We start from the raw sequence: 72,089 nt of genomic DNA, 5'->3' as shown, positions 1-72,089 counted from the left end.
ATATGCTTATGAATCAGTGTTGTTTCTCCTCTTGGGTGCAAGCCCATTCTGGAATCCATGCCACCTGTTGCTACTGCTGTTTTCTATTTAAGCTTCTATTTTTATAAAGAGTGTGAGAAGCCCTGATTGACAAGCATTTTTTGTTAAAGAATGTTGTCATATGAGGATGAAATGCAGTTCTTCATTTCCAGTGATGCACTGAAATCTCATTAGGCTACACAATCTGATAGGAGGCTGATTATAACTCTCCACCCAACTGCAGGCTGGAACGTGGGTTAGGCAAGAATGAGCAGCAAGTGATGCCTTTTCCCAAACCCTTCAATCATTTTATAAGTCCTCTTTGGGAAATATTTCTAAATGTTTTTGACAAATGCACAGTGCTTGAGAAACAAAGTTGTACATTTCTTGATTGCATATTTATTTTAAAATTTATTTACCAATATCATATTTCCACCACATATTAAGAATCATACTTAGTGTATGGGGAATCTGTCCAATATATGGTTCTAAAAGACAAGTCTTGGAAATAATCCACCTAGTATATACACATCTTATGTGGACAAAATCCGTGTAGATTATACACATCTTATTTGCAGATCTCCTTCAATTTCAACTTTAATTGGTCATCTTATGAAAAATATGCAATTAAAAAGCAGCTTTTGCAAAGAAATGAGAGTTTGTAGAGATAACTTTTTATAGTTAAAATATCTAACTCTCTGGAGAACCACACATACTGGAATTTCACCAACAGTCAAAGAGATATATATTAAACTCTGGATTCCATGAAATAGATTCTGTTGTTTCCCCGTACAAGGAACTCTTTAGGATGAACTCATGTTGACTATAAATCATTATGTTAATATATTGCTGAGGCAGGTAACCATTTAGTATTCATGCAATATTTTATTGAGCTCCTTTCTCTATTTCTCCATGTACAAATAGGAAATATTATCCCCACTATAAGAAACATGCTCATGCTTTCAACATACTTTCAGGAGATAGGTACTGTTTTTAATCTCCAAATTATTTTCATGTAATAATGGTGTGTATATAAGAGTAGGAGCATACAAACCATTGTTATCTTCCTCTATAATGCCTTCAGAAAGGGAACAAAGGGTCTGTTAATCTTGAAATATATGTATGTTCCATCATCATAAATTATTACTTTTCATCATCATTTATTCCCTTTTCTAGATGGATCTTTCCTGGTCTATGTACACCTGCAGTTGTGCAGCTGGATTCTACCAAATGTTATAGGCTGTTAACTATAATCTAATCCTCTTACAGGACTTTTTTGTGTCTTCCACTGTAGGGAGATGGGACAGAAAAGGCAAATGATTTTATAGACCCCTCTAGTCTTATATATCACTCAGTAATAAATGACACTATTTGTCTTCAAACAAAGCATAAAATGCATATTCACATATGTACAAGTACATGCTATATGTATCCATTTTCTATATATAAAATTTGTAATTGAATATTTGAGTAGAGAGCAACTCCAGTGCTAACATAATATTGTTTCCAAAAACCTCTAAGCCTATCCTTCTATCCCCCATTATTTGTAGTGCTGAAAGTTTTCCAGAATCTCCTCTGTTTTAAACATTCTTAATCTCCTCACCTACATGTCAGAAAAAGCAAAGTGAGAATATTGAGTTACTCACATAACAGAATTTGCTAATAGGACCAACTAGTGTCACTTTGTAAATTCAAAATATCTGTGCATGGAGCACTAAAAGCTCACTAATGAGAACTTACATTATTAAAGACAAAATCTTTCACCCTAAGAGCTTTTGCTGTAACTTGTTGTGATGGAGTAGGCAGCATATCAGCAATAGTTCTGAAGTCTAGTGCCAACAGACTCAAAATGAAGACATAACAAGAACAGTATAGAGACAATACAACAGTGAAATCTCAAACCACTAAACATATTTTCCTTAAATTTCAATGGGGCTGTCTAAGAACCAACATAAAGGAGTTTTTTCTTTCTTTTTTAAAATTTTAATCAGTTAACATCCAAGCCGATACAAACAATACAGATTCTTATTCATTCATCAGTACTCACTTTCCACTGGGGCCATTTGATCCCTGACTCCTCTAAAACAATCCTAAAAGGGAGAAATAATTCAAAGCCAGAGAGCTCATCCTATGAAGGACTGCTACCAGATTTTACATCAACATTTCTGGGTCTCAGTTTACTCATCTGGGAAATGAGAAGACGAGAAGATTAGATGAAAGCATCTCTATATCCCTTTTATCTCTAAAGTTCTATGATCCTGAGGGCCACAATGCTACACTCAAGTTTTGCATCCCTTTCTTTTTATAATAAATATGAATAGCAATTAAATATAAGAATTCATTTTTTCTCAAGTCCTTAAAATTATTTCATTGCAAACTTGGCAGGAGATAGCTTCACACTGTAATTTGATTTTCTTAAAATTTCATTTATTTTGAGATGATACAATGTATCTAACTCCACATAGATAGGAAATCCCTGGAGCTTCTTCTTCATCCTACCCTCCTTCTTAACTCCTATGTTGCTTAAGTACCAACATAGGGAAGTACTTCATCACACTAGTGATGATGAAACTGATGAAGATAAGGGCGTATGAGAAAGAGCTTCCCCATTTGCTTTCTTCCCACTTCATACAATTTAGGTTAAAAAGGTCAAGAAGGAAAGAATCTTTAAAGCAGCAGGTGTTGGCAGTGGAAAGGGAAGTAAGAAAATTTATTTCTTGAGATTGGCAGAAATAAACTGTAAGGGAGAAATAAATTGTAAGGGAAAGTGAACTCAGTCCTATGGTCTGAGGAATATATATGTGCATCTATAGTGTTGCATTAATTTTTTTTAGGGGGGCATCATTCAGCATCATTGGCAAGAGGCTGTACCTACATAGATGTTATCTCCAAACACCATTATTAATTCTTTTCTAAAATTCAATCTCTTTATTATGGCTTTCAACATTTTTGATAATCTGTCCCGTCTTTTCTCTCTAGCCTCTTTTGCCCCACACTTCTTTACTTGCTCCAAGGAGCCCAATGTCTTATAGTCTATGTAGCTGCCAGTCTGAATTGTTTTTTCACTTCTTTCCACTGCACCATGATCAGTGCTGCCTCCAGGCCATTGCACAATCTTAAAATGCTTTCCTCAACTTTTCTTTTAGCTGATTCCTACTGTTATTTTTTTGTTCTCAGCATATACGACAACTTTTCTCCTGACTTCCTCAAACTTTCTCTCAAAATTGGCTGTCATTACAAGGTAGACACCCCTTGTTTACATTTCCGTATCACCAAGTCCTTTTTTCACTATAGCAATTGTACTCTTCTCTATTGTGTTAAGCCATATTTAACATCCATTCTCATGGCTTTAAATACCCTCCATATACAAGACTCCCAAATATATATATCCTGTCCTGATTCCTCCCTAAAATACCAGACTCATATATCTAATTGTCTTTTAAACATCTCCTTTTGAGGATACAAATAGCTCAAAATTAGCATGCCTAAAATTAAACTTATTTTTCATTCCTCTCAAACATGCTTTCTTTTCATTCTTCCCTATCTCAATTAATGACAAATTCATTTCTTCCTGTTTCTCAGGACAAAAACCTTGGAGTCATCTTGAGTCCAAGTCATCTTGACTTCTTGAAACTGATTACATCTCACCACCTCCACTCTTACTACATGGCTCAAACCATCATCTTCTCTTACTGGAACTATTGCAAGAATTTCTTATTTCCTTCCCCCAATTTCACCCTTTGCCCACTTTAGAAAATCTTTACTGCAGCAACTAGAATGTGTCAACTGAAAAACAATGCACAACCTAAAAGTTGAGAATTATGTTTTTTGCATGGTTTTTTTTTGTTTTTTTGTTTTTTGGGTTTTTTTTGTTAGCTGTGTTGGGTCCTCCTTGCTGTGCGCGGGCTTTCTCTAGTTGTGGTGAGTGGTGGCTTCTCTTGTTGCAGAGCACAGGATCTAGGCACACGGGCTTCAGTAGTTGTGATACGCTGGCTCAGTAGTTGTGGCATGCGAGCTCTAGAGCACAGGCTCAGTAGTTGTGGTGCAAGGGCTTAGTTGCTCCGCGGCATGTGGGATCTTCCTGGACCAGGGATCAAACACGTGTCCCCTGCATTGGCAGGTGGATTCTTAACAACTGTGCCATCAGGGAAGTCCCAAGAATTATGTTTTATTCAGAAGACTTTCTGAGGACTTAAGCACAGAAGACAGCCTCTCATATAGCTCTGAGGGAGTGCTACAAATAGGTAAGGGAGGAGCCAGGATACATAGGAGTTTTTGAAAAAAAAATCAGGTAGTTGAAACATCAAAAGGAAGAGGCAACCTATGGAATGGGAGAAAGTATTTGCAAAACAAGCATCTGATAAGAGGGTAATATTCAAAATATATAAGAAATTCACAAGCTCAATAGCAAAACAAACAAACAAAGAAACCCCCAAAACTATCCAGTTAAAAATAGAGGAACTAAAAAGATACTTTTCAAAAAAAAATTCAAATGGCCAAAAAGTACATGAAAAGATGCTCAGCATTACAAATAATTAGGGAAATGCAAATCAAAACCACTATGAGTGACACCTCACACTTGCTACAATAGCTGTTATTAAAAAGACATAAGAAATGCTGGTGATTTTGAGGAAAAAGTATACTCCAAGCACTGCTGGTGAGACTGTAAGTTTGTGCAGCCACTATCGAAAACAATACGGAGGTTCCTCAAAAGACTAAAAAATAGAGCTACTATATGATTCAGCAATCCCACTTCTGGGTGTATATCCAAAGGAAATGAAATCACTGTCTCGAGTATATATCTGCACCCACACACACACACATTCTCGGCAGCATTATCACAATACTAAGTCACAGAAGTGAACTAAGTGTTCTTTGATGGATAAGTGGATAAAGAAAATGTGATTGAGATATAAAGATATAGATATATAATAGAATATTATTCAGTCATAAAAAGAAGGAAATCCTGCCTTTTGCAACAACATGGATAGACCTCGAAAGCATTACACTAGATGAAATAAGTCTGACAGAGAAAGGCACATACTTTGTGATATAACTTACATGTGGAATCTAAAAAAGCCAAACTCATAGAAGCAGATAGTAGAGTAGTGGTTGCCAGGGTCTTCGGGGTAGAGGAAATGAGTTCATATTGGTCAAAGTATACAAACTTCCAGTTGTAAGAGGAACAAGTTCCAGGGATCTAACATACAGCATGGTGACTATAGTTGACAATACTGTGTTGAATACTTGAAAGTTGCTAAAGGAGTAGATTTTAAATGTTCTCACAATAAGAACAAAAAAATGTTAATTGTGTGAGGTGTAAGGATGTGTTAACTAACCTTACTGTGGTAAATATTTCACAATATATATGTGCATTAAACCATCACTTTGTACAACTTAAACTTAGACAATGCTACATGTCAATTATAACTAAATAAATCTGAGAAAAAACAAAGAGAGTAAACAACAGAAGAGGCTTTGTCCCCAAGACCAAAATCAAAGAAAAAAATATTTTAAAATCATATATTTAGCGGAAAGCCAATAGTTCTAAAATGATATTCAAAAAATAACTATATAAATGTGTAGGAAAAATAGGAAATAATTTTCATCTTTTGTTGTTTGAGGGAGGAAACAACAATAATTTTAGGTTTAAGGGAGAAATTTATATCTTAATGGAATTCACTGGATTGAAAGTTACTCAACTTTTATCAATCCCCTGCCTGAGTTTCCTGCAGCAAGAAAAATGAAGATCTTTTAGGTGTTTGAACTATGTTTCCCAGAAAGTTATTAAATCTACTAATTTTGAGTAGGGAACAAGTTGGTCTGAGCTGAAGGGAAGTGGATACAGAAACAGCAAAGATACAAGGCTATTTTAGAATGCTGTCTCAGGATGCAACAGGCTATGAATAAAAGGGGAATGGCTTTTCTGTACATATATATAAGAGGAATGGTAGAGTACATTTCTTGAGGATTTAGGATGACCTCTGAGACCTTTGTTTTTCCCTTCACCTAAGTATTTTTTAACATCTTTATTGGAGTATAATTGCTTTACAATAGTGTGTTAGTTTCTGCTGTATAATAAAGTGAATCAGCTATATGTATACATATATCCCCATATCCCCTCCCTCTTGGATCTCCCACTCACCCTCCCTATCCTACCTCTCTAGGTGGTCACAAAGCACCGAGGTGATCTCCCTGTGCTATGCGGCTGCTTCCCACTAGCTATCTATTTTACATTTGGTAGTGTATGTCTTTTAAAAACTGAGGTATAATTGTCATATGACAGTTTAGGTGTGCAATGTAATGATTGATATTTGTATTTATGGAAAAAGTGTATGTATGTCAGTGCCACTCTCTCACTACATTCCAGCTTACCCTTACCCCTCCCTGTGTCCTCAAGTCCTCTCTTCACCTAAATACTTTTTTTAAATCTCACAATTAAAATCTGAATATATTTCTTGGAAATTCTCTAGCAGCATAGTTATATTTAACATAAAATTTGACAGATCTCCTTTACTAACTTTTTTGTCAATCTTACTTCTTTCCTTGGAGGTACCACTGTTTATAATTTGAAGCCAGCATCCTTCCTGTTCTTCTTCTATGTGTTTTCATAAATATATGTTCCTATGTGCAGCTTTTCTCTGTAACTTGTTCCTTTTCTTTTTAAACTAAATCTAAACACATTTTAATTCTGAATCTTTATTAATATAAAGCAATATATTCCACATATAATAAATAATATAACATAAAATTTAAATATGTTGAAATCATATAATTAAATTCTTCTATCAGGAAGCATTAAGTACTCACTACTGTGCTAGGTTTATGTGTAGGAAAGTTAATGTGGATTGAAATATAAGATTTTGTGAAAGTGAGGCTTAGCTCAGACCTTGAGGAATTGTCAACCATAAGAAAGTGAACGTTAAGATTTATGGCATTTCAGTTGAAGGTAACATCACAAAAAAAGCACAGGATTAAGCATGATGAGTATGAAGGATAATAAGGCAATGCTGTCTAGTCTTGATGCAGAAGTCAATGTGGAGCATATTCATGCTTGCAAGTGAATTAGGAAATGCATCCTGATGGTGCTAAATAAAATGGACTGCAGATAAGAGAACCTTGATTCCTGGGAAAAAATGAGATGTCACTGGCAATAAATCAGATATGGGTTTTGGGACATTCTGGACTAACACTGTGGGAATGGAGAAGAAGTTAATCTGAGACATTTCTGGAAGAAGAAATGATATAATTTTTTTTGATAGAGGGATTAAGTTTGATAGAGGGATTAAGAAAAAGAAAGACTCAAAAATGAACTAAGAGTTTTAAATTTCAAAATAGTGGTCCTATTAGAAAAGGAGTATGGCAATGGGCGAGGATGGGAGGAATGGAGAGGGAGTTTGGTTTACTTATAATAAAGAATGCCCAAAATGTTTATTTTAAGCAGAGAATACAGTTTACTTTTCTAAATTTTATAAAGAATTGTCTTCATCATCTATCCTATTGTCTACTAGACCCCAACACTCAAACATCAAGAGTTTCACATTTAATGACAAGACACTGTTTGGAATTACAAGGAATTGGGTCATGAGAACGTCTTGAAATCCTATTATGGTTCCACAGTTATTCATCTATGCCGTGCTAGTATTGTTACAACCTTTGATATGCTGGAGACCTCTAAAGAGTGTCTTAACTCACTGCATCTCAAATCTTTATCTAGGCCTAGGGACACCTCTTGTTATAACATATCAGGGAACAGCAGAAATAACAGGTGGCTCCTCAGCTGGATGGTACAATGCATAGCTGAAGGGGAAAAAGATCTCCATAGAGAGGTTTCCATTGTGTTGTGAGATGTGAAGAAAGCCCTTCAGACTCAGGCCTCTGGAGATATTCCATCCTGGAATGGATGACATGAGAACAGATTAAAAATTGTTGTTTTTATCCTTTTCCCTCACATAAACACACACACACACGCACACACACAGTTTCTATCAGCCAAGAAACATACACACTGGATGGGGATCTTTAGTTAAAACCCAAAGGTATGTCAGTCATGGCTCTTTTCAAATTCCAGTGTTACATCTGCTGTAAAATAAGGCAGTTTGTCACTGAATTGAGGTGAAGTGCTTCTAACATTTTGAGCAGTTAAGACACACAAGCACAATCTCTCCCCACCCTCGCCATTTTCAAAACACAGGAACCATGTCTAGAATAATGTTTTAGAAAATAATGTTCAGGCTTTTTGAGCAATACACAGAGCAGGTCTCAACAGTAACAGAAATGATCTAACCAAGACACAAAACCAAACCATTGCATTGTTCTAATTCTATTGATGTTAAGAAGATATGAACTCTGAACTGCAGGTGGATGAGTGATGTTGCTAGGCAACTTTGCTTTTTATATATGAGATTGGCCCTGTTGGGTTAATTCTGCACTTTGTTTAAATCCTTCACTTTGAGCAAGTAGAAGGTTGGGCATGAAGAATCTGAAATTGATAGGTGGGTGAGACAGTTACAGGTGTACACATTGTTTGGTATTCTTTTGTAACAATCCATACAGGTATACAACTACATTGTTACAACTAAAAAATGGCAACATGAAATATAGCAGCCATTTTTCTCCCAAGAAGAGGAGCTTATAAATTTACTTGGTCCAAAGTACCACCTGCTTAAGCAATACATCAAACTGTGCAGTTCCATCAGTCTGAATCAATTAGAAATTACTCACAAAGTAAATTACATTGAAAAGCTTTGATTTGTTATCAGAGTTTGTTACAATTCTCTTCAATCTTAAAAGACTGAAAGCAAAAAAGTAATAATGTGACAGTGATAGTGAAATGTAACTTTTATTGAGATTGATGAGAACCTATTTGCTACAATATTTTCTTTTAATAATTTAATTTTTCAAACACTGCAGAGAGAGCCATAAATATTTTATTAGGAAGCTTCTACAATTTATATAACTTTGGTTTGAACTGGTTCCTGATCTTTTGAATATACTTACATCAGTTTTTATAATAATCTCATTGACAATACTGCTTTAGCTCTTAAATTAGTTCCTTAATTGCACTCCTCTGTTTGATTAGCCCATGCCTTATTTATTGCATACGTGAAACACTTGCTTGTAAATTGAGATATGACCTCACCCTTTCATAAAATCTAAGTGAATGATTGAGGGCAGGACATTAACTATCATCTTCACAGAGGTTTTTTGGAAAATTTTCTTTCACCAGCAGCATTTAGGTGCAGTTGTGACCATTTGAAAAATAATATCTGAGTTATTTGCAAGAGGTGAAAGCTAAATGTGGAAATGAAAAAGGTTCTCATAGTTAGTGAATTACAACATGAATGCCACTAAATTTACCTGTTTTAGACTCAATTGCATTTCTTTAACATCAAAATGTCTATAAAGAATACAGATTCATCTAAAAGTGATGATTAATTTCAATATTAAGGACTATTTATAACTGTCTACATTTTCAATCATACATCTGTTAGGTAGCAAAAAGGTATTTGGTTGGGTTTTCATTTGATTTTGAAAATGTTTATGTCAAAATTTCATGTGTTCACAAAATATGGTATTCAAATGAGGCAATAAACAAATAAATAAACATGTTTACTGGTCATTTTTGCCTCAGTAGGATCTTGTAGAATTCCCTCTGTAGGAATCCCTCAGGAGTACTTTCCTTGCTTTAGGGTGAAAGCATGGAGAATGGAGAGCTTCCCATGACATTTTGCATGGCACAGCTACTGTAGATGATTCTTGTTTCCATCTGGTGGTTTCTACTTGGACACTAAATTGGACAATGCATTCAGATGTTAACTTAGTATTTAGCCATAATTACTCCTGGTGATGGTCACTTCTATCCATTGATAAATAGACTCTACTGTTTTCACTATGCTGCTTACCATTTTTCTATGAAATGTGAACATTTAACATACTATCTGAAGACTCCTTAGCAAAATATAGTTGTGTACATCTTGACTACTTTTAATGCACTTAAAATAGTTTAAATTTCCAAAATCAGCTAAAGTATATCTGTACCATGTGATTTCTTCCAGTAAAAGGGTGATATCTTTGAGAATCCATGTCATACACAGAGATATCAGCAGTGTGGTGATGGAAAACCAGACATGACGTGTCGTACAGATTATTCACTCTCAAATTTTAGAATTACTTTATTAAACAGAGAGCAGTGATGAATAAAACCACTGAAAACTGACTTAGAAAATAACATGTCAAACTTAGACAATTTCTTTTTTATATTTTATTTTGCCATAGTAGTAATAGTTAACATGTGATATATTTTCATAACAAACTTTAAAGTGCACAATACAATATTGTTGACTGTAGGTAAAGTGTTGGACAGCAGATGTCTATAACTTATTCATTTTGTTTAACTGAAATTTTATTCCCATTGATTAGCAACTCTCCATTCCCCCTCCCCCACACACACACAACCCCTGGCAACCATCAGAACTCTTTGATTCTATGAACTTGACCATATTAGATATCTCATATAAATGGAATAATGCAGAATTCGTCTTTCTATAATTGATTTATTTAACCCAGGGTAATGACCTCAAGCTTTATCCATGTTGCTGAATATTGAAGAATTTCCTTGTTTATTAAAAAATTTAATTCTTTATTAAGGCTGAATAATATTCCATTGTATGTATATGCCACATTTTCTTTATCCATTTGTCTGTTGATGTACAGATAGGTGGTTTCCACATCTTGGCTATTGCAAATAGTGCTGCAATGAACATGAGAGTCCTAATATCTCTTCAAAATCCTGATTTCAGCTCTTTAGGATAAATGCTCAAAAGTGGGGTTTCTGGATCATATGGTAGTTCTATTTTTGATTTTCTGAGAAACTTCCAGACGGTTTTCCATAGTAGCTAAAACATCCTATATTCCCCAAAATAGTATATAAGGGTCAATTTCTCCACATTCTTACTTTTTGTCTTCTGTTTTATTTTTATTTATTTATTTTTGATAAACAGCCATCCCGAGAGGTGTGAGATGATAACTCATTGTGGTTTTGATTTACATCTCCCTGATGATTACTGATGTTGAACATTATTTCATATGTCCACTGGCCATTTGTATATATTTTTGGAGAGATGCCTATTCAAGTTCTTAGTCCATTTTTAAAAATCAGCATATTAGTTGCTTTGCTGTTGAGTTGTAGGAGTTCCTTATATATTTTGCAGATTAATCTCTTATCATATATATGGTTTGCAAATATTTTCTCATTCCATAGGTTACCTTTTACTGTGTTGATTATTTCCTTTGCTGTGGAGAATCTTTTTACAGTTTGATGTAGTTCCATTTGTCTATTTTTGCCTGTGGTTTTGGTGACATACCCATGAAATCATCATCAAGACTGTGAAAATTTTCTCATGTTTTTTTATTTTGCAATATAATTCACATTTTATTATTTTTAACAAATTTTTATTTTATAGTGGAGTATGGTTGATTAGCAATGTTGTGTTAGTTTCAGGTGTACAGCAAAGTGATTCAGTTATACATATACATGTATCTATTCTTTTTCAAATTATTTTCCCATTTAGGTTATTGTAGAGTATTGAGCAGACTCAATACCCATATGTTTTATTCTAGGAGTTTTAAAGTTTCAGTTCTTGTGTTTAAGTCTTTAATCCAATGTGAGTCCATTTTATTCCTTCCAGTTTCATTGAGATATAATTGACATACTGTATTATAAAATTTAAGGTATACAACATAATAATTTGAATTTTATACATCATAGAATGATTACCACTGTATGTTTAATGAGCATCCGTCATTTCATATAGATGCAACATTAAATACATAGGAAAAATATTTTTTCCTTGAGATGAGAAATCTTAGGATTTATAATACTGTCTTAACAACTTGAGTTAATTTTCGTGTATGGTATAAGATGAAGTCCCAATTTCATTCTTTTGCATGTGAATATCCAGCCTTCCCAACATCATTTGTTGAAGAGACTGTCCTTTCCCCATCATGTCTTCTTGGCACCTTTGTCAAAGATCATTTGCCCATAGATGCACGGATCTATTTCTGATCTTCTGGTCCATTGGTTTATTGTAAAAAATGTCATTGTGATTTTGATAGGGATTACATTTAATCTGTAGATTACTTTGAGTAGTATGGACACTAACAATATTAAGTCTTTCAGTCTACGAACACAGGATGCCTTTCAGTTTTTTGTGTCTTCTTTAATTTCTTTCATCAATATATTCTATTTTTCAGTATACAAATCTTCACCACCTTAGTTAAGTTCATTCCTAACTATTGTAATTCTTTGATTCTCTTTGATGTTATTGTAAGTGGCATTTTCTTAATATATTTTTCTGATAATTTGTTGTTGGTATATAAAAATGCAACTGATTTTTGTGTGTTGATTTTGTATCCTGAACCATTGCTGAATTTAGTTGTTCTAATATTTTTTTTTAAACTGGCATCTTTAGGGTTTTTTTTATATGAGGTCATGTCATCTACAAACAGGGAGAATTCTACTTTTTGCTTTCTGATGTGGATGCCTTTTATTTTATTTTCTTTCCTAATTGCTCTGGCTAGCTGTTCCAGAATTATATTGGATAGATGTAGCAAGAGTGAGCATCTTTGCCTTTTTCCTGAACCTGTAGGCTAAATTTTCAGTTTTTCACCATTGAATATGATCAGCTGTGGACTTTTATTTTTTTAGGTTATTTAATAAATTTTATTTTTTATACATTATTTTTTATATTCTTTTCCATTATGGTTTATCACAGGATATTGAATAGTTCCCTGAACTATTCAGGACCTTGTTTTCTATTCATTCTAAATGTAATAGTTTACATCTACCAACTCCAAACTCCCAGTCCATCTCTCTCTCTCTCCCCTGCCCCTTGTCAACCACAAGTCTGTTCTCTATGTGTCTGTTTGTGTTTTGTAGATAGGTTCATTTGTGCCATATTTTAGATTCCACATATAAGTAATATCATATGGTATTTGTCTTTCTCTTTCTGATTTACTTCACTTAGCATGGTAATCTCTAGTTGCATTCATGTTGCTGCAAATGGCATTATTTTGTTCTTTATTATGGCTGAGTAGTAAACTGTGGACTTTTAATATATGACCTTTATTATGTTGACATAGTTTCCTTCTATTCTAGTTTGTTGGGTTTTTACCATGAAAGGGTGTTGAATGTTATTAAATGTCTTCCTGCATGTTTCGAGACAATCATTTGACTTTTTCCCTTTATTCTGTTAATGTCGTGCATCACAATAATTGATTTTCATATTTTTAAATATCCTTGCTTCTCAAGGATAAATCTCACTTTATCGTGGTGTATGATACTTTTAATGTGCTGTTGAATTTAGTTTGTTAGTATTTTGTTGAGAATTTTTCATCTATATTCATCAAGGTTATGGGACTGTAGCTCTCTTTCCTTGTAGTGTTTTGTCTGGTTCTGTAATGTTTTTATCATGGTAATTTTGGCTTCATAAAATGAGTTTGGAAGTGTTCCCTCCTCTTTAGTTTTTGGAAGAGTTTGAAAAGAATTGGCATTATTTCCTTTTCAAATGTTTTGGAGAATTCACGAGTGAAATCATTGAGCCTGGGCTTTTCTTTGTTGGGAGATATTTGATTACTGATTTGAGTTCCCTACTAGTTATAGGTCTGTTCAGACTTTCTATTTCTTTATGATTCAGTCTTGGTAGGTTGTATCGTTCTATGACTTTATCTATTTCTTTTCAATTATCCAGTTTGCATATAAGTGTTCATAGTAGTCTCTTATGATCCTTTTATTTATGTGGCATCAGTTGTAATGCCTCTTCTTTAATATCTGATTTTATTCATTCTAATCTCTCTTTTTTACTTAGTCTAGCTAATGGTTTTTCAATTTTGTTTACCTTTTCAAAAAATGAACTCTTTAGTGTCATTGATTTTTTTCTATTATTTTTCTTTTCATTATTTCACTTATTTCTGCTCTAGGCTTTGTTATTTCTTTTCTATGCTGAATTTAGCCTTAATTTGTTCTTTTTTCTATCTCCTTTGGGTGTAATGCTACAATGTGTATTTAAGATCTTTCTTCCTTTTTAGTATAGATGTTTACCTTTATAAACTTCCCTCCTAACACTATTTTTGCTGTATTCTATAAGTTTTGTTATTCTGTGTTTCAATTATTATACTGTTGCTTACTTCTACCTTCAGTTGTGTCAATGTTTGCTCGATATACTTAAGTGTTCTGATGTTGTGTGAATATATGTTTATAATTGTGATATCTTCTTAGTGGATTGGCCCTTTTATCATTATATAATGTGCTTTATCTCTTGTGACAGTTTTTGACTTAAAGTTTATTTGGTCTGATGTAAACATAGTCACTTCTCTCTTTTGTTTGCCATTTGCTTGGAATATCTTTTCTATCCCTTCACTTTCAGCCTATGTATCTTTAAATCTAATGTGAGTTTCTTGTGGACAGCATGTAATTGGGTCTTGATTTTATATCCTTTTAGCCCCTCTTGGACTTTTCATTGGAGAATTTAATCTATTTATATTTAAAGTAATTATTGATTGAAAGATTTAATACTGCCATTTTAATTGTTTTCTGTTAGTCTTTTGGTTCTTTGTCTTTTCCTGTCTTGCTTTCTTCCTCTGTGTTTTGTTGTGCTTTTATTTTTCTATCAATATGTTTAATTCCTTGCTATTTTTCTTTTATGTAACTTCTCTATGTATTTTGTTCTGTGGATACCTTGAGACTTACATAAAATACCTTATACTTATAACACATTATGTATGGTTTTATTGTCAAAAACTATTTTGTGTGCTCTTTAATATATTTTTAGTTATAGTCATTGTTTGTCTTTTAACTTTATTTTTAACTTTTATACTAGAATTAAAGGTGATTTGCTCACCACCATTACATGCTGCATTTGTCTATATATTTAACCTTTACCAATGAGTTTCATAGTTTCTTATGTTATTAAGGTTCTGTTTTGCTTCCTTTTGTTTCAATATGAAGAACTTGCTTTAGCATTTCTTATAAGGCAGATGTTGTGATAAATTACTTCAGCTTTTGTTTTTCTAGGAAGGTCTTTATCTTTCTTTCATTTTTGAAGGAGAGTTTTTCTGAGTGTAGTATTCTTGGTTAGCATTTTTCAGCACTTTTAATACAACATCCCACCCCCTTCTGTTCTGCATGGTTTCTGCTGAAAAACCCAATGCCAGTCTTTTGCAGTTTCCCTTATACGTGACAAGTCACTTTTCCCTTACTGTTTTCAAAATTCTCTCTTTGTCTTTGACTTTTGACAATTTCATTGCATTGTGTCTCAGTGTGAATTTCTTTTGATTCATCTTGTTTGGTTTCGTTAGGTTTCTTGGAACTGGACATCCATTTCATTCCCCAGATTTGGGAAATTTTCACTCATTATTTCTTTGAATAAGCTTTCTGGTTCTCTCATCTCTCTCTCTCTCTCTCTTCTCAATCTGTGTACCTTTCACAATACTTGATGCTCTCCCTTAAATCCCGTAAGCTTTCTTAACTCTTTTTTATCCTCCACTGCAATAAAATGTCTTCAACTTCCTAGATATTTTCTTCTGCTTGATCTAGTCTGCTGTTGAATTCCTTTAGTGAATTTTTTCATTCAATTATGTTCTTCAGGGGCATGATTTCTGATTGGTACATTTTAAAATATTTTCTATCTCTTTGTTGAAATTTTTACTTTGTTCATGCATTGTTTCCTGACCTCAGTGAGCATCACTATGACTGTTATTTTGAATTCTCTGTCAGGTAAACCCATATAATTCTATTTCAATAGAGTCTGTTTCTATCAATTCATCTTATTCCTTTGTTTGGAACATCTTTGACTGATTTTTCACTTTCCTTGAATCTCTGTGTTAGAGTCTGTGCATTAGGCAAAGAATCCACCTCTCCTGGACTCATACAGGAGAAGATTCTTACCAATCAGCTCAGCTAGGGATTCTGGAAGGCTTTCAAAACTTTCTGCTAGTTTAACACACTTTTGTTTTTCTTTGCAGCCTTCTTGCATCTAGGGTATGCTATGTCCCATCAGTGCACTGTGTCAAGAGAGACTAAAACCAGTTCCCCAGAAAAGTTCGGTCATTGGATAATTCATCTAACTCTTTCCTTCCACTGGGAGAATCTGGGAGCTGGGTTTTTGTCTGCTCAATCTGTGCTGAACTAGGTGGCAGTGGTGGTGGGTTGATGTCAATTGCCATCCCAAATATTCATCTCTGTTCTCACTTTCCCACAGGGGCTAGGTTGTCAGGTCCCTTCATTACTCTGAGGAAGGCAAGTCAGAAGCCAGTCCTTTGGGCAGCCCTCAGAAAAGTTGTAGCTTTGGATGACCAAACCAACATTTTCCCTCTTCAGGGAGAAGGAGACAGCTCTCATTTTTTGTCTGCTCACTCTGTACTGAGCCAGGGACAATAGCCATGTCTTTTAGCATCCCAAGCCACTGTTTCAATTCTCCCCAAGGCTGACAGACTGTGCTGGGCCTGTCAGAGCTCCAAAATTGCCGAGACAGATGCCAGTTCTTTGGACAGCCTTAGAAAAATTGGGACACTGTATTCATGGATCAACATTTTCCCTTCCCAGAGAGAAGTTGAAAGCTGGGAATTTGTTCATCCGCTTGTTCTGTACTGAGCAGTGGTGAAGAGCTATGGCTTCTATAGTGGCTGTATCTGTCAGAGCTCCAAGAGCGACAAGATAGAATCCAGTCCTATGAGGAGACTTACTGGAAAAGTTGGGGCACTGCATGTGTTAACCAACACTTTCTCTACCCTGGGAGAAGCTGGTTGCTAGGGGATCTCTTCCTGATCATATGTCACTATGCTAGGAGCAGGGATCCTGTTGAGAGAGTGTCCTGAATCTCCCTACTGGCTTCAGTGAGTCTGGTTTCATGTTTACCAGGGGTGCAGGAGACTTTCTATTAGTTTCTGGATTGCTCACAAAGGTAATTTGTTCATGAATTGTTGCTGAATAGATGTGTTCATGGGAGAAAACAGGGTCCAGGGCTTCCTCTTTACCACCTTGCTGATGGCACACCCTACTTCATTTCCTTTTATGGCAGGCTTGCTAGATTTATATTTATTCTTGATTTTAGGAATACATTGGACAAAATTTCTTGTTATAACCTAGTGGAAAAGATTTACATACATGGACTGGATAAGGCTGATTGGATTACTCTATACCAAAAGAATTACAATATGAAGGCCAAATTCTGGTAATGTGCCCCCAAACTCTGTATTTGACTTTATCAAGATGAACTTTAAAAATGAAGACCTTAATGCAAACATGTAAGTTATGCTTACATGATAGATTGTGTGGTGGATATTGGAAGTCAGCATTTGGGTGCCATATTTTAGGAAAAACTTGTGCTCAGAGGAAGATGAGAAACTTACTAGTAAAAAGGAATGTTGTCTGAGGAACTTAAAAGACTAGAGGAAGTTTAGCCGGAAGAAGAGAAATTTTGAGAAGAGTGCTTGATATCTATTTCCTAGAATTCAAATTATACTATCATATGTTAGATTTAGACTTAGTCTGTATTGTTTAAAAAAAGTGGAGCATAGAAAAATAGATGAAAATTACAGGGAACCAGATTTAAGTTGAGTAAAACAACAAATTTCTAAAGCCTAGCAATGGAATATTCTGCTTCTCATAGCTTGTAAGCTTCCTCATCCCTGGAAATGATTTAACTGAGTTTGGGTGACCTTCTGCATAACATGTTGCAGAGGGGATTAGCACATTGGATGGGTAGCTATTTATTCTGGATCAATTCTGAAAACACTTTTGTCTCTAAGATTGTACTAGGAGGAGACTACACTTATTTTCAGATGTGCCCTGCCATTCCTGATTCATAGTGTTAATTGAAGAAAACAACAAATATTTTAGCAGGATATAATATTAACATCAGTGACTGCACATGCATGGAATGTTTTTGAAAAAAGAATATATCCTAGGTAAATGTCAAGTTTGAAGGTATGGCTATAAGAGAGAGTAGAATAGGAAATGAAAGACAGCAGGCAAGGAGATTAATGAGGTTAAGGTCTTAAATGTGGGTAAGTACGTGACAAATACTGTTCCAAAACGGTATTTGAATAATGTGTCATAAGTGACTTAAGGACACTACACTGGTACATTTCAACAGAAAATGTGTCTGAATTTATTTGAAGTTTGTTGTTTATGTTTAGAAATCTAAGGTATTATACTTTGACTGTGTTGAATATCTCATTTTGCTTTAAGAACATCCTTGTGACTAAAGCCCACTGCAGAGTACAGCCCATACCTTAGAAGTCATGAGCCCAGCTGTGCTTTTCCAATTAGCACAGCATTTCAGTCGGAGTTTCACCTGTTTGCCACTTAGAGTCTACAAAGGCGGAAGTGAACTGAAATTCCAATTGGAGAATAAGCTAAGGGCTTAATAGAAAGGTCAGAACTGGATCACGTTTTACTTGAAATAAGAAGTCATATTCAACACAACTCATGAATTATATATTTTATACAACTTTACTGTATTATATTTTTCTGTCCTTATTATTCCTATACTCTTTAAACTGAAACATCCTCAATATGGTGTCACTGGTAAACAACTTAGCAAGGTATTAAGGTGAGACAGTTTCATAATAGTGTGATTTATTTTTGTTGTTGAAAAAGAACAATTGTACTTCTCAAAATGTTACCATATATTAAACTTACTAAAGGAGAGACTGAAAAGAATACATAATGCTGAAATCTCAGAAAAATGAGGAATTAAAATTTGGAATCAACAAACTAGAAAAATGTAGGATGACCCATGTATTTTGATTATTCTATTTTCATTGAATTAACATTTAATTTCCTTTCAATCATCCTCAGAGATGACAAAGTATTTGTGCGAAGGATTCTAAGCATGAATTCATTTTGCCAAAATACATGGACAGACAATACCCAAGTGGCATTTTATAAATGGCATTATGTAAATAAATGAAGCACTGCCTAAATTACTAAACACTGATTGTAATATTCTGCTTTGTTTCTTGTAAATATTCTATAGAAAAAAATCAAAATTACTTGACAGGAAATTAGAGGGTTTATGCTACTTCAGTCATTCATGATACATTGATTAAAAGCTGAGCCCTTGATTTTAACATGTGGGGCTTGAATCTACATGTGAGCAAGTTATTAAATCACTCTGTTCCACAGTTTCCTAATCTATAAAATGGTCAAAATAGTGGTACTTAATTCATAGACCTTCATGATAGTTAAATAAGGTAATCCGTTAAAAACATTTATAAATTAAGTGCTTTGTAAAGTGTCTGTTACAAAGCAAGCACTCGATAAATGATCATTACACATCATTAATAATATATCTGTGTATCCTGACAGAACCAGTTAAAATTCAGACTCCAGAAATCAATGTTTAAAATTTTCCACACTTGGACTTTCCTTCTCACTTCAGGTTTAGCTAAAAAAAGTCTACAGACTAGAGATTTAAAAGGTCTTATATAGTAAATGGAAAGATGTCCACACTTTAAGAGTTTTGAATTATGATAAGAAAAAGTAAAATTCTACAATTACCTAGAAAACACACAGACATACACACATACATATGACTTAAGAGGAATAGAAATCATGCTGTATTCCAATAGTCCTAGACTTTATGTATATGGAGCTTAATGTATAAAATGTACATAAATTTTTTCTATTACATAAATTTTATTGCTATATATATGAAATATTTTTATTCTACTCCCTGACTCTCAATTCATTCCTACTGCTCCAAGCAATTATTGCAGAAGTATACCCTGTAATTGGGCCCATCAAAATTGACTTGGTTGTTACAGAATGATAGAAGGTTGAAGGTGGAGAAAATGAAGGTGTGAGGAAGGTTAGAAATTCACTTTTGGAAATGAACTATCTGTTAGATACCTAAGTGGAAATGTTCGGAAGGTAGTTGGATAAATGAGTCTTGAATTTGGGAGAGATGTCTGACCTAGAGATATAAATACAGGCATTATTGACATGGAGATGTTATTTAAAACTATAAGAGCAGATGAGATCTCCAGGTTGACCTGAACCCCAGGGAATTCCAACACTAAGCAGTTGGGAATAGAAAAAAGAACTAGTAAAAGCAACTAGGAAGGAATAAGTGAGTAGCTAGAAGGTAAATCATGACAATGTGATATCTTGGAAGCTAAGTGAAGAAAATGTATCAAAGAAGAGGGAGTTATTGATTTGTCAAATACTGCTGATAGGTGAAGTTAGATGAGAGATGATCATTGAAAATTTCAACAAGAGATTTTTTTATGGAGTAGCGAGGGGTAAACTCTGGTTGGAGTGTGTTTAAAAGAGAATAGGTTGTTTCCATCTCTGGGCTATTGTAAATAGAGCTGCAATGAACATTTTGGTACATGACTCTTTTTGAATTATGGTTTTCTCAGGGTATATGCCCAGTAGTGGGATTGCTGGGTCATATGGTAGTTCTATTTGTAGCTTTTTAAGGAACCTCCATACTGTTCTCCACAGTGGCTGTATCAGTTTACATTCCCACCAACAGTGTAAGAGGGTTCCCTTTTCTCCACACCCTCTCAAGCATTTATTGTTTCTAGATTTTTTGATGATGGCCATTCTGACTGGTGTGAGATGATATCTCATTGTAGTTTTGATTTGCATTTCTCTCATGATTAGTGATGTTGAGCATTCTCTCATGTGTTTGTTGGCACTCTGTATATCTTCTTTGGAGAAATGTCTATTTAGGTCTTCTGCCCATTTTTGGATTGGGTTGTTTGTTTTTTTGTTATTAAGCTGCATGAGCTGCTTATAAATTTTGGAGATCAATCCTTTGTCAGTTGCTTCATTTGCAAATATTTTCTCCCATTCTGAGGGTTGTCTTTTGGTCTTCTTTATGGTTTCCTTTGCTGCGCAAAAGCTTTTAAGTTTCACTAAGTGTCCATCATCGGATGAATGGATAAAGAAGATGTGGCACATATATACAATGGAATATTACTCAGCCATAAAAAGAGACGAAATTGAGCTATTTGTAATGAGGTGGATAGATCTAGAGTCTGTCATACAGAGTGAAGTAAGTCAGAAAGAGAGAGACAAATACCGTATGCTAACACATATATATGGAATTTAAAAAAAATGTCATGAAAAACCTAGGGGTGAAACAGGAATAAAGACACAGACTTACTAGAGAATGGACTTGAGGCTATGGGGAGGGGGAAGTGTAAACGGTGACAAAGCGATAAAGAGGCATGGACATATATACACTACCAAACGTAAGGTAGATAGCTAGTGGGAAGCAGCCACATAGCACAGGGAGATCAGCTCGGTGCTTTGTGACCACCTGGAGGGGTGGGATAGGGAGGGTGGGAGGGAGGGAGACGCAAGCGGGAAGAGATATGGGAATATATGTATATATATAACTGATTCATTTTGTTGTGAAGCTGAAACTAACATACCATTGTAAAGCAATTATACTCCAATAAAGATGTTAAAAAAAAAAAAAAAAAGAGAGAATAGGAAGGCGGGACTTCTAGAGCAAATGCAGAGAATTCTTCCAGGGAGTTTTGCAGCCAAGGGGAACAGAGAATTGGAGCTATAATTGGCAATGGAAGCAGGGCCAAAAGAGGACTTTAAAATATATATTTTCAGGAAGGGATTAACAGAAGCATAAGAGAATAATAAAAGCATGCTGATGGGAATGATCCATTAAAGAAGGAAAAATAGACCACAAGAAATGGAGAGAGATGATTAATTGCTGGAATAGGTGAGCGGAGATGAGATCTTGTGCAAAAGAGGAGAGAATTGACTTTAGATAAAAGTTATGGCTAGTTCATCCATGATAACACTTGGGACAGAAGAATATTAATAATTCAGATGAAAGATTCTGAACTTTGGAATTTCAAGACCTCTGGAATACGGCGTAGGATATATTTCAGAGGGCCTTGCAGCACCACTCAAATCTTACCATGTAAAAATGTAGGACAGATCTGCCACTAACTAGTTGGATAATTTGTATTTTTGTATTTAACTTGCTGGGCCTCAGTTTCATCCAGAAAATGAAGAAATGAGTCTCTAAGTTACTTTTCATCTCTAACAATTTGTGATGCTACAGTGTGCACTAGTTTAGATTTAATAGCTGAAAAACATTCTCTGTTCTCTGGAGCCTTTTATCATGTGTTGACTTGGTGTATGGCCTTGAGCAAGCCACATCTAAACCAACCAGAGTTACTTTTGGAAGGAGGCATGCATTATGGAGAGAGACATACGGACAGACAAACAGTCACACACACTCTTTCCTTCAATCCTGTCTTATGGGAAAGAGAAAGAGAGAGAAAGAGGGTCCCAGAGCAAGAGAAGGGGAGAGGGAGAGACAGAGAGGGAAAGAAAGAGAGAGAGAGAGAATAAGAATGCATAATAACTCTCTTCCCCTCTCTACTACATAATAATGTTAGGTAGATACATGAGAAAGAATTTTAAGAGATGCATGGAATGCATTCAGAGATGTTTCCTGGAACTTTTAAAAACTGAAAATGGTTAACTATATAGATAATTTGCAGACTATCTAGTCTTTTCTCTCCTCGCAAAGAAGTTTTTAATCTTAACTTAGGATTGATTCTTTCTCATTCTATTTTTTTGTCATTTTTATTTTCCTCATGAAATTGGCTGAACATATTCATGCTTAACTGTTTTCCTAGGAATTTATTCCAAACTCTATTATCCTTGGCAGGAAGTAGTTAGCTTTTGTTTGTTTTTTTACTAGATTTCTAATTTTAGATGTGATTCACTGGGGACAATGAATACCCTCAAATCTCTGGACAGAGTAGCTCCAAGTGACTTTTATCATCTTTTCCAGAATTTTAGACTTTCTACCAAGAACACTTGGAGAATCCTTCTTTGTTGTTTTTGAAAACAAATTTATTGGTCCAAATTCTCACCCTATATCTATGGGAAAATTGTTAGAATGTAATCTTGTCTGTTTTCTTTTAACCTTTCGTTTGAACCCAAGTTTGATATGATAACATCAAGGGCTATCACTTTTTTGGATTGAAATTGTTTTGCTTCACATATACTACTGAGGATGATGGAAAAGAAAAGGAAATCTTGATTAACTACAGGCAGAGCAGATAGATGCTGGATGCATCTGAAGGGCTTCTCAGAGCTATTGCTGGATGCTTCTCAAAGGAACATTGCTGACCTTGAGGTTTCTCACAATTATTCTTGTCTCATAGTATTCATTAAGTAGTGCCATTAAAACATAACCACTGTGTCTATTGTTATTGTAATGGCAGTGGGATTTGGAGTCCTGCTGTCTGAAACACAGGGCAGGTGGCAGGCCCTCTGAAGTATCAGAAAAATTTGAGTCAGTCTAGTGGCATGACAAAATGAAGTGGGACACTTAAAACTAGCTGAAAGGAATTTTACATCTATTAAGTTTGGGGAGGATGTATAAAGCCATGTTTTTCCCGATCATTGGAAACCAGTAATAATTTGGCTAGTTTCTGAAAAAGAAATTCTATATCCTAAGCCAGAATAAGAAATAATTCTGGAATTCTATTATCCTATAACAAATAATAGTCATATCCATTTAGTTACATTCCTATTCATTTCTAATAAAATGCAATAAGATGTTAGCCAAAAGTTATTTATTTACTAATTAGGTAATAAACTCATAAGCTCAAAAATATGTATCAGGGCTTCCCTGGTGGCACAGTGATTGAGAGTCTGCCTGCCGATGCAGGGGACACGGGTTCGTGCTCCGGTATGGGAAGATCCCACATGCCGCGGAGCGGCTGGGCTCGTGAGCCATGGCCGATGAGCCTGCACGTCTGGAGCCTGTGCTCCGCAACGGGAGAGGCCACAACAGTGAGAGGCCCGCATACCGCAAAAACAATAAATAAATAAATGTATCAAATACTATGAAAATGTTAAAATAAGTGAAGTAGCTTTACATTAAGTAACTTGAGAAAATGTTCATAGCATTTTGATTATGGTGAAAAAAGCAACTTATGCAATATAAAAATAGTGCAATCCTATTTTTATAAAAAAAGGATTAGATGTGTATATGCATACATGTACATTTATGTGTATGTAAGAAAAGGTACTATAAAATATATAATATATAAAATATTTTATATAATATGTAAAATATTTTATCTAATATACAAAATAAAAAAATATGAAATATAAAATATACTACAAAGGTGCTGCATTATTAACAATGGCCATCTCTTGGAAATGATGTTGGAGTTATAATAGAGGGAGATTAATTTTGAAAATATATTTACAAACAATAACTCCGAGACAAAATAAATGATATGGCAGTTGACCATTATTTTACCATTTGGATATTTTGTACATTTTCTGTGATGTACATGTGCTACCTTGCAATTAGTAAATCATAAGCTAAGCCAAGTAAGAGTGTTTATTTAGAACCTAGTATTACCTTAGGCACTGAGGTTGTAGGGGAAAGAAAGAGAAGGGTATAAAAATGAATAGGTGGTTTTGTGCCAATACCATACTGTTTTGATTACTGTAGCTTTATATCATAGTCTGAAGTCAGGGAACCTAATTCCTGCAGCTGCATCTTTTTCTCTTTTTCCTCAAAATTGCTTTGGCTATTTGGGGTCTTTTGTGTTTCCATATGAATTAAATTTTTTTTTGTTCTAGATCTGTGAAAAAATGCCATTGAACCTGCAGATTGCCTTGGGTAGTGTAGTCATTTTGACAATATTGATTCTCCCAATCCAATAACATGGTATATCTTTCCATCTGATTGTGTCATCTTCAATTTCTTTCATCAGAATCTGATAGTTTTCAGAGTATAGGTCTTTTGCCTCCTTAGGTAGGTTTATTCCTATGTATTTTATTCTTTTTGATTGATGGTAAATGGGATTGTTTCCTTAATTTCTCTTTCTGATCTTTCATTTGTAGTGTATAGAAATGCAAGAGACTTCTGAAAATTTTGTATCCTGCAAATTTACCAAATTCATTGATGAGATCTAGTAGTCTTCTGGTAGCGTCTTTAGGATTTTCTATGTATAGTATCATGTCATGTGCAAACAGTGAGAGTTTTACTTCCTTGTTCACAATTTGGATTCTTTTTTTTTTTTCCTAAAGCAGAGTTTATTCAAGGGTGGCCTTGTAGCCACCTGCATCAGGATCATCCTCGTTGAGTCACTGAGGGCCCTCAATTCCCCTAAACTTTAAACTCCTATAGACAAGAATTATGTTTTATAGCTCTTGTTCCCCTTCCCTATACCTACACATGCCTGGGATAGAAGGTGCCTCTACAAACAGGTGTTGCTTTTATTTCTTTTTCTTCTCTGATTGTCATGAGTAGGACTGCCAAAACTATGTTGAATAAAAGTGATGAGGGTGGACATCCTTGTCTTGTTCCTGATCTTAGAGTAAATGTTTTCAGCTTTTAATCATTTAGTAGGATGCTAGTTGTGGGTTCATCATATAGACCTTTTTTATGTTGAGGTATGTTCCCGCTATGTTCATTTCCTGGAGAGTTCTTTATCATAAATGGGTGTTGAATTATGTCAAAAGCTTCTTCTGCATCTATTGAGATGATCATATGGTTTTTAATACTTTGATTTGTTAATATGGTGTATCTCATTGATTAATTTGCACATATTGAAGAATCCTTGCATCCCTGGTATAAATCTTACTTGATCATGCTGTATGATCCTTTTAATGTGATGTTGGGCTCAGTTTGCTATTATTTTGTTGAGGATTTTTGTGTCTATGTTCATCAAAGATATTGTCTGTAATATTCTTTTTTTGTAGTATCTTTGGCTTTGGTATCAGGGTGATGATAGCCTCATTGAATGAGTTTGGGAGTGCTCCTTCCTCTTCAGTTTTTAAAAATAGTTTCAGAAGGATAGGTGTTAATTCTTCTCTAAATGTTTGACTTATATATCATTGGAACATGATAGAAAGCCCAGAAATAAACCCATGCACCTGTGCTCAATTAATCTATGACAAAGGAGGCAAGAATATACAATGGAGAAAAGACAGTTTTTTAATAACTGGTGCTGGAAAACCTGGACAGCTACATGTGAAATAATGAAATTAGAACATTCTCAACTGCCATATAAAACAATAAATTCAAAATGGATTAAAGATCTAAATGTAAGACCAGATAATCAAAAACTCTTAGAGGAAAAGATAGGCAGAACACTCTCTGACATAAATCGCAGCAATATCTTTTTGGATTCACCTTCTAGAGTAATAAAAAAAGAATAAAAGTAAACAAATGGGACTTAATTAAACTTAAAATCTTCTGCATAGCAAAGGAAACCATAAACAAAACAGAAAGACAACACACAGAATTGGAGAAAATATTTGAAAATGATGCGATTGACAAGGAATTAATCTCTAAAATATACAAACAGCTCATGCAGCTCAATATCAAAAAACCAAACAACTCAATCAAAAAATGGGCAAAAGATCTAAACAGACATTTCTTCAAAGAAAACATACAGATGGCCAATAAGTACATGAAAAGATCCGATGTTAGAGAAATGCAAATCAAAACTACCATGAGATATCACCTCATACCAGTCAGAATGGCCGTCATCAAAAAAACCTACAAACAATAAATGCTGGAGAAAAGGGAACACTCATACACTGTTGCAGGAAATGTAAATTGATACAGCCACTATGGATAACAGTATAGAGGTTCCTTAAAAAACTAATAATAGAGTTCCCACTCCTGGGCATATATCCATATAATCCCACTCCTGGGCATATATCCAGAGAAAACCATAATTTGAAAAGATACATGCACCCCAATGTTCATAGAAGCACTACTGTACAATACCCAAGACATGGATGCAACGTAAATGCTCACTGCCAGAAGAATAAAAGAGATTTGATACATATATACAATATTACTCAGCCATAAAAATAATGAAATAATGCCATTTTCAGCAAACTGGATGGACCTAGAGATGATCATACTAAGTGAAATAATTCAGACAGAGGAAGACAAATATCATATTATACCACTTTATGTGGAATCTAAAAAATGATACAGATGAACTTATTTAAAACACAGTGATAGACTCACAGCCTTAGAAAACATATTTATGGTTACCAAAGGGGAAAAGTGGGTGGAGGGATAAATTAGGAGGTTGAGATTAACATATATATACTACTATATATAAAATAGATAATTAACAAGGACCTACTGTATAGCACAGAGAACCCTACTCAATACCCTCTAATAACCTATATTGGAAAATAATCTGAAAAACATTACATATATGTATATGTATAACTGAGTCACTTTACTGAACATCTGAAATGAACACAACATTTTAAATCAACTATACTCCAATATAAAATAAAATTTTTTTGAATGAATAGGGGTAGCTCTGCCATGAAGAAATTTACTGTAGACCAACATTGGCAGTGTGGGTGAAGTGTGAATACAAGCCACTGAAGCAAGCATGGGAAGCTGGAAGCCTCAATATTTTGACATACTCAGGGCAATTTCAGAGATGAAGGCATCTTTCTGTATTGAAACGTACAGAAAATTTTTATGCAATCAATTCTTATTTCAATAATATGTAAAAGCTGAGGACAGTTATGTTAAATTATAAATCTGAAATTATTTTCTAAAGAAAACTAGAATACTTACAAATAGTGCATTCTGCTTTGATAGAGATCTAGATCTTAAACTGGTGTCCTTGGATAGACCTCAGGAGTACAGGAGACTGAAATCGCATGCAAAATATTGGTTTTTAATGGTGAGAACATAACCATCTTTCATCATATTCTCAAAGGGATCCCTAGAGCAGTGTTTATCACCATGAGGACACTGACCACCTGCAACTGAATCTGTTATCCTTACAGATTTTCTCCAACTAAATGAGAAATTCTGGAGATGGGACCTGGGGGTATGCATTACCAAGAATCTGAAAAATCACTGATCCAGAAGAACTGATGGCTGCACTTTCTCTAGACCCTCCTTTGAATGTGCAGTTGTTTGAATCAGACCTAAAACCAGAATTAGAAAGAAAATAATTCAAAAATTAGATCCCTGGTGAACAGTATTTTAACATGGGTCAAATACTTATTCTGAAGTTTTCAGCAAAGTTTCTAATTCTATGTTACAATTGACCAAATTAAATAGATAAAATGAGTGGGAAACTGGCTCCTCTTGGGAATGAACCTATAGACACATCCCTGAAAAATAAATTTAGTACCTACAGTGTCCAAAAAGCATAGGGATTTTATGTGTTGTAAATTTGGAAAATGTGATATATGACTAATTTCAACTTTTCAGTAGTTTAGGAACACTTAAAACAGGAACATGCTTCTATATTCCACCTATCTATAAAGTTATTTTAACCTAAAATTTTGAGAAGTTATCAGAATCCTGAACAAAGCCAAGTACTAGATTGCCTATGCATTTCCCCCCACCACCACTTTTTTTTTCTTTTTTGTTTCCATCTTGTGATGTGAGCCATGCCTGATAATTTTCACATCAATCAAAAAAAAACATTAAGGGCATGTGTACTTCAACTCTGTTAATGATTCTCATAAAAGGGGTCCCTAGTCATGAAGCTAATTGATTTCACTCCTAGAATGGGAATGTTTTTTCTGTTTTTTTTTTTTTTTTTGTAAAACAAGAACAACAGAGACATTTCACACCAGGAACTCTGGTCTGAAGAGCTGGGTATGAGGTTTCTGCATGCAGCCCCCTCTGAGAAAGTGAAACCAGACTAAGTAACAAGGAAAAGAAAAAAGGATCCTTCATCAGGAAGGAAGTTTCATCCTCGAGGATAAGAGTCCTTGAATCTGACATCAGAGTCATTTTGGATAATTGGTTAAAAACACTGCCCCGTTTCCTCTGGACTCAGCCCCATTTGGAGGGATAAGGACTCCAGCAACCTCATTCAGTCCTGTGGCAGCCGCGTGACTGACAGGGTCTTCATGCTCAGAGCGGGTGTCAAGCTTGAGCCTCTTATGTCAGAGAGCCAAATACAGGACATTGGACCACCAGAGACCTCCTGGCCCCACATAATATCAACCGGCGAGAGCTCTCCCAGAGATCTCCATCTCAACACGAAGACCCAGCTCCACCCAACGGCCAGCAAGCTCCAGTGCTGGATGCTGCATGCCAAAGAACTAGTAAGACAGGGACACAACCCCACCTATTAGCAGAGTGGTTACCTAAGATCATAATAAGTTCATAGAAACCCCAAAACAAAGCACTGGATGTGGTGCTGCCCACCAGAAAGACAAGATCCAGCCCCACCCACAAGAACACAGGCACCAGTCCGTTACACCAAGAAGCATACACAAGCCACTGAAACAACCTTACCACTGGGGGAAGACACCAAAAACAATGGGAACTACAAACATGCAGCCTGCAAAAAGGAGACCCCAAACACAGTAATTACAAAAAAATTAGAAGACAGAGAAATATGCAGTGGATGAAGGAGCAAGTAAAAACCCATCAGACCAAAAAAATGAAGAGGAAATAGGCAGTCTACCTGAAAAAGAATTCAGAGTAATAATAGTAAAGATGATCCAAAATCTTGGAAACAGAATGGAGAAAATACAAGAAACGTTTAACAAGGACCTAGAATAACTAAAGAGCCAACAAACAAAGATGAATAGCACAATAAATGAAATTTTAAAATTCTCTAGAAGGAATCAATAGCAGAATAACTGAGGCAGGAGAATAGATATGTGATCTGGAAGGTAAAATAGAGGAAATAACTACTGCAGAGCAGAATAAAGAAAAAGGAATGAGAAGAATTGAGGACAGTCTCAGAGATCTCTTGGACAACATTAAATGCACCAATATTTAAATTATAGGGGGTCCCAGAAGAAGAAGAGTAAAAGAAAGGGACTGAGAAAATATTTGAAGAGGTTAGAGTTGAAAACTTCCTTAACATGGGAAAGGAAATAGTTAATCAAGTCCAGGAAGCACAGAGAATCTCATACAGGATAAATCCAAGGAGAAACATGCCAAGCCACATATTAGTCAAACTATCAAAAATTAAATACAAATAAAAAATATTAAAAGCAGCAAGGGAAAAGCAACAAATAACATACAAGGAATCCCCATAAGGTTAGGAGCTGATCTTTTAGCAGAAACTCTGCAAGCCAGAAGGGAGTGGCAGACATATTTAAAGTGATGAAAGGGAAAAACCTACAACCAAGATTACTCTACCCAGCAATGATCTCATCCAGATCCAACAGAGAAATTAAAACTTTACAGACAAACAATGCTTAGGAGAATTCAGCACCAACAAACCGGTTTTACAACAAATGCTGAAGGAACTTCTCTAGGCAGGAAACACAAGAGAAGGAAAAGACCTACAAAAACAAACCCAAAACAATTAAGAAAATGGTAATACGAACATACATATCAATAATTACCTTAAATGTAAATGGATTAAATGCTCCAACCAAAAGACATAGACTGGCTGAATGGATACAAAAACAGGACCTGTATATATGCTGTCTACAAGAGACCCACTTCAGACCTAGGGACACATGCAGACTGAAAGTGAGGAGATGGAAAATATAGGGGATGGAAAAACAGTCCTTGAGAAAGGAAATCAAAAGAAAGCTGGAGTAGCAATTCTCATATCAGGGAAAATAGACTTTACAATGAAGACTGTTACAAGACACAAAGAAAAACACTACATAATGATCAATCCAAGAAGAAGATTTAACAATTAGAAATATTTAGGTACCCAACATAGGAACACCTCAATACATAAGGCAAATGCTGGTAGCCCTAAAAGCAGAAATCAACAGTTACACAATAATACTAGGGAACACTAACACCCCACTTTCACCAATGGACAGATGAACCAAAATGAAAACAAATAAGGAAAGTCAAGCTTTAAATGACACATTTAACAAGATGCACTTAATTGATATTTATAGGACATTCCATCCAAAAACAACAGAATACACTTTCTTCTCAAGTGCTCATGGAACATTTTCCAGGATAGATCATATCTGGGTCACAAATCAAGGGTTGGTAAATTTAAGAAAATTGAAATTGTATCAAGTATCTCTTCGAAGCACAATGCTATGAGACTAAATATCAATTTCAGGGGAAAAAACGTAAAAAATACAAACACATGGAACTTAAACAATACACTACTAAATAACCAAGAGATCACTGAAGAAATCAAAGAGAAAATAAAAAAATACATAAAAACAGATGAAAATGAAAACGCAACAACCCCAAACCTATGGGATGCAGCAAAAGCAGTTCTAAGAGGGAAATTTATAGCAATACAATCCTACCTCCAGAAACAAGAAAAACCTAACCTTCCACCTAAAGCAATTCAAGAAAGAAGAACAAGAAAAAAAAAATCAAAGTTAGCAGAAGGAAAGAAATCATAAAGATGACATCAGAAATAGGACTTCACTGGTGGTGCAGTGGTTGAGAGTCCGCCTGCCGATGCAGGGGACACAGGTTCGTGCCCCGGTCTGGGAGGAACCCACATGACATGGAGCGGCTGGGCCCGTGAGCCATGGCCCCTGGGCCTGCGTGTCCGGGGCCTGTGCTCCACAGCGGGAGAGGCCACAACAGTGAGAGGCCCGTGTAATGCAAAAAAAAAGAAAAAAAGAAAAAAAAAAAAGAAAGAAATGAAAAAAATGAAGGAAACAGTAGCAAAGGTCTATAAACCTAAAAGCTGGTTCTTTGAGAAGATAAACAAAATTGATAAACCATTAGTGAGACTCATCAAGAAAAAAAGAGAGAAGACTTAAATCAACAGCACTAGAAATGAAAAAGGACAAGTAACAACTGACACTGCAGAAATACAAAGAATCATGACAGATTACTACAAGCAACTATATGCCAATAAAATGGACAACCTGGTGGAAATCGACAAATCGTTACAAAGGCACAACATTCTGACTGAACCAGGAAGAAATGGAAAATATAAACAGACCAATCACAAGCACTGAAATTGAAACTGTAATTAAAAATCTTCCAAAAGACAAAAGCCCAGGACCAAATGGCTTCACAGACGGATTCTATCAAATATTTAGAGAAGAGCTAACACCTATCCTTCTCAAACTCTTCTAAAATATAGCAGATGAAGGAACACTCCCAAACTCATTCTGCGAGGCCACCGTCACCCTGACACCAAAACCAGACAAAGATGTCACAAAGAAAGAAAACTACAAGCCAATATCACTGATGAACATAGACGAAAAAATCATGAACAAAATACTAGCAAACGGAATCCAACAGCACATTAAAATGATCATACACCATGATCAAGTGGAGTTTATCTCAGGAATGCAAGGATTCTTCAATATATGCAAATCAATCAATGTCATACACAATATTAACCAACTAAAGGATATAATCCATATGATAATCTCAATAGATGCAGAAAAAGCTTTCAAAAAATTAAGCATCCATTTATGATAAAAACTCTCCAGAATGTATCCATAGAGGGAACTTACCTCAACATAATAAGGGCCAAATATGACAAACCCACAGGCAACATCATTCTCAATGGTGAAAAAATGAAACCATTTCCTCTAAAATCAGGAACAAGACAAGGTTGCCAACACTCACCACTATTATTCAATACACTTTGGAAGTTTTAGTCACAGCATTCAGAGAACAAAAAGAAATAAAAGGAATCCAAATCAAAAAAAAGAAGAAAAGCTGTCACTGTTTGAATATAACATGATACTATACACAGAGAATCCTAAAGATGCTACCAGAAAACTACTAGAGCTAATCAGTGAATTTGGTAATGTAGCAGGATACAAAATTAATGCACAGAAATCTCTTGTATCCCTATACACTAATGATGAAAAATCTGAAAGAGAAATTAAGGAAACACTCCCATTAACCATTGCAACAAAATAATAAAATACTTAGGAATAAACCTACCTAAGGAGGCAAAAGAACTGTATGCAGAAAGCTATAAGACACTGTTGAAAGAAATTAAAAATGATACAAACAGATGGAGAGATATACCATGTTCTTAGATTGGAAGAATAAACATTGTGAAAATGGAATGAATGTACTACCCAAAGCAATCTACAGATTTAATGCAATCCCTACCAAACTACCAATGGCATTTGTCACAGAAATAGAACAAAATATGTCACAATTTGTATGGAAACACAAAAGACTCCGAATAGCCAAAGCAATCTTGAGAAAGAAAAATGGAGCTGGAGGAATCAGGCTCCCTGACTTCAGACTATACTACAAAGCCAAAATTATCAAGACAGTATGGTACGTGCCCAAAAACAGAAATATAGATCAGTGGAACACAAAAGTCCAGTGATAAACCTATGCAAATATGGTCACCTTATATTTGATAATGGAGGCAGGAATATACAATGGAGAAAAGACAGCCTCTTCAATAAGTAGTTCTGGGAGAACAGGACAGCTACATATAAAAGAATGCAATTAGAACACTCCCTAACACCCTAAACAAAAATAAACTCAAAATGGATTAAAGACCTAAATATAGGGCCAGACACTATAAAACTCTTAGGGGAAAGCATAGGAAGAACACTCTTTGATATAAATCACAGCAAGATCCCTTGTGACGCACCTCCTAGAGAAATGGAAATAAAAACAAAAATAAACAAATGGGACCTAATGAAACTGAAAAGCTTTTGCACAGCAAAGGAAACCATAAACAAGACAAAAAGACAGCCTTCAGAATTGGAGAAAATATTTGCAAATGAAGCAATGTACAAAGGATTTATCTCCAAAATATACAAGTAGCTCATGCAGCTCAATATCAAAAACAAAAAACCCAACACAAAAATGGGCACAATATCTCAATAGACAGTTCTCCAAAGAAGATATACAGATTGCCAACAAACACATGAAAGTATTCTCAAAATCACTAATCATTAGAGTAATGCAAATCAAAACTACAGTGAAGTATCACCTCACATTCATCAGAATGGTTATCATCAAAAAACCTACAAACAATAAATGCTTGAGAGGGTGTGGAGAAAAGGGAGTCCCCTTGCACTGTTGGTGGTCATGTAAATTGATACTGCCATTATGGAGAACAGTATAGTGGTTCCTTAAAAAACTAAAAATAAAACTACCATATGACCCAGCAATCCCACTACTGGATGTATACCCTGAGAAAACCATAATTCAAAAAGAGTCATGTACCACAATGTTCATTGCAGCTCTATTTACAATAGCCAGGACGTGGAAACAACCTAAGTGTCCATCGACAGATGAATGGATAAAGAAGATGTGGCACATATATACAATGGAATATTACTCAGCCATAAAAAGAAACGAAATTGAGTTATTTGTAGTGAGGTGGATGGACCTAGAGTCTGTCATACAGAGTGAAGTAAGTCAGAAAAAGAAAAACAAATACTGTATGCTAACACACATATATGGAATCTAAGAAAAAAAACAAAAAGGTCATGAAGAACCTAGGGGTAAAATAGGAATAAAGACACAGACTTACTAGAGAATGGACTTGAGAATATGGGGAGGGGGAAGGGTAAGCTGTGACAAAGTGAGAGAGTGGCATGGACATATATACACTACCAAACATAAAATAGATAGCTAGTGGGAAGCAGCTGCATAGCACAGGGATATCAGCTCGGTGCTTTGTTACCGCCTGGAGGGGTGGGATAGGGAGGGTGGGAGGGAGAGAGACGCAAGAGGGAAGAGATATGGGAACATATGTATATGTATAACTGATTCACTTTGCTATAAAGCAGAAATGAACACACCATTATAAAGCAATTATACTCCAGTAAAGATGTTAAAAGAAAAAAAAGAGTCATGTACCACAGTGTTCATGTAGCTCTACTTACAATGGCCAGGACATGGAAGCAACCTAAGTGTCCATCAACAGATGCATGAATAAAGAAGATGTGGCACATACATACAGTGTAATATTACTCAGCCATAAAAAGAAATGAAATTGAGTTATTTGTAGTGAGATGCATGGACCTAGAGTCTGTCATACAGAGTGAAATAAGTCAGAAAGAGAAAAACAAATACCGTATGCTAACACATATACACTATATCTAAAAAGGAAAATGATTCTGATGAACCTAGGAGCAGGAAAGGAACGAAGACACATATTCAGAGAATGGACATGAGGACACAAGGAAGGGGGAATGTTAGGCTGGGACGAAGTGATAGAGTAGCACTGACGTATATACACTATCAAATGTAAAATAGATAGCTAAGGGGAAGCTGCTGCATTGCACAGGGAGATCAGCTCGGTGCTTTGTGACCACGTAGAGGAGTGGGATAGGGAGGGTGGGAGCGAGATGCAAGAGGGAGGGGATATGGGGATATATGTATACATATAGCTGATTCCCTTTGCTATACAGCCGAAGGTAACACAAGGTTGTAGAGCAATTATACTCCAAAAAAGATGTTTGATAAGAAAAAACTACAATCTCAATTTGCAATAAATTATTTTGTGTTCAAGTTACTTCTTAGTAGTAAAATTCATATATTTCAATGGCATATTTTAAATGCTATAAGGATAGCATAACATGATTCAAATGGATGAGGTAATTTTGAATTTAAAGTCTAACTCCTTGCCTGAAGGAAGCATTACTCTTTCAATAGATGACATATCTAACCTTGTCTTGCAGTCTTTTATAGTATATCTGAATGACCTGATTCTTAACTGAGCAATTCCCAAGTTCTTATAATAACATATTTAACTCCTGGCAATGCTGAAACTTCCCTTTATTTATTTATTTTTATATGCATAAGTGTTTATCATGGTGTCACAGTGCTACAATGAGGAAAATATTATTCTTGGTCATACTAGAACCCTGAGTATCTTCAATGGATATATTGTTTCCTCATTGTCCTACAACTGGCCAGGAGACATGGAAACTGATCCAACTTGTTAAATGGTTGATGACACTTTTGAGAGATTTTTCCAGTCTGTTTTCCCTTTTATTAACACACTCTTTACCTTTTTGTAGCTTCACTTGGAACTGCAACTGTTTGGAACATGCTGTTTCTATTTATCTTTCTTCCTTCATCTTAGATCATTTTCCGAAACCAAGAATCTATTACCAGTTGCTACGTAATGGGAGATGAATGTACTTCTGCTGAAGATTATGGGGAAGGAGGAGGCTCTAATAGATGCTAAACTACTTTGTAGTCTAGTCTTGTGAGTCTATTTCATTTAAAGTTTCTTCCTTTTTCGATCTTTGAGCTGCTATGTCAAACATAAAAGCAACCTTGTCTACTTGGCATTTTGTGCATTTGAATATTAGCATACGTTATTCTAAATCCACTCCCACCCTCTTTTGGATGATATTTTAAGATATTTTAATTCTAAAGCTGGGGAAAATGAATACAGCTAAATATCACCCAAGGTGAAACAATGTGCAAAGATTTAGGGAGACCAATTTACAACAAAGTCACCTAAACAAATTCACGCTCTTATACATCCTTCCACTTACCCTCTCTACCCTTTGAAATCTTGGTGACTTATAATATTAATATTACAGTATCATAGCTAATGAACTTGCATTTTATTTTATATCCATGTTTAATATGTGTTCATTGTATGTAACAACTAAATATTTTTTCACAAAAGATGAACATTTTCTTCTAGATGCATCTTTTTAAAGTACTGTTGCATCTACACATATTACTTAATTATGTGTTAAGATCATTTTGGAGATCAGAGAAACAAATCCATAATTTTACAACGACAGTCAATAGAAAAATAGTTTTTGACATACAGAAATTCACTTTACAGGCAACGTTTAAATGTTATCATACTTGCAAAGAAAATACTAATCCAATTTGTTAAACACAGTAGCTAGATACCCCAAAACTCTGTATTTATGTTTGGATTCTTTTCTAATATTTTTGATTATATATTTCTAATGGGAAAGTCAGAATACTGACTTCATAATTGAATAGTACATTTTTATTATAAATATAGCTAGAAAAAATTCTGTAAAAGCATATGAACCCAAGCAAAATCAGTTCCTGACTGGCAAAATGGACATCTGAGCAGTCAAACTCAGTGGGCTTAAAATTGGCTAATTGAGATCCATAATGTAATTTCTGTTGGGTCATCACTTCGTTAAGCTGCAATGCAATCCTCTAATAATTCTCATTAATGTTGGAATGGACCTTTTAAACTACAAAGTGTTTTGTCAATATGAATCCATCTTCCTACCGCCATGAAACCATAATTGAGTTAGTGCTTATATTCCCATTTTACAGAGAGAAGGAAGGAGAGTACACAGCAATATAGAGTGGTTGAATAATTTGAATGAGAGTAAAAGGTCATTAATAGCACTGAAAAAAAATTATGAACAAGGTTAAAAGACCTCCGTTTAGTGATCCATTCAAACTCCCATGATATTACAGCACTGGGGAAGCTTTGTACGTCATGTTTCTGGGATGTTTACCCTTTCCAGGGATATTATAGGGGACAGGGATATAGAAACAGAGCTTAAGCCAAGGCAGTTGTAGGCTCATTTGCATGCCACTATATCCCCTTGGAAAAATGTCACATGGTAATAATACTATCTCACTCTTGCATTGTGTGGAGTAGTTTACATTGTGCTTTTATAAGTATTATTTCATCCTCATCATGAATAAAGTACTCGAATGCCTCTTAATATGGTCAAAAAGCTCAGATAGAAAGCATTACATATACACACAAAATAATTTAGAAAGAAACAAAAATTGTTGAATCAGTGATGTTGAAAACAATCTGTAAATTACTGAATTCTAATTAGTTTTTTTAATATAATATGATCATAATAAAGTAATTTGTAAGTATAACCCGAGCAGCATTTTCCTGCATGTAGGTGACATTTCTCTTCCTGAGGAATAGTCTCAAGAGCCCAAATCTATAGTGTACCAAGTACTACTCAAAACTGATATTTCCTAGTGGAGGTTTAATACCCAGGTATGCAGACTTTGTTCATTACACTAGATACTCAGTCTAAATTCTTTGCAGGATAGTAAATCTATATATATTAATTTAGTCAAATTCACCAAAACCATGATTGCATATTAAGACAGGTAGATTTTCCCAGTTAATCCTTCATCAAAGAACTGAAGTGTGTAATAGGGTTTAGCAAATGCATGACACATACCCAAGGGGGGATATGTGTGAAAGTGAGACCTTGTTAGAGGGTTGAAAGAGAAGGTAAACAGCTCATTTGTTTTGTTATTGTAATTGCAGGTAAGACTTGAACAGCACTTTCATTTTCTTTACTTTCTTATTTCATTTTTGTATAGATAGTTGATCAGAGCCTTTTAAAGTTTGAGCAAGCAAGAGTACTTATTGCTGAGGAGAAAGGAGCTTCTTGATGTTTCAAGTTCTTCTTTTTAAAAAAATGTGCAAAACAGTGATATTTTTAGATGGTCGTGTTGGGGGTCAATGTTCAGTCATGTCCAGTCATCTGAATTCCTTGGGTTTGAAACACTGAAATGGAAGGCATGTAGAAAATACTGCCAAGCATTTGTTTCTTGGCTAGAGAATCAATCAATCAATCTCTCTCTCCTTCTCTCTCTCTCTCTCTCTCTCTCTCTCTCTCTCTCTCTCTCCTCCCACCTCACCATTTTCTCCTCTTTTTCCACATATACACAATCCTATGTACCCAAGTGAATTATTTTGTTAGAGTGAGGTGTACATTATCACAGTGATCGCTAAATAGGAAATTATATTTCTGTGCCAGCCCAACAATGGCTGCACTGCAATATCTCTTTTTAGAACAGACTATATATGGGGGTAAAATACAAGAGAACTTGCCTATGACTCTCTTCAAAGAATCTTCTTTGCATTTCTGGAATCACACCTAGATATAAACATAGTTGAACCAGAAGGAAGGTACATCAGCTGGATTAGGACTAGCTGGCTGGCAGACATGAATATCTCTTCTCCTCTTATGACATTAACTGGAGCCATGATATATCTTCAACATCCAAGGAAGGTACCAGGGTTTGTGAGTGTTTTGGTTAGGGATAAAGTCATTACGATGTCCCTGATTACCCCTATGCTATGGACCCATCTTCTTTTTAATAGTAAATAATAGAAATAATAGCAAACACTTATACAGCTCTTATTAAAGCTAGCTCTTATTTCAAGCACACCGTATACATTATCTCATTGAATGTTTACAGGTCTTTGAATTAGGTGCTTATTTTTATCCACATTTTATTACCATTAAGATTAGTCCCATACCACAATGTGGATCCTCAGTGAGTTATGCTGGACCCTGTGGTAAACTTTTTTTAACATAGACTAGGGATAGCCTGGTGCCTAGGACCAATGCAAGCCAAACAGCTTCCTCTTTTGCCTTATCTACTTATGGCCAATACCAGAGCTTCAGATATTAATACTGTAATGACAAGGAAATGCCAATCCAGAGCGTGGTAGCAGTAAGAAACAGAAAATGATGAGAGGAGTAAGAGAAAAAGTGTTTGCCCCTATTCATAGAAACACCTACTCTACGCATTTTCAAACCTGAGCAGGGATACCACTTGTAGCCATGTCAGCTAAGCAAAATAAAGAAGAAAGGGAGGGAGGGAGAAATGGAAGGAAGGCAGTGAAGAGAGAGAGAGAGAGAGAGAGACAGAGAGAGAGAGAGAGAGAGAGAGGAGAGACTGAGGTTTTGCCACAGTGTTTGCTTCCATGTATTTCAGGCTTCTCAGGAGAACTTCCAAAGTAAGAACATAACTTAGATGATTCTGACTTAAACAATCAAGTGGGGAAAAAGTCAATATAGATAGAAAAGACAGATTTGAAAAAAAAAGAGAGAGAGAAATCATTGCTCCGGCCAAGTAGCCATAGTTTTATGCATTTACATACCAATAACCATAGCTGGTAGCATATCCTCATGCCACTGTCATTTATAACCACCTAAAATTCAAGAGCCTACTACACATCAGATAGAGATTCCATGATCATAGATAGACAGGGACTTAATTCAGATGTCAAGATCTTCCTGACATGGACAATTCAAGATTATAGCCACTCAAAAAATTGACCCCAGGTAATGTCAGTAACTCTGGCAATACAATGCTCCCAACAGCAGTCTGTTATTGTCTGGAACTACTCTTAACGACACATGCAATTTACCCTTTTCATACCCACCCACCCCCACACTCGGTATTTAGATATAAAATTTTCCATTGAATTCACAAGTCAGCTATTAAACCCCTACTGCATGCCTAATGTTCTGCTAAGGTTCATAGATTTGACTCAACATGAGTCTGTTGGGAATTAGTGTGCTAGTTTTTGGTGCCTGGCCTGAATTTATCATAAATGTTGTCTACATTGAAAAAATTACTATTCAAGTACATAGACATATTGGTAAGCTTCCAAGGCCTCTGAGTCTAACCTTTTGCTATTCTATGTTCAGTTTGTTTAAGCTGACTGTGACTGCTGGAAGCAAGTTGTTCCAGTCCAAACAGAATGTCTCTGGGCATTAAGGTGGTATTTTCACAAAGCATTATCAAATTCCAAGGGGATCCTATGGACAAATGCTGCAGTGATCTCATTGGTAGGTACCACTTTTTTTCACAGCCCCAGAGTGTTCTGTGCTTTCATTATAAGATATTCATATGGATAGTTGTAATATACAACACAGACCATGGCTTGGAGAAGGAAAGGACTTGAAGGGCTTTTTTGAAGTCTCTTTCTTCAGTGACCTGATAAATCCTGGTATGTTAGTATTTGGATCCTGGTATAAAAATTCTAGCTCTGGCTTGTTCTGTTGATATTACTTGTGAATGTGGTTTCCTCTGGGGTGTGGATAGAAGTGAGGCTGTGATAAAACAACAACAAAACTAAACTAAAACAAACAAAAGATATCCATTTAAGTACCGTATTAATCATTTAAAACTAAGTAATTAATGGTTTTTCAAAGTTATACTGGTGGAGTCATAAGTACTCATGGTTACCTCATAATTTGGCTTCAACGAAACTAGGAAAAATAGACACACACACACACACGTTGAATTTCAAAATGACAAGAGATGGTTATTTTCAGTCTCTTGAGAAGTGATTCAGCGGTTATAATGAAAATTATCAATGTATTGCTCCTGCTTTATTCAAGGTGAAAATATCACTTTAATCACTTTCAAGAAAAGGTGATCTTTTCTGTATTCCTGTTCATTTACTGTGACTGAGAAATATAGTTTGCACTAAATTTTGCATAATGAACATGGCAACGTCATAGAAAACAAAGCATTATGATCTCAAGTCTCCCTTAATCCATAATTCCTTTGTAAATATCTATTATACCAATATGAATGACAAAGAATTTTGGGGTTAGTGTTCTTAATGAAAGAGTATTTGTCATTTTTCTAATGAGGATTTACTGATTATGACTAACCAAGAAGGGACAAGGATATTTCATATAGATGGCAGCTCTAACAAATATATTTGTAAATATGGTCATGGCCAGTAGGCAATACCTTTTAATAGCAAAGTTAATAGAACTCAGTCAAGGTGGATGGGTAATCAGAAATTCTACTCTTACAAAGTAGTTTGAAGTTTATTGCTATGTCAGATATTCTTTGGTTTCTCTAGTCACATGCCAAATACCCAGGGCTCAGATATGAGTGGACCAGTAACCACCATTTAAGAACTGAAATTAAAAGACAGTTATGTCCAGTGACAAAGCCATAAGAATTATTTTGGGAGTATTCATTTTGTTTCTCAAAGACATTAACCATCATTAACAGAAATAAGGTAAAAGACAATAACTTGGCATCAGAAGTTAGAGTTAGGGACAAAGGGGACTAGAGCAAAGCTGGATGATCCAAAGCAAGTGCAGTCAAAATATCTGAACATCTAGAATAATAATAATAATAATAATATATTACTTCCTGGGCTACACATTACAGTCACCAGACTCTACACCAAGCTAATTAAATGAGAATTTTGGGGAGGTGAAGGGACTTAGGACCAGGCATTCGTATTTTTTAAAGCTTCTCAATATGTATTTTAATGGTAAGCCAGGGTTGAGAAACTCTATTTTAGGGCAGTGCATATCAAACATTAATTTGCATATGAATCACCTGGGAATCTTGTTAAAATGCAAATTTTGATTCAGTAGGTCTGAGATGAGGCCAGAGATTCTGCAATTTCTAACAAGCTCTTGGGTGATGGTGATGGTGTTTGTTGTGGACAATAATGGGTAGGCATGTGAAATGGCAAGTGAATAAGGAAGAAGGGATATTTCATGTGTGTCAGAGACAGGGAAGGATGTTGAATGAATACAAGAGGACTCTTTTGGGTTCATCTTGGTATGAATTGGAGACAGGAGAAGGCCTTTATGACTTTGTTGCATTTCAGCTTTAGCTCAAAATGCTACACATGTAAAGGGGCTATTAAATTCTTGAGCAGCTATTTCAAACTGCTTTGTATTAGAAAGTCTTCTTTAGTCAGAGCTCTGCAAGATTCCTCCCTGAAAATAAATTTCAAACTTATATTTTCACAAAAATAGCAAACAATCACCTCCAGAACACGTGAACAACTGGTTTTCTCAATGGCCAGAAACACATCTACTTTACAGTCACTGACCACTATATTTTTTAATGTTTCCTTGAGCTTGCTATAAAAAATGAAGGGAAAAAAAGAAAAGCACTGCAAAAAGAAAAAGAAAACCCATTTTTAACAAGGTATCCAAATTTAACACAAAACATATCTCTGAAAAATGACAGTCCCTTGGTGCTCATCTCCCTTGCTCTGCAACTTTAGGTGAATTACTTAAGCTTCTCTCTGAAGAAAAAGGAGAGAAAGGATATTTTTGGTGTTAGGTCTTAAATGTGCAAACTTATTGATATTTTATAGAAACTCTTTATAACCCTTATCTCTGGGGACAAGACTAAAACCTGAATTATTGGCTAGACATGTTCTATCTCTTCTTTACTGTATATAGTTATATTTTGGAAACATGATTTGGCCATCAGTCAGTGTCTTTTCGAGCTATGAGCCTACTTGTCTCAGGAATATAGTCCATCAAACATGGAACTATGGCTTCATGTACACCAAATAGCTGATATTTCAACATGTTCTGAGATTCTACTTGCTGGTTCAGGAGCTGTCTGCATGCATTCGATCAGTCTGACCAAAGAAATGGAGAAAGGCAGTCTCTGAGAGTAAAATTGGATTATTTCATGATTTCACCTGACCATAACATCTTTTCCAGCAAGTAAACAGTTGGCAGCTATGGTTTCTATCCATTGAAATATATTATTTATGGCCTTCCACTGAACATCTATCGGGGGTAAATGATACAATGCCTAGGAATTGCCTAGCATGCAGTTGGAAAAAATTATTATACCCTATTCATTACCCTTGAGATCAAAGCCTAACTTTCCTTCTAAATATTAGTGTAATTTTGGGGAAAATTACTTATGTTAGCCTAAATTTTCTTACCTGTAAAATAAGCATATACTAATTATACTTACAGTATTTTTGTAAAAATAAGATTAAAGAAAACAATTTGGGCTTAAGTGTAGTGTATAGTCCCTAACTCATAATATGAATATAATGAATTGCAACAATCACCATCATCATCATTACTTCAAGTTAGTGAAACTAAACTTTGGAGGATTGTATTTTATTTGGGTTTTATATCCATGACATTATCAGAGTTTATGTAATTTTTTCAAATGATCTATGTACAACTAAGAGTCATTTTCTTAAAATACATACACCTACAATATCTTTGTTTAAGGTTCCAGCTGTTATTTTCAGTGTGATGATTTTTGCAGTTCTGCCTCTTTCATTTGTATTCCTTTCGATCTCTTGGCCAGAAAGCAGCAGAAGTGGAAAGACCATTTGAGCATGAAACAATTAGAATAGAGTAGTCTTTCTTTTGAGCAACTGATTTTGTACGTGTATATTGGTGTACCCTTAAAACCTTCCTTTGTTTGGAGTGTTTACAGTTGACCCATTTCTGTTCACTTTAGAGCAGCTGCCTGCCATATCTTTCTGACACAAATATATAGGTGTCTATGTCCAAGCCAGAGGAGATACGTAACTATGAGTATTATTTTAATACTGAAATTGACTAGGCTCCAGGTTAATTATCATGATAATCCTACTGCCTTTTCAATTTCAGGAGGAGATAGAGTATAGTGGTTAAAAGGTAGGCTCTGATGTCATACTGACTGAGTGAAGAATTCCAGATCTGCCTTTGCTACCTGGGTGACCAAAGGCAAGTAATGTAGTCTCTAATTTCCAGGGTTTCCTCAAATGTAAAACGGTCATGATAAGAGTAATTACCACATAGTATTATTGTGAGGGCTAAACGATTTTTTATATGTACAGTACTTAAATTATGATAACTATTCAACACATTTCAGTTATGATGACAATGATAATAATCAAACAAATGAAGTGGCTCAAGAGAAGCCAGAGGTTTTGTTTTTTAGCACATTGAGTTTTTATAGCTATTGAAAAGTTAATCATGGCTTCTGCTCTCTAAATCATCTTGGTTTTGGATTGACACTTTATTTTAGGGCAATACTCTGTCTTTCAGTTTCCCTAAAAGACACAGTGGCCTTTCTAATTTAGGGCTCTATTTCCTTGAAAATCAGTGCATTCCAAGTTCTGTGTGACAGAACATTGTGACAAATTTCAGTATTTTGTTGCTAATGGGAATTGCTGCCTGGTTCATGAGAATATGGCCTTTGTTGGTCTTTCCTCCTTTCCTAGAACTCATGGCAATACATAAAATATGAAAGAGCCTCCCTTACCACAAAGTTAACTTTAAACAAATGTAATCAGAACATTTAAAAAAATCCATTGAGCTAGCAGTTTCATACAGAAACTAATATTCCTGCAGCTTACAAAATAAACTTAGAAGTATACCTCCACTAATGTGGCAGAAATAAGGTATCTTGTCTGACTCAGAGACCGGGTTACAGGCAATCCTCTCTATTCTCACAGGCAACTCTCACTGTAATGCAGTTGTTACAAGTTCTTGGCAAAGTCCAGGAGCTTAGGTAGTCTTTGGAGTCAAATGCACCTGGGTTTGAATGCTGCCTGATTTTAGTATAGTCAACCTCCTTAGACCTCAGTTTTCTTATCTTTGCACTGGGAAGTAAATGAGATATTCCATGTAGTGTACTTAACAGATCTGCTACATAAGAACTCAGTAAATGGTTACTGTTTTTATTTTATATTTTTATTATAATTTTCATGTGCTTGACTTCCTGGATTATTTCTCTATTTAACACACTTTAACAAAGAAAGCAGAGAGAGAGAGAAAGAGAGAGATCCATGGCTTTTCTCTAGTGTCATTTACTTCCTCTTTCTTTTTGTATCTTTCATTCCTCTGAGATAGCCGGTCAGTTATCCCTACCCTCATTCTGTGGTATTTTCTCATTTTACAGTTTAGTTATAAATGATGGGGGAGAAATAAAACTTGGCATAGAGCCTGGAATGTACATATATCAACCTAGCAAAATAATATTTTATTTATTGTGATAACTAATATTATCAGGTTATTTGATGAGCAAAATTCATTTTATTTACCAGACAATTTAGAAATATCTTACAACACCCTCTAGAATGATTTTTGCTTTGTATCAAATACAGCTATACGTATAATATAGATTAAAGACTGGATTCCAACTATAATGGAACTTCAGCTCATTTTAAACATTAAACCTGCAGAAACAGAAATAGTCATGTCATGATGTAGAGGGCCTAGAATGTTAGTTACTTTAGGGCAAGAGCTCATCTATTGCTTTCCTTATCTGCTTTTCAGCAAGCACCATATTGACTGTTCAATGTAGGGGCCCAAAGCCCTACTATGATTCCCTAAGGTCAGAGGAAAAACATGTTCTGCAGTACTGATTCAGGGAGACTCAAAACAGATTTTTTTATACCTTTAGCTCATTCGCTTTCATGCTGAAAATGTAGCTGGTTGAACGTCAGCTGAATAAAACTGAACAGAACCTAATATTTGTCTCTCAGGAATTTGAAGAGAAAATGGTCCTCATCACTTGAATATCTTTCTAATCTATACATAAAGACATACTAATCATGAGTACGTGATGTAAATATGTATTAGTAAGACCGTTAATATGACATTGCAAATAAAAGTCAGCCATACTTTTCACACTGATTTCATTTTGCTTTGGATTTTTTCAATTGATAAAGTACAGCAGTGAAATGAATTATTGATCTGTATGTCTCACAAGTGCCCATGTTCAGGCTCTTCCACCAGGTGCCATGTTTCCTGCAGCATCTCTACTGCCTTCAAAGGAGAGGTCACAGTGGCAAAGATCTTTTAAAGACTGATGTAAGTACATCCCAAAAGGCCTAGTGCCTTTGCCCTTAGCTTAAACAGTAGCTAGCTGCACCTGCAGGGCCCTGCCTCTTCTGCTGGCTATAAACACTCACCTGAAAATGCCTGCTTAACTCCCCACAGCAAGAAGTATAAAATAGGACAGAAAGCAAAGAGGCACAGTTCTGGTTTCAGAGCTTACCCAGGTCTTCTGCTTTTGCCAGTTCCCTGGACTATGGTTCTTAATTTGTCATCTTATAATTGACTTTCTGCTTTAAATATCTTGCTTTTGCAGATTTCCAGTACCATTTTCATGGGAGAGGTTGTCCTGCACCAAAGAAAGTGCTCTATGCCTCACAATGTTTCAATGTGTGGTTTATAAAACCCAGTGAAATTAGACATAAAATGGGTTTCACTTCAAGCAGAGGTAAACGTCTAGGCCTCTTGGAAGTTCACATATGGATCTCCCCAGTTAGACACTAAACAACCAATGTATTAGAATTGTACTTTATCTCCATAGTCATTTGTTTGCTAGTTCCATTTTTCTTAACTCATCTGTCTTTCTGTACCCTAGAACTTGTATGCCTGTACCAGTTTTTAAACTCTTACTACCCCAGACATCATCCCTGGAATCAAACCCTTCCTTGACTAAACTTATGTATGTTACCTAATTCTTTCAGCTTTGCCTAGTTGGGCTCCCTTAGAGTAAAATCTATTCTGCTGCTATTAACATAATTGCTAGTTGTTACTCAGTAATAGAAATACCTGTTTATTGTCTCTTTTGTAAAAATTACTGTAGAAAAATGGTTGGATAATGTACCCTGCATTTGTCAAAAACTTCAGGAATAATACTAGGATTATTGTTAGTGCCAATTAATAATCACTTAAAAATTTTTGAATTCACTATGGAAATTACATTCATGACAGTTTTTAGCAGGTGAGCTCTGTTAAGTGTATGAAAAGTAAATGTGGTGACATTTTTAAAAATTTAAGTTTAATGGAGTAAATAAGAATTTCCAAGGACATAAAACAATTATGGTGAATTTAAATATTCAATATATATTATAAAAAAAACTATGCAACTATAATTCATGGAGTAGGAACCATGCTTTATTTCTGGATCTCCCCTACCACATAGAACACACTCAGTAAATCTTAGTTGAAGAACCAGTGTATAAACAATAGAACTAGCAGAATGATATTTCCATTTAGCAACATTGTAGGATGTTTTCTAAGATACTTAAATGCACATAGATGAATATAATGTTCCTTAAAGTGAATATCAGGCTCTGAAAATGTAATTCACATTCTATTTTCAGGCAAGTATGCTTTCTTTTTACTTGGAAAGCTGTTCTAAAATTATAATGGAAGTCAATAAGCAAATATGATTTAATATACACTATCACATTTGAAGACTCTGTTTTTCACAACTACATTTAATATATAACATAAGATCAAACTATAAGACAATATAGTATGCTGATAATGTCACAATGCAAAAAATTGGTTGACTATTCCAGGGAGAAATTCTTCTGTCATCTCAATAATGGCAACAGAAAAAAAAAACATAGTTGTAGGACACAATCACAATAGTTATATGGATGATTTCTTCAGTACTGTGACATAATTCTCCAGGAGAATTCTTAAAATATTTTTCCATATATATTATTCTTGAATTTATTTGAAACTCTCTTCAATGCAAATCCTGCCTAAAAGTATAAACTGTAAGCTCTGACTTATGCAAAATCATACAATGACCTTTGGATCCAGATATAGGAGGTTATGTTTTTGGTCCACAGTGTGTTATATTTTTACTTCATTGGTTAAGAAAAGAGCCAGGGAGGAGCTTCAAGATGGCAGAAGAGTAAGACATGAAAATCACATTCTTCCCCACAAATACATCAGAAATACATCTACATGTGGAACAACTCCTACAGAACACGTACTGAACGCTGGCAGAAGATCTCAGACCTCCCAAAAGACAAGAAGCTCACCACGTACCTGGGTAAGGCAAAAGAAAAAACAGAGACAAAAGAATAGGGACGGGACCTGCACCAGTGGGAGGGAGCTGTGAAGGAGAAAAGGTTTCCACACACTAGAAGCCCCTTCATGGGCAGAGACTGCAGGTGGCAGAGGGGGGAAACTTCGGAGCCATGGAGGAGAGCACAGCAACAGGGGTGCAGAGGGCAAAGTGGAGAGACTCCCGCACAGATGATCGGTGCCAACCAGTAGTCACCAGCCCTAGGAGGCTTGGCTGCTCACCCGCCAGAATGGCTGGGGGCTGGGAGCTGAGGCTCGGGCTTCGGTTGGATCCCAGGGAGAGGACAGGTGTTGGCTGCATGAACAAAGCCTGAAGGGAGCTAGTGCACCACGGCTATCCAGGAGAGAGACAAGGAAAAGGTCTGGAACTGTTGAAGAGGCAAGAGACTTTTTCTTACCTCTTTGTTTCCTGGCGCACGAGGAGAGGGGATTAAGAGTGCTGCTTAAAGGAGCTCCAGAGACGGGCGCGAGCTGCGGCTATCACCGTGGACCCCAGAGACGGGCATGAGACGCTAAGGGTGCTGCTGCTGCCACGAAAAGACCTATGTGCAAGCACAGGTCACTAACCACACTTCCCTTCCCGGGAGCCTGTGCAGCCTGCCACTGACAGGGTCCTGTGATCCAGGGAAAGTTTCGCTGGGAGAACACACGGCGCACCTCAGACTGGTGCAACATCACGTCGGCCTCTGCCATTGCAGGCTCGCCCCGCACTCCCACTCCATGCCCCTCACTCCTCCGGCCTCAGTGAGCTACAGCCCCCAAATCAACTGCTCATTTAACCCTGTCCTCTCTGAGCAAAGAACAGATGCCCTCAGGCGACCTACACACAGAGGCAGAGCCAAATCCAAAGCTGAATCCCAGGAGCTCTGCGAACAAAGAAGAAGAAGGGAAATCTCTCTCACCAGCCTCAGGAGCAGTGGATTAAATCTCAACAGTCAACTTGATGTACCCTGCATCTGTGGAATACCTGATAGACAAACAATCATTCCAAATTGAGGAGGTGGACTATGGGAGAAAAGATATATATATATTTTACCCCTTTTTCTCGTTTTGTGAGAGTCTATGCGAATACTACTGTGTGTGATTTTGTCTGTCCAGCTTTGGTTTTACCATTTGTCCTAGACTTCTGTCTGTCCATTTTTTTTCTTTTGTTTTGTTTTTTTAGTATAGTTTTCAGCACTTGTTATCATTGGTGTATTTGTTTTTTGGTTTGGTTGTTTTCTTTATTCCTTTTTTTTTTAATTACTTAAAAAATTTTTTTCAATAAACATTTTTTGTTTATTTAAGAACTTTTTAATTTAATTTATTTTATTTTCTCTTTTTCTTTCTTTCTTTCTTTTTTTTGTGGTACGTGGGCCTCTCACTGTTGTGGCCTCTCCCATTGTGGAGCGCAGGCTCCAGATGCACAGGCTCAGCAGCCATGGTTCACGGTCCCAGCCACTCTGCAGCATGTGGGATTTTCCTGGAACGGGGCACGAACACGTGTCCCCTGCATCGGCACGCAGACTCTCAATCACTGCACCACCAGGGAATCCCTATTTTTTTCTATTTTTTTCTTTCTTTCTTTTCTCCCTTTTATTCTAGCCATGTGAATGACAAGATCTTGTGCTCCAGCAAAGTGTCAGGGCTGTACTTCTGAGGTGGGAGAGACAAGTTCAGAACATTGGTCCGAAAGAGACCTCCCAGCTCCACATAATATCAAATGGCAAAAACCTCCCAGAGATCTCCAAATCAATGCCAAGACCCAGCTCCACTCAATGATCAGCAAGCTACAGTGCTGGACACCCTATGCCAAACAACTGGCAAGACAGGAACACAACCACACCCATGAACAGAGAGAGTGCTTAAAATCATAATATGGTCACAGATACGTCAAAACACACCACCAGACGTGGACCTGTTCACCAGAAAGACAACTTCCAGCCTCATCCACCAGAACACAGGAAATAGTCCCCTCCACCAGGAAACCTACACAACCCACTGAATAAAAGTTAGCCACTGGGGCAGACAGCAAAAACAGTGGGAACTACAAACCTGCAGCCTCTGAAAAGGAGACCCCAAATAGAGTAAGTTAAGAAAAATGAGAAGACAAAGAAACCTACAGCAGATGAAGGAGAAAGGTAAAAACCCACCAGACCTAACAAATGAGAGGAAATAGGCAGTCTACCTGAAAAAGAATTCAGAATAATTATAGAAAAAATAATCCAAAATCTTGGAAATAGAATGCAGATAATACAATAAATGTTTAACAAGTACCTAGAAGAACTAAAGAGCAAACAAACAATCATGAAAAACAAAGTAAATGAAATTAAGTATTCTCTAAAAGAGATCAATAGCAGAATAACTGAGGCAGAAGAATGGATAAGTGACCTGGAAGATAAAATAGTGGAAATAACTACTGCAGAGCAGAATAAAGAAAAAAGATGAAAAGAACTGAGGACAGTCTCAGAGACCTCTGGGACAACATTAAACGCACCAACATTTGAATTATAGGGGTTCCAGAAGAAGAAGAGAAAAAGGAAGGGACCGAGAAAATATTTGAAGAGATTATAGTTGAAAACTTCCCTAATATGGGAAAGGAAATAGTTAATCAAGTCCAGGAAGCACAGAGAGTCCCATACAGGATAAATCCAAGAAGAAACATGCCAAGACACATATTAATCAAACTATCAAAAATTAAATATAAAGAAAACATTTTAAAAGCAGCAAGAGAAAAGCAACAAATAATATACAAGGGAATCTCCATAAGGTTAACCACTGATCTTTCAGCAGAAACTCTGCAAGCCAGAAGGGACTGGCAGGACATATTTAAAGTGACGAAAGGGAAAAACCTACAACCAGGATTATTCTACCCAGCAAGGACCGCATTCAGATTTGATGGAGAAATCAAAAACTTTACAGACAAGTAAATTCTAATAGAATTCAAAACAGCCAAACCTGCTTTACAATTAATGCTAAAGAAACTTCTCTAGGCAGGAAACACAAGAGAAGGAAAAGACCTACAATAACAAACCTAAAACAATTAAGAAAATCATAATAGGAACACACATATCGATAATTACCTTAAATGTAAATGGATTAAATGCTCCAACCAAAGACATAGACTGGCTGAATGGATACAGAAACAAAACCTGTAGATATGCTGTCTACAAGACACCCACTTCAGACCTAGGGACACATACAGAATGATAGTGAGGGGATGGACAAAGATATTCCATGCAAATGGAAATCAAAAGAAAGCTAGAGTAGCAATTCTAATATCAGACAAAATAGACATTAAAACAAAGACTATTACAAGAGACAAAGAAGGACACTACATAATGATCAAGGGATCAATCCATGAAGAAGATATAACAATTGTAAATATTTATGCACCCAACATAGGAGCACCTCAATACATAAGGTAAATGCTAACAGCCATAAAAGGTGAAATCGACAGTAACATAATCATACTAGGGGAATTTAACACCCCACTTTCACCAATAGGCAGATCATCCAAAATGAAGAGAAATAAGGAAACACAAGGTTTAAATGATACATTAAACAAGATGGATTTAATTGATATTTATAGAACATTCTATCCAGAAACAACAGAATACACTTTCTTCTCAAAGGCTCATGGAACATTCTCCAGGATTGATCATATCTTGGGTCACAAATTAAGCCTTGATCAATCTAAGAAAATTGAAATTGTATCAAGTATCTTTTCTGACAACAATGCTATGATAATAGATATCAATTACAGGAAAAAAATCTGGAAAAACACAAACACATGGAGGCTAATCAATACACTATTTAATAACCAAGAGATCACTGAAGAAATCAAAGAGGAAATCATAAAACACCTACAAACAAATAGCAATGAAAACACTGTGACCAAAATCCTATGGGATGCAGCAAAAGCAGTTCTAAGAAGGAATTTTATAGCAATACAATCCTACCTTAAGGAATAAAAACATCTCAAATATACAACCTAAACTTACAGCTAAAGCAATTAGAGAAAGAAAAACAAGAAATCCCCAAAGTTAGCAGAAGGAAAGAAATCATAAAGATCAGATCAGAAATAAATGAAAAAGAATTGAAGGAAATGATAACAAAGAATAATAAAATTAAAAGCTTGTTCTTTGAGGAGATAAACATAATTGATAAACCATTAGCCACACTCATCAAGAAAAAAAGGGAGAAAACTCAAATCAATAGAATTAGAAATGAAAAAGGAGAAGTAACAACTGACACTGCAGAAATACAAAGTATCATGAGAGATTGCTACAAGCAACTGTATGCCAATAAAATTGACAACCTGGAAGAAATGGACAAATTCTTAGAAATGCAGAACCTCCCGAGACTGAACCAGGAAAAAATAGAAAATATGAACAGACCGATCACAAGCACTGAAATTGAGGCTGTGATTAAAAATCTTCCAACAAACAAAAGCCCAGAACCAGATGGCTTCACAGGTGAATTCTATCAAATTTTCAGAGAAGAGCTAACACCTATCCTTCTCAAATTCTTCCAAAATATAGCAGGATGAGGAACACTCCCAAACACATTCTATGAGGCCATCATGACCCTGATACCGAGACCAGACAAAGATGTCGTAATAAAGGAAAACTACAGACGAATATCACTGATGAACAAACATGCAAAAATTCTCAACATAATACTAGCAAAAACAATCCAACAGCACATTAAAAGGATCATACACCATGAACAAGTGGGGTTTATCCCAGGAATGCAAGGATTCTTCAGTATATGCAAATCAATGAATGTTATACACCAGATAAATAAATTGAAGGAGAAAAACCACATGATTTTCTCAAAAGATGCAGAGAAAACTTTCGACAAAATTCAACACCGATTTATGGTAAAAACCCTCCAAAAAGTAGGCATAGAGGGAATTTCCTCAACATAATAAAGGTCATATATGACAAACCCACAGCCAACATCATTCTCAATGGTGAAAAAGTGAAATCATTTCCACTAAGATCAGGAACAAGACAAGGTTGTCCACTCTCACCACTATTATTCAACATAGTTTTGGAAGTATTAGCCACAGCAATCAGAGAAGAAAAAAATAAATGGAATCCAAATTGGAAAAGAAGTAAAGCTATCACTGTTTGCAGATGACATGATATTATACATAGAGAATCCTAAAGATGCTACCAGAAAACTACCAGAGCTAATCAATGAATTTGGTAAAGTGGCAGGATACAAAATTAATGGACAGAAATCTCTGGCATTCCTATACACTAATGATGAAAAATCTGAAAGTGAAATTAAGAAAACACTCCCATTTCCCATTGCAACAAAAAGAATAAAATACCTAGGAAAAAACCTAGATAAGTAGACAAAAGACCTGTATGCATAAAATTATAAGACTCTGATGAAAGAACCTAAAGACGATACAAATAGATGGAAAGATATACCATGTTCCTGGATTGGAAGAATCAACATTGTGAAAATGACTATACTACCCAAAGCAATCTACAGATTCAATGAAATCCCTATCAAACTACCACTGGCATTTTTCACATAAGTAAAAAAAGAAATTTCACAATTTGCATGGAAACACAAAAGACCCCGAATAGCCAAAGCAACCTTGAGAATGAAAAACGGAGCTGGAGGAGTGAGGCTCCCTGACCTCAGACTATATTACAAAGCTATCAGGACAGTATGATACTGGCACAAAAACAGAAATATAGGTCAATGAAACAGGATAGAAAGCCCAGAGTTAAACCCACACACCTATGGTCACCTTATCATTGATAAAGCAGGCAAGAATATTCAATGGAGTAAAGACGGCCTCTTCAATAAATTGTGCTGGATAGACTACACAGCTACATGTAAAAGAATGAAATTAGAACACTCCCTAACACCATACACAAAAATAAACTCAAAATGGATTAAAGACCTAAATGTAAGGCCAGACACTATGAAACTCTTAGAGGAAAACATAGGCAGAACACTTTAGGACATAAATTATGGCAAGATCCTTTTTGACACACCTCTTAGAAACGGAAATAAAAACAAAAATAAACAAATGGGACATAATGAACCTTACAGGCTTTTGCACAGCAAAGGAATCCATAAACAAGACGAAAACCAACCCGTAGAATGGGAGAAAATATTTGCAAATGAAGCAAGTGACAAAGGATTAATCTCCAAAATTTACAAGCAGCTCATGCAGCTCAATATCAAAAAAACAAACAACCCAATGCAAAGTGAGCAGAAGACCTACATAGACATTTCTCCGAAGAAGATATACAGATTGCCAACAAACAAATGAAAGAATGCTCAACATCATTAATCATTAGAGAAATGGAAATCAAAACTACAATGCGATATCATCTCACACTGGTCTTAATGGCCATCATCAAAAAGTCTACAAACAATAAATGCTGAAGAGGTTGTGGAGAAAAGGGAACTCTCATACACTATTGGTGGGAATGTAAATTGATACAGCCACCTTGGACAACAGTATTGAAGTTCCTTAAGAAACTAAAAATATAACTACCATACGACCCAGCAATCCCACTACTGGGCATAAACCCTGAGAAAACCATAATTCAAAAAAGTCATGTACCACAATGTTCATTGCAGCTCTGTTTACAATAGCCAGGACGTGGAAGCAACCTAAGTGTCCACCAACAGATGAATAGATAAAGAAGATATGGCACATATATACAATGGAATGTTACTCAGGCATAAAAAGAAACGAAATTGAGTTATTTGTAGTGAGGTCGATGGACCTACAGTCTGTCATACAGAGTGAAGTAAGAAAGAGAAAAACAAATATCGTATGCTAGCACATATATATGGAATCTAAAAAAAAAAAGATAAAAAAAGAGAGGTCATGAAGAACCTAGGTGCAAGATGGGAATAAAGACGCAGACCTACAAGAGAATGGACTTGAGGATATGGGGAGGGGGAAGGGTAAGCTGTGACAAAGTGAGAGAGTGGTAGTGTACATATGGACATATATACACTATCAAGTGTAAAATACATAGCTAGTGGGAAGCAGCCGCATAGCACAGGGAGATCAGCTCGGTGCTCTGTTACCAGCTAGAAGGGTGGGATAGCGAGTGTGGGAAGGAGGGAGACGCAAGAGGTTAGAGATATGGGTATATATGTATATGTATAACTGATTCACTTTGTTATAAAGCAGAAACTAACACAGCATTGTAAAGCAATTATACTCCAATAAAAATGTAAAAAATAAAAAAAAGATAAGAGCCAGAAAGTGTGCCCATCTCCCTCTGTTATAAAAGTAGGGCTTCATTCTAATTAGCTTTTCATTACTTCTCTTATTCAGAAACGGATTTTATTGTCCTCGTAATTGTCAGGATAGGCTTGGAGAGTACATTATGGAAGCAAACAGTCTCAATGTTTCATTAGCTTAAAATATCAAGGTTTATTTTTCACTTTCCCAGACTACTGAAGTCCCTACAATCCAGGGCATTGCTAGTCATTATGGCAGATCAAAGAAGAGAAGTCAATAAATTGCACTCTGGCTCTTAAGGTTTCATTCTGAAAATGACGTGAGTCACTTTTGTTCATATTTCAATGACAAAAACTCACATGGCCATATCTAATTTCAATAAGACAGGGTAGTACATTTTCACCATTTGTCCAGAAATTTTTGATGAAAAGCACTATTGGCTAACTAAATTCTCTTTTCCAAACCCACTTATTCTAGAATGGAGATCTATGAGGTTTCTCAAATTATCTGTGTTTAATTAACATGACATTTTTAGAGTTCTAACCATTCGCAAACGTCAACATTAAGTCATGTTATACTGTTCAACACTTCACACTGTTACCTGATTTTTGCTAGTCACTCTCAGGGTGAATTATCAGGTAACTTCTGTTAAGTATTTTAGTTCTCATTCCTACCTCCTTCCACTCCTATCTTGCAAGCAGCCATCTGATTAGTAAGGGATAACACCAAGGGCTCAGTTTTTTTTGTTTTTTTTTTTTTGCGGTACGCGGGCCTCTCACTGCCGTGGCCTCTCCCGTTGCGGAGCACAGGCTCCGGACGCGCAGGCTCAGTGGCCATGGCTCACGGGCCCAGCCGCTCCGCGGCATGTGGGATCCTCCCAGACCGGGGCACGAACCCGTGTCCCCTGCATAGGCAGGCAGACTCTCAACCACTGCGCCACCAGGGAAGTCCCTCAGTTTTTAAAATTAAGTACTTAATTAGATTGCTAACCCACTGGGTTGGGACAGCTTCTAACTGCTTCAGAGCTTATAGAATACCTCAAAAAGTAGTTTCCAGTTCTATTGTTATTCAGCAAAGACTTGATTTGATGAGCCAGATGTGGAGTTGAATATGTATCTCAGTACATATTTAAAGGCTCCAAAGTGAACTGTATCTAGAGGATAATGCTCTAGAGATTGGCTATCTTGTATAAAATATCAAAACTTCAAATATCCCATACTGATATATATGTATTTAAGGCCAATTTAAGGTACATAGTCTTTGATAGAATTTTGTCAGCTTTGAATCCCTCTGGGCAACAAACCTTACTCAAAAGGATTGGAAAGTGTTAATTGGAATAACTCCTTTATATAAAAAATTCAATCACTACTTTAGATTGGAAGGCCCTGAAACCAATAAATATAAGCTACAAACACTCCTTTACTATGTAACCCCAGCCCTAAACAAAATTACCATGAAAATGTGAAGGATAGCATAATCCATACTTTCTTAATTGCAATTTCTTTTGTTTTTTCTTAACATCTTTATTTCAGTATAACGGCGGTACAACATTGTGTTAGTTTCTGCTGTATAAACAACTGAAGCAGTTATATGTATACATATATCCCCATAACCCCTCCCTCTTGTGTCTCCCTCCCAACTTCCGAATCCCACCCTTCTAGGTGGTCACAAAGCACTGAGCTGATCTCCCTGTGCTATGTGGCTGCTTCCCACTAGCTATCTATTTTACATTTGGTAGTGTATATATGTCCATGCCACTCTCTTACTTCATCCCAGCTTACCCTTCCCCTCCCCGTGTCCTCCAGTCCATTCTCTACATCTGTGTCTTTATTCCTGTCCAGGCCTAGGTGCATCAGAACAATTTTTTTTCTTTATTTTTAGATTCCATATATATGTGTTAGCATACGGTATTGTTTTTCACTTTCTGAATTACTTCACTATGTATGACAGACTATAGGTCCATCCACCTCACTACAAATAATTCAATTTCATTTCTTTTTATGGCTGAGTAATATTCCATGGTATATATGTGCCACATCTTCTTTATCCATTCACCTGTCAATGGAAACTTAGGTTATGTCCATGTCCTGGCTATTGTAAATAGAGCTGCAATGAACATTGTGGTACATGACTCTTTTTGAATTATGGTTTTCTCAGGGTATATGCCCACTAGTGGGATTGCAGTGTTGTATGGTGGTTCTATTTTTAGTTTTTTAAGGAACTTCAATACTGTTCTCCAAGGTGGCTGCATCAATTTACATTCCCACCAACAATGCAAAACGGTTCCCTTTTCTCCACACCCTCTCCAGGATTTATTGTTTGTAGATTTTTTGATGATGGCCATTCTGGCTGCTATGAGGTGATACCTCACTGTAGTTTTGATTTGCATTTCTGTAATGATTAATGATGTTGAGCAACCTTACATGTGTTTGTTGACAATCTGTATATCTTATTTGGTGAAATGCCTATTTAAGTCTTCTGCCCATTTTTGGATTGCGTTGTTTGTCTTTTGGCATTGAGCTGAATGAGCTGCTTGTAAATTTTGGAGATTAATCCTTTGTCAATTGCTTCATTTGCAAATATTTTCTCCCATTTTGAGGGTTGTCTTTTCATCTTGTTTATGGTTTCCTTTGCTGTGCCAAAGCTTTTAAGTTTCATTTGGTCCCATTTGTTTATATCTGTTTTTATTTCCATTTCTCTAGGAGGTGGGTCAAAAAGGATCTTGCTGTGATTTATATCCTAGAGTGTTCTGCCTATGTTTTCCTCTAAGAGTTTGATAGTGTCTGCCCTTGCGTTTAAGTCTTTAATCCATTTTGAGTTTAGTTTTGTGTAGGGTGTTAGGAAGTGTTCTAATTGCCTTCTTTTACATTTAGCTGTCCATTTTTCCCAGCAACACTTATTAAAGAGGCTGTCTTTTCTCCATTGTATATTCTTGCCTCTTTTATAGTATAAGGTGACCATATATGCGTGGGTTTGTCTCTGGGATTTCTATCCTGTCCCACTGATCTATATTTTTGTTTATGAGTGTGTACCATACTGTCTTGATTACTTTAGCTTTGTATTATAGTCTGAAGTCAGGGAGCCTGATTCGTGCAGCTCCGTTTTCCTGTGTCAATATTGCTTTATTTACTCAGGATCTTTTGTGTTTCCATACAAATTGTGAAAATTTTTGTTCTAGTTCTGTGAAAAATGCCATTGCTACTTTGATAAGAATTGCATTGAATCGGTAGATTGCTTTGGGTAGTATAATCATTTTCACAGTATTGATTCTTCCAATCCAAGAACATGGTATATCTCTCCATCTATTTGTATCATCTTTAATTTCTTTCATCAGTGTATTGTAGTTTTCTGCATACAGGTCTTTTGTCTCCTTAAGTAGGTATATTCCTAGGTATTTTATTCTTTTTGTTGCAGTGATAAATGGGAGTGTTTCCTTAATTTCTCTTTCAGATTTTTCATCATTAGTGTATAGGAATGCAAGAGATTTCTGTGCATTCATTTTTTATCCTGCTACCTTACCAAATTCATTGATTAGTTCTAGTAGTTTTCTGGTAGCATCTGTAGGATTCTCTCTGTATAGAATCATGTTATATTCAAACAGTGACAGCTTTTCTTCTTCTTTTCTGATTCAGATTCCTTTTATTTCTTTTTCTTCTCTGATTGCTGTGGTTAAAACTTCCAAAACTATGTTGAATAATTGTGGTGAGATTGGACAACCTCGTCTTGTTCATGATCTTAGTGGAAATGGTTTCAGTTTTTCACCATTGAGAATGATGTTCACTGTGGTTTTGTCATATATGGCCTTTATTATGTTGCAGAAAGCTCTCCGTATGCCTACTTTCTGGAGATTTTTTTTATTATAAATTGGTGTTGAATTTTGTCAAAAGCTTTTTCTGCATCTATTAAAATGATATCATTCAATTTGTTAAAATGATTTATCACATTGATTTGCATATATTGAAGATTCCTTGCATTCCTGGTCTAAATCCCTGTTGATCATGATGTATGATCCTATTAATGTGCTGTTGGATTCTGTTTGCTAGTATTTTGTTGAGGACTTTTGCATATATGTTCATCAGTGATATTGGCCTGTAGTTTTCTTTTTTTGTGACATCTTTATCTGGTTTTGGTATCAGGGTGACGGTGGCCTTGTAGAATGTGTTTGGGAGTTTTCCTCCTTCTGCTATAATTGGAAGAATTTGAGAAGGATAGGTGTTAGCTCTTCTCTGAATGTTTGATAGAATTCTCCTGTGAAGCCATCTGGTCTTTGGCTTTCGTTTGTTGGAAGACTTTTAATCACAGTCTCATTGTCAGTGCTTGTGATTGGTCTGTTCATATTTTCTATTTTTTCCTGGTTCAGTCTCGGAAGGTTGTACATTTCTAAGAATTTGTCCATTTCTTTCAGGTTGTCCATTTTATTGGCATATAGTTGCACTTAGCAATCTCTCATGATCCTTTGTATTTCTGCTGTGCCATTTGTTACTTCTCCTTTTTCATTTCTAATTCTGTTGGTTTGAGTCTTCTCCCAGTTTTTCTTGATGAGTCTGGTTAATTGTTTATCAATTTTGTTTAATTTCTCAAGAATCATCTTTTAGTTTTATTGATGTTTGGTATTGTTTCCTTCGTGTCTTTTTCATTTATTTCTGATCTGAGCTTTATGATTTCTTTCCCTCTGCTAACTTTTGTTGTTGTTTTGTTCTTCTTTCTCTAAATTCTTTAGATGTAATGTTAGGTTTTTTATTTGAGATGTTTCTTTTTTCTTGAGGTAGGATTGTATTGCTGTAAATGTGATAAATGTAAGAAAATTGTAATCATATCAAGTATATTTTCCGACCACAACGCTATGAGACTAGACATAAATTCCAGAAAAAAAATCTGTAAAAAATACAAACACATGGAGGCTAATCAATACACTACTCAATAACCATGAGATCACTGAAGAAATCAAAGAGGATATCAAACAATACCTAGAAACAAATGACAATGAAAACACGGTGACCCAATACCTATGGGATGCAGCAAAAGCAGTTAATTTCAATTTCTGAATATGATGATCGATCTCCTGCATTATTAAATTTCCGGACATAGATAAAGGATCATCCTTCACAGCTTCTCCAGCAACTGTATCTCTAAAACCATATGAAATTATTTAATTCAAAATTTAAAATATGGCTGTTTGTTGTTGACCTGTCTCTTGTACTCATAAAAAGTACAAGTATGACTTTGAATTTAGACTGGTTCTCCATTAGTAGAAGCTCTACATATTTCTCTGCATATCCATGCCTTTTGTACACTGCCCTGTTCTCGGTCAAATGCGAACTTTGTTGGATATATAATTTTTTCCCATGGAGTCTCTGCTTAGTGGTAGAGTGTAGCCATGGGTAAAACATATGAAAAGTTTTCTAATCTCTCAGCTAAAAGTAGAAACATTAGGTTTTTTTAATATATTGGTTAGATTCCCATCAATGCTTCTTTGATCTTGAGGTACAATTATGATGAACATGGTGAGCATATGAATGTGTATGTTTTCTATTATATTATAATTTCTATTATATTAAGAGGAAGAATGATCCTTCAGAGACAATTTAGCTGAATAAATGCTGAACTGAGATCATCCATGCACCACAGAGCTGCCATCCTCTCCAGAAAAGGGTCAGCATTATTGGCCTCAGTTAATGGTAACCTTGATGTGCATTCCAGTTACTGCTGCCTGAAGGTGTTACCATGGACACAGATATCAGCATATCTTCAGGAGGAGTTATATAGTGAAAGAAAAATTCAGAGAATATAAAGTATCCATCACCAGATCTTGCAAAGAAGAAAAATATAAAATCTCCTGGCCATATTGTTATATGTGTTTCAAAAAGATGTGTAACACTTTTTATTATCATTTTTTGAGTAATTGATATATGTTATGATTGTGCTAAACACTTTTCGGACATTATCTCAATCCTCTGAAATAGATACCATCATTATTCCTATTTTTGGAAGAAATTGAAGCTCAGAGAAATGATTTAACTTTCTCAAGATTATGCAGCCAGTAAGTGGTGTACATGAAATTCAACTCTTGTCTGTTTTATCACAAAGTTGTACTCTAAAACTCTCTAATAGATTGTTGCAGATTTACAATATAGAGTAAGCCCTAATTTCTGGTTGGAAATAAGAGCTCAAATAGAACAATGCTCAACACATGGTAGGTGCTTAACATCATTTTTTAAATTAATTAACTGTGAGTTTAAATTTTCTAAATGTGGTAAGCATAATTCTAAGATGGCCCCCAAGATTTTCCACACACACCCCGTGTACACATCCTGTACAATACCTGAGACTATAAATATTATGGATCTTGCTCTCATGATTAGGTTATGCTATATGGCACAGTTGACCTTGAGATAGGAAAATTACCTGAGTTGGCCTGGGCTAATCACATGAACTCTTTAAAAGCAGCATTTTCTGTGTCTAGTTGTAGAAGTGGATGTCAGAGATTTGAAGCACTGGAAGGATTTAACATGTTGCTAGCTTGAATATGGAGGGAAACATATTACAAGGAATATTAGTGGGTTTTAGTTGCTGAGAGTCGCCTCCAGTCTACAGTCAGAAAGGAAATGGTTACCTAGGTCCTATAACCACAAAGAACTGAATTCTGCAAATGACAAGAATGAGATAGAAGGGAAATTTTCCTCAGAGACTCCAGATAAGAACTCAGTTCAACTATTACCTTGATTTCAGCCCTGTGAGGCCCTGAGCAGAGAACCCAGGCAGATGACGACTTATAGAATTATGAGCTAATAAATGAGTTTTGTTTTAAGCTGCTATGTTTGGTACAAAGAAATAGAAAAAGAATACACTAATTATAATATTAGTAACTATGGTACATATAGTTTTTATTTTATTATGAGATTTTGTTTTTCAGGATTATCAGTTGGCTTTTTCTATGAAGTGGCTGAACCTGTGTTTTAAAATTTCATGCAGAAAGAGTATCCCAGCCAACAGAGAGATTTTATTGCCAATCTTTATACATTTGTGAAAATAGCCCAATACTTCTAAGATGAACAACAAATTGAGTCACATGAACTTTTCCACTTTAAACTCACCAGATTTCATTAACAGTACATTTTTTCTGCTCTCTCTTTTATAGCCATAATCCTGTGATTCAATGTTATTAATCATTCTGATCTAGCATATTTTAGATAGACCTTTTGAAAAGTGGCAACCACAATGTCCAGCTATAACATTAACTGAATCTTTTGTAGCTATTACTACAATGCATGATATACAGCTTAATAGCTACCTAGAAATATAGTTATGTCTAAGAATCCAATCTGAATGACAATTCTACCAGTTTAGGAGTTATGGAACAAATGATTTATGATATCAAATTGGGGAATTTTGGCTCTTTACTGATGTAATTTAAAAAATGTATTTTTAACCTGTCGTAAAGGGCCACATTGGGAATTTCAACAGTGATAGAAAGCAACAAATATATCAGAAATGATGAGGAAGTTGGTAAAACTGATGCAGCTTACGGCTTATGCTTCAACATGATCTGATCTTGAGCTTAGACTGCAGAAATGTCATTCCAAGTGATAGTGTCAGAGGTTGAGCAAATACAGCTTTGTTTTTATCCTAATGGGAATTTCCTAGGCTAAGAGCTAGGAATAAAATCCTCGTTTAACTTGTAAACTGACCAAATTTGATCTGGGAGTCGTTGAAAGAGAATAAATATGGAGTCCCATGATGCCATTTTTATAAGTTATTATTCTGCCCATAAATACACTTTGAGTGCAAAAGCTGGCAGCTTTATCGAGTATCATACCTGCAGTTTGGTTGAAATGCTACTTACAACGCTATCAATTCCCACTGGATTTCTACCACAAACACCAGTATCACTCAAAGCCTGGGATGGATTCTTGTAATTGTAAGACTACTTCATCAAAGGTCTTGACTCCAAAAAGGAAGTAAGTAAAACTGGGAAGTAAATGCAATAGCAGGTGTTGACTGCTTGCACAATCTGGGTAATGTGATGAAAATATAAGAATGCATATCTTCAGTATTCCTTTGTTCTAGCCAGAGAGCATGTTGTTATATTTTCCTCTGGGAAACTCAGTATTTCTTTAATCTTTATGCACTATATATATTTTTTTAACATCTTTATTGGAGTATAATTGCTTAACAATAGTGTGTTACTTTCTGTTGTATGACAGAGTGAATCAGCTATACATATATCCCCATATATCCTCCCTCATGTGTTACCCTCCCACCCTCTAGGCAGACACAAAGCACCAAGCAGACCTCTCTGTGCTATGTGGCTGCTTCCCAGTAGCTATCTATTTTACGTTTGTATATATGACCATGCCACTCTGTCACTTCGTCCCAGCTTACACTTCCCTCTCCCTGTGTCCTCAAGTCCATTCTCTACGTCTGTGTCTTTATTCCTCTCCTGCCCCTAGGTGCATCAGATTTTTTTTTCTTAGATTCCAAAAATATGTTTTAGCATACGGTATTTGTTTTTCTCTTTCTGAATTACTTCACTCTGCATGACAGATTCTAGGTCCATCCAACTCACTACAAATAACTCAATTTCATTTTTTTTATGGCTGAGTAAAATTCCATTGTATATATGTGCCTTATCTTCCTTATCCATTCACCTGTCAATGGACACTTAGGTTGCTTCCATGTCCTGGCTATTGTAAATAGAACTGCAATGAATATTGTGGTACATGACTCTTTCTGAATTATGGATTTCTCAGGGTATATGCCCAGTAGTGGGATTGCTGAGTCATATAGTAGTTTATTTTTAGTATCTTAAGGAACCTCTCTACTGTTCTCCATAATGGCTGTATCAATGTACATTCTCTGCAACAGTGTATGAGGGTTCTATTTTCTCCACACCCTCTCCAACATTTATTGTTTGTAGATTTTTTGATGATGGCCATTCTGACTGGTGTGAAATGATACCTCATTGAAGTTTTGATTTGCATTTCTCTAATGATTAGTGATGTTGAGCATCCTTTCATTTGTTTGTTGGCAATCTGTATATCTTCTTTGGAGAAATGTCTACTTAGTTTTTCGGCCCATTTTTGGATTAGGTTGTTTTTTTTTTTTTTTTTTTTTTGATATGATCTGCATGAGCTGCATGTATATTTTTAAGATTAATCCTTTGTCAGTTGCCTCGTTTGGAAATATTTTCTCCCATTCTGAGGGTTGTCTTTTCATCTTGTTTATGGTTTCTTAGGCTGTGCAAAAGCTTTGAAGTTTCATGAGGTCCATTTGTTTATTTTTGTTTTTAGTTCCATTTCTCTAGGAGGTGGGTCAAAAAGGATTTGGCTGTGATTTATGACATACAGTGCTCTATGTTTTCCTCTAAGAGTTTATAGTGTCTAGCTTTACATTTAGGTCTTTAATCCATTTTGAGTTAATTTTTGTGTACGGTGTTAGGGAGTGTTCTAATTTCATTCTTTTACATGTAACTGTCCAGGTTGCCCAGCACCACTTATTGCGGAGGCTGTCTTAACTCCATTGTATATTCTTGCATCCTTTATCAAAGATAAGGTGACCATATGTGCATGGGTTTATCTCTGGGTTTTTGATCCTGTTCCATTGATTTGTATTTCGGTTTTTGTGCCAGAACCATACTGTCTTGATTACTGTAGCACTGTATTATAGTCTGCAGTCAGGGAGACTGATTCCTCCAGCTCCATTTTTCTTTCTCAAGATTGCTTTGGCTATTCGGGGTCTTTTGTGTGTCCATACAAATTGTGAAATATTTTGTTTTTGTTCTGTGAAAAATGCCATTGGTAGTATCAATAGGGATTGCATTGAATCTGTAGATTGCTTTGTGTAGTATAATCATTTTCACAATGTTGATTCTTCCAATCCAAGAACATGGTATATCTCTCAATCTGTTTGTATCATCCTTAATTTCTTTCTCCAGTGTCTTATAGTTTTCTGCATACAGGTCTTTTGTCTCCTTAGATAGGTTTATTCCTGAGTATTTCATCTGTTTTGTTGCAATGGTAAATGGGAACGTTTCCTTAATTTCTCCTTCAAGTTTTTCATTATTAGTATATAAGAATGCAAGAGATTTCTGTGCATTAATTTTGTATCTTGCTACTTTATTATATTATACTTTAAATTCATTGGTTAGCTCTGGTAGTTTTCTGGTAGCACCTTTAGGTTTCTCTGTGTATAGTATCATGTCATCTGCAAACAGTGACAATTTTACTTCTTCTTTTCCAATTTGAATTCCTTTTATTTATTTTTCTTCCCTGATTTCTGGGGCTAAAACTTCCTAAACTATGTTCAGTAATAATGGTTAGATTAGGCAACCCTGTCTTGTTCATTATCTTAGTGAAAAATATTTCAATTTTTCATCTTTGAGAATGATGTTGGCTGTTGGTTTGTCATACATAGCCTTTATTATGTTGAGGTAAGTTCCAACATGCATCCTTTCTGGACAGTTTTTATCATAAATGGGTGTTGAATTTTGTCAAAAGCTTTTTCTGCATTTATTTAGATGATCATATGGTTTTTATCCTTCAATTTGTTAATATGGTATATCACATTGATTGATTTGCATATATTGAAGAATCCTTCCATTCCTGGGATAAACTCCACTTGATCATGGTGTATGATCCTTTCAATGTGCTGTTGGATTCTGTTTTGCTAGTATTTTGTTGAGGATTTTTGCATCTATGTTTATCAGTGATATTGGCCTGTAGTTTTCTTTTTTACTGACATTTTTCGCTGTTTATTGTATCAGGGTGATGGTGGCCTCATAGAAAAGTTTCAGAGTGTTCCTCCATCTGCTACATTTTGGAAGAGTTTGAGGAGGATAGGTGTTAGCTCTTCTCTAAATGTTTGCTAGAATTCACCTGTGAAGCCATGTAGTTCTGGGTTTTTATTTGGTGGAAGGTTTTTAATCACATTCTCAATTTCAGTGCTTGTGATTGGTCTGTTTATATTTTCTATTTCTTCCTGGCTCTGTCTCAGAAGGTTGTGCTTTTCTAATAATTTTTCTATTTCTTCCAGTTTGTACATTTTATTGCCATATAGTTGCTTGTAGCAATCTCTCATGATACTTTGTATTTCTGCAGTTTCAGTTGTTACTTCTCCCTTTTCATTTCCAATTCTATTGATTTGAGTCTTCTCCCTTTTTTTCTTGATGAGACTAGCTAATGGGCTATCAATTTTGTTTATCTTCTCAAAGAACCAGCTTTTAGTTTTATTGGCGTTTGCTATTGTTCCTTTAATACCTTTTTCATTTTTCTCTGATCTGATCTTTATGATTTATTTACCTCTGCTAACTTTGTGGTTTTTTTATTGTTGTTTTTCTTTTTGTAATTGCTTTAAGTGGAAGGTTAGGTTGTTTATTTTAGGTTTTTCTTGTTTCTTGAGGTAGGATTGTATTGCTATAAACTTCCCTCTTAGAACTGCTTTTGCTGCATCCCATAGGTTTTGGGTCATCGTGCTTTCATTGTCACTTGTTTCTAGGTATTGTTTGATTTCCTCTTTGATTCCTTCAGTGATCTCTTGGTTATTTAGTAGTGTATTGTTTAGCCTCCATGTGTTTGTATTTTTTACAGTATTTTTCCTGTAATTGATATCTAGTCGCATAGTGTTGTTCTTGGAAAACATACTTGACATGATTTCAATTTCCTTAAATTTACCAAGGCTTGATTTGTGAACTGATATATGATCTATCCTGCAGAATGTTCCATGAGCACTTGAGAAGAAAGTATATTCTGTTGTTTTTGGATGGAATGTCCTATAAATATCAATTAAGTCCACCTTGTTTAATGTACCATTTAAAGCTTCTGTTTCCTTATTTATTTTCATTTTGGATGATCTGTCCATTGATGAAAGTGGGGTGTTAAAATCCCCTACTATGATTGTGTTACTGTTGATTTCCCCTTTTATGGCTGTTAGCATTTGCCTTCTGTAGTGAGGTGCTCCTATGTTTGGTGTATAAATTGTACAATTGTTATATCTTCTTCTTGGATTGATCCCTTGATCGTTATGTAGTATCCTTCTTTGTCTCTTGTAATAGTCTTTATTTTGACGTCTATTTTGTCTGATACAAGAATTGCTACTCCAGGGGAGGAGGAGGAAGATGGCGGAAGAGTAAGACGCGGAGATCACCTTCCTCCCCACAGATACACCAGTAATACATCTACACGTGGAACAACTCCTACAGAACACCTACTGAAGGCTGGCAGAAGACCTCAGACCTCCCAAAAGGCAAGAAACTCCCCACGTACCTGGGTAGGGCAAAAGAAAAAAAGAAAACAGAGACAAAAGAATAAGGACGGCACCTGCACCAGTGGGAGGGAGCTGTGAAGGAGGAAAAGTTTCCACACACTAGGAAACCCCTTCGCGGGCGGAGACTGCGGGAGGTGGAGGGGGGAGCTTCGGTACCACGGAGGAGTGCACAGCAACGGGTGTGGAGGGCAAAGCGGAGAGATTCCCACACAGAGGATCGGTGCTGACGGGCACTCACCAGCCCGAGAGGCTTGTCTGCTCACCCGCCGGGGCGGGCGGGGCTGCGAGCTGAGGCTTGGTTTCGGTTTCGGATGGAGCGCAGGGAGAGGACTGGGGTTGGCAGCTTGAACATAGCCTGAAGGGGTTAGTGTATCACGGCTAGCCGGGAGGGAGTCCGGGGAAATGTCTGCACCTGCCGAAGAGCCAAGAGACTTTTTCTTCCCTCTTTGTTTCCTGGTGCGCGAGGAGAGGGGTTTAAGAGCGCTGCTTAAAGGAACTCCAGAGACGGGCGCGAGCCGCGGCTAAAAGCGCGAACCCCAGAGAACGGGCGCGAGCCGCGGCTAAAAGCGTGAACCCCAGGGACGGGCGCAAGCCGCGCCTAAAAGCGCGGACCCCAGAGACGGGCGGGAGATGCTAAGGCTGCTGCTGCTGCCACCAAGGGGTCTGTGTGCGAGCACAGGTCACTCTCCACACCCCTCTTCCGTGGAGCCTGTGCAGCCCGCCACTGCCAGTTTCCTGGGATCCAGGGACAACTTCCCCGGGAGAACGCACAGCGGGCCGCAGGCTGGAGCAACGTCACGCCGGCCTCTGCCGCCACAGGCCCGCCCCGCACGCAGTGCCCCTCCCCCACGGCCTGAGTGCGCCAGAGCCCCCGAATCAGCGGCTCCTTTAACCCCGTCCTGTCTGAGCAAAAAACAGACGCCCTCCAGCGACCTACACGCAGAGGCAGGGCCAAATCCAAAGCTGAGCTCCTGTGAGCTGTGAGAACAAAGAAGAGAAAGGGAAATCTCTCCCAGCAGACTCAGAAGCAGCGGATTAAAGCTCCACAATCAACTTGATATACCCTGCATCTGTGGAATACCTGAATAGACAAGGAATGATCCCAAATTGAGGAGGTGGACTTTAGGAGCGAGATCTATGACTTTTTTCCCTTTTCCTCTTTTTGTGAATGTGTATGTGTATGCTTCTGTGTGAGATCTTGTCTGTATAGTCTTGCTTCCACCATTTGTCCTAGGGTTCTATCCGTCCATGGTTTTTTTTAAATTTTTTTTCTTAATAATTACTTTTAATTGTAATAACTTTATTATACTTTACCTTCGTTCTTTCTTTCCTTCCTTCCTTCCTTCCCTCCTTTAGACAACGAATCACCCCAAATTGAGGAGGTGGTCTCTGAGAGCAAGATTTATGATTTTTCCCCCTTTACCTCTTTTTGTGAGGGTGTATGTGTATGCTTCTGTGTAAGATTTTGTCTGTATAGCTTTGCTTCCAACATTTGTTCTAAGGTTCTATCCGTCCTTTTTTTTTTTTCTAAATAAGTATTTTTTTTAATTCAATAACTTTATTATACTTTATTTTTACTGTATCTTCTTTCTTTCTGTCTTTTTTCCTTCTTTCCCTCCTTCCTTCCTTCCTCCCTCCCTCCCTCCCTTCTTTCTTTCCTTCTTGCCTACTTTCCTTCTTTGCTTCTTTCTTTCTTCCTTCCTTCCTTCCCTCCTTTCCTTCTTTCTTTCTCATACTTCTACTAATTATCTCTACTTTTTTCTCCCTTTTATTCTGAGCCGTGTGGATGAAAGGCTCTTGGTGCTCCAGCCAGGAGTCAGGGCTCTGCCTCTGAGGTAGGAGAGCCAACTTCAGGACACTGGTCAACAAGAGACCTCCCAGCTCCACATAATATCAAACGGCGAAAATCTCCCAGAGACCTCCATCTTAACACAAGCACCCAGCTTCACTCAACGACCAGCAAGCCACAGTGCTGGACAACCTATGCCAAACAACTAGCAAGACAGGAACACAACCCCACCCATTAGCAGAGAGGCTGCCTAAAATCATAATAAGGCCACAGACACCCCAAAACACACCACCAGACGTGAAACTGCGCACTAGAGAGACAAGATCCGTCCTCATCCACCACAACACAGACACTAGTCCCCTCCACCAGGAAGCCTACACAACCCACTGAACCAACCTTAGCCACTGGAGACAGACATCAAAAACAGCGGGAACTACAAACCTGCAGGCTGCAAAAAGGAGACCTCAAACACAGTAAGATAAGCAAAATGAGAAGACAGAAAAACACACAGCAGATAAAGGAACAAGATAAAAATGCACCAGACCTAACAAATGAAGAGGAAATAAGCAGTCTACCTGAAAAAGAATTCAGAATAATGATAGTAAGGATGATCCGAAATCTTGGAAATAGAATGGACAAAATACAAGAAACAGTTAACAAGGACCTAGAAGAAATAAAGATGAAACAAGCAACGATAAACAACACAATAAATGAAATTAAAAGCACTCTAGATGGGATCAATAGCAGAATAACTGAGGCAGAAGAACGGATAAGTGACCTGGAAGATAAAATAGTAGAAATAACTACTGCAGAGCAGAATAAAGAAAAAAGATGAAAAGAACTGAGGACAGTCTCAGAGACCTCTGGGACAACATTAAACGCACCAACATTCGAATTATAGGGGTTCCAGAAGAAGAAGAGAAAAAGGAAGGGACCGAGAAAATATTTGAAGAGATTATAGTTGAAAACTTCCCTAATATGGGAAAGGAAATAGTTATTCAAGTCCAGGAAGCACAGAGAGTCCCATACAAGATAAATACAAGGAGAAATACGCCAAGACACATATTAAGCAAACTGTCAAACACTAAAAACAAAGAAAGCATATTAAAAGCAGCAAGAGAAAAACAAGAAATTACACACAAGGGAATCCCCATAAGGTTAACAGCTGATCTCTCAGCAGAAACCCTACAAGCCAGAAGGGAGTGGCAGGACATACTGAAAGTGGTGAAGGAGAAAAACCTGCAACCAAGACTACTCTACCCAACAAGGATCTCATTCAGATTTGATGGAGAAATGAAAATCTTTACAGAAAAACAAAAGCTCAGAGAGTTCAGCACCACCAAACCAGCTTTACAAAAAATGCTAAAGGAACTTCTCTAGACAAGAAACACAAGAGAAGGAAAAGACCTATAATAACGAACACAAAACAATTTAGAAAATGGGAATAGGAACATACATATCGATAAATACCTTAAATGTAAATGGACTAAATGCTCCCACCAAAAGACACAGATTGGCTGAATGGATACAAAAACAAGACCCTTATATATGCTGTCTACAAGAGACCCACTTCAGACCTAGAGACACATACAGACTGAAAGTAAGGGGATGGAAAAAGATATTCCATGCAAATGGAAACCAAAAGAAAGCTGGAGTAGCAATTCTCATATCAGACAAAATAGACTTTAAAATAAGGACTATTAAAAGAGACAAAGAAGGACACTACATAATGATCAAGGGATCGATCCAAGAAGAAGATATAACAATTGTATATATTTATGCACCCAACATAGGAGCACCTCAATACATAAGGCAAATACTAACAGCCATCAAAGGGGAAATCGACAGTAACACATTCATAGTAGGGGACTTTAACACCCCACTTTCACCCATGGACAGATCATCCAAAATGAAAATAAATAAAGAAACACAAGCTTTAAATGATACATTAAACAAGATGGACTTAATTGATATTTATACGACACTTCATCCAAAAACAACAGAATACACATTTTTCTCAAGTGCTCACGGAACATTCTCCAGGATAGATCATATCTTGGGTCACAAATCAAGCCTTGGTAAATTTAAGAAAATTGAAATTGTATCAAGTATCTTTTCTGACCACAACGCCATGAGACTAGATATCAATTACAGGAAAAGATCTGTAAAAAATACAAACACATGGAGGCTAAACAATACACTACTTAATAATGAAGAGATCACTGAAGAAATCAAAGAGGAAATCAAAAAATACCTAGAAACAAATGACAATGGAGACACAACGACCCAAAACCTATGGGATGCAGCAAAAGCAGTTCTAAGGGGGAAGTTTATAGCAATACAAGCCCACCTTAAGAAGCAGGAAACATCTCGAATAAACAACCTAACCTTGCACCTCAAGCAATTAGAGAAAGAAGAACAAAAAAACCCCAAAGCTAGCAGAAGGAAAGAAATCATAAAAATCAGATCAGAAATAAATGAAAAAGAAATGAAGG

The sequence above is a fragment of the Aethalodelphis obliquidens genome, unplaced genomic scaffold, assembly GCF_003676395.1.
Source record: "Aethalodelphis obliquidens isolate GAN/ISIS:26980383/991018 unplaced genomic scaffold, ASM367639v1 scaffold54, whole genome shotgun sequence".
NCBI lineage: Eukaryota > Metazoa > Chordata > Mammalia > Artiodactyla > Delphinidae > Aethalodelphis > Aethalodelphis obliquidens.
The sequence above is the reverse complement of the archived record's forward strand: the minus strand, read 5'-3'. Positions refer to the sequence as shown.